This window comes from Bactrocera oleae, chromosome 3 (genome assembly GCF_042242935.1).
Source record: "Bactrocera oleae isolate idBacOlea1 chromosome 3, idBacOlea1, whole genome shotgun sequence".
In the NCBI taxonomy this organism is placed as follows: Eukaryota; Metazoa; Arthropoda; class Insecta; order Diptera; family Tephritidae; genus Bactrocera; species Bactrocera oleae.
This window is the reverse complement of record NC_091537.1, coordinates 13172362-13244450: the sequence shown is the minus strand read 5'-3', so window position 1 is coordinate 13244450 and position 72089 is coordinate 13172362. Positions and strand designations below refer to the sequence as shown.

General features: G+C 35.0%; 1 protein-coding gene across 1 annotated transcript; it reads right to left on the bottom strand.

Moving 5' to 3' along the window:
- Positions 1–19676: 19676 nt before the first annotated feature.
- Positions 19677–65777, bottom strand: kek2 (kekkon 2). The gene is made up of 2 exons (XM_070107527.1): positions 65716–65777; positions 19677–25587 (listed from the first exon to the last, which is right to left on the bottom strand). The coding sequence occupies exon 2, from the start codon at positions 23762–23764 to the stop codon at positions 20729–20731; it is 3036 nt and encodes a 1011-aa protein (XP_069963628.1). The 5' UTR covers positions 23765–25587; positions 65716–65777; the 3' UTR covers positions 19677–20728.
- Positions 65778–72089: the final 6312 nt, after the last annotated feature.

The following is a 72089-nucleotide window of genomic DNA, read 5'->3' as shown; positions in this document are numbered from 1 at the left end:
AACGAGCTTTTGGCATAACAGAAATGATCGTAAGTGTGAAAATATTGCAAACTACGCACATATACATGCTTGCATATATTTAATGTGTAAATGTATGTATGTGTTTATGTATTTGTGAGTGAGCGTGCATTTTTAGTAAACAGCGAAAAAGAGCATCATTTGCTTTTCGCTTGTGTGTGTGTGTCCATATGCTAATTCATTGAAGCGTTGCCAAAGCGGAATTCGCACGCTCGAAAATGGCAAAAAATGCATTGCGAACGGTTTATGAACATTTTCAACATTCTCCGCATTTTAGCAATGAAACTTTGTTTTCTTTATTTTCTCTGCTGATTTCTTGTTTCTTATATTTGCAGCATTTTGTGGGTATTCTCATATAATATGCGTTCTTATACATATGTAGGTGTATCTATGCATGAATATATGCAAATACTTGCATAAATGCTTGAAGTATGGAGACGGTTTGCCCAGTGGCTCATAATTTACCTTATATATGTACTTTAATATATTTTTGAAGATGTCCAAGTATTTATGCAACTTGAAATTTTTCGCGCTTCAAGAGAATATGCTACATCTTAGTCTATTGTTTATATATATACTTGTATGTATGTAGTCTGGTGGGTGTATACGGCCGTCAATAGCACAATTAATATATATGAACCACTGGCTGGTGACAAGCATTAAAGAGAACAATATAACATCAGAAAATTAAACGGAATATAATTGCCCATAAACGTTTTTATACGGAAAGTAGCTTATTCTGCTATAAGAATTAAGGAGATAGGTGGTTGGAACAGGAAGATTAATGAAGATAGCGACATTCTGAGTCTGCTCAAAAAAATCTAAATAAATCAGACTATATCCGCCCAACGTTGGATTTCTTAAGTTACTTTCAGCTGAGAATACCCTCTAGACGTCAATGGAGAAGAGGTTAATTAGGGTAGGAATAATATTTCATTCTATACCGACGGGTCAAAATGGACTGCGGAGGAGATATGGAGGTATACTCCGTGAATTTTGATAACTCTCTCTCTTTCTATGCGCCCAACAAACTCAGCGAGCTTCTTTTAAGCGGTAGTACTAGGCACAGAGAAGGCCTGTGGAGTTCAACTTAATAACTAGGGGAATATACAAAAAGCTGCCATATACACATAAGGGTATAGCCAGGCGGCATTGCTGGCCTTGTAGTCGCCAAAGAATATTTCCAGCGAAAGCCAACAAATTAGGGAAGGCTTCAAATCCATCTATCGCCAATTGAGTCCAAAGAGTCTACACAACAACCTACCTTCTTACCTTCCTATTGTATCTATCATATACATTATAGTTTTTTCCGCCAAGAGTCATAAGAAGGTTGAATTCAAAACAGAGTGCGAAGAAAAGTTTAGGAAGCTAGCGCCAAGTTCGCGCGGAGATACTTAGATTTCGTTTGAGGATGGATTTTGTTGGTTTCGAGACTGCTAAGTGTGCTACATTTTATAAAGAAATCGTTGTTGAGTAGGTTGTTGTGTTTTTCTGTTGGCTTTATGTTATGTTGTTACTCTGATTCACATTTTTACTAAAGCGAACTAAATGAGAATTTTGAGTACTAATTTTAAGCCAATTGAGTGCAGTGTTTCAGATGTTATGAAATTTGAACTAAAATGGCGCATTCCCACACTTACCGTACAACGCTTGAACTATCCTGTTTTCATTCAAGTATGATGTGGCGAAAAACCAAGTTTCCACCGTGATTGATCGACATGAGCCTAGTAGTTTCAGCGACTCTGTATTCGATTTTTATGAATGTTGGATTCATAACCAAGATATAATATTTCATAAAATTTAAAGGAAACAATTTAAAAATTTCATCAAGATTTCACTTTTCCAGTGTGAAATCTCCAAAATTATATATTTTTCAGTAAGGGAATATACCAGAGGTTCAAAAACGATAAAGAAGCTAGAAATGAACTTCATTAAAAAATTCGAAAAAATCTAAGTAATAATTGAAGAAATAAATAAAATTAGAATGAAATTGATTGTAGTACAGATTATATATATATATATATATACTATATCTCCCAGCTTCAAGACTTGAAACCTTTCCTTCGCTGAAAACCTCTTAAACTAAAGTGTTAAGATCAACCCTCAATAATACAGCAACATCAATAACCTTGAGATTTGTGACCAAAAAAAATGCCACAGTACGAGTGGTAAAGTCATGAGAAGCAAATAGTGAGCACGTGTCTAAACAATTGCTCTGAAATCATTTATAATATATTTCGACAATATTTCAGTAAAGCGTTGAATGGCTGCTTACGTCACTCAAAACACATCAAATAAACAAAAACCTAAAAGAAAACAATTGGGTTTTTTTTATACAAAGCCGTCGCTAACTTAACAATCTCTTTGGTTGGACAATGCCAGAAAAAAATTACAAATTTATGCTGAGCCATGAATAAACAAGCAGAGTCAGCAAGAGCGCCGATGAGAACAGACGAACGGCCAGAGAGTGCGCGCGTGATAGAACGAGCTTGACACACTTGCCATAAACGCAGTCGAAGTGCTGGCGTTAGAAGAATGCAAATTCACTGGAACGAGTACAGTTTATTTAAGCTATTTTCTATTGAATGGCGAAAATGCTAAGAGTGAAAGTTGTGTGGCGCAACATTTGTTTGTTTATTATTGTTATTTTCTCATTTTTACTTTGTTTTGCTCGGTTTCATATTGCGCTGCTTCGATTCACACAACTGAACTTAATTTTGCTTTTATTGTTATTTGTATTCATTTTGCATTTCGATTGTGAGCACAACGTTGTTTACAGAATAACTTTGAATTAGATATGAGTGCGCTTTGCAGTGAATGCTTTTACAAAGCTGCAGCGCCGCTTTAGTACGTACTTAATGTATGCAACAATTTTCCATGCAGTGTTTTTCTTTCATTGACAAGAATTAAATAGGCTTCTTCTGCCCGAATAGCGCTGTGAAGTATTGAAAACTCAATGCAAAATTCAAAGTGCTGTAGGCTATACAGCTGGTTTATCGAAGAAAAAGTTTAGTTAGTTCAGAAAGTTAAGCCGAGTGAGCAAAACTTGCAGTTCTAGAGGTCAAATTATGTTCCCTAATACATACATATATGGCTGCCGTATCTTGCGCTTGTGCGATTCAGGATTTTAAAATCTACGAGAACCAAGCTCAATAACTGCATATTTCGCCATATAATAATGTAGGACTACACAATTTATTTATTTATTTATTGTACGTCCTCAGTTTGGACTAGGGTTAAGGAAGATTGGGACAAATAATTTTATTTTCTATTGAAATCGACTATGCTCTTAAGCAAGAAAAAGAGGCAAGTAAATCCACCCATTATGATGTGAGTGGATGCGGTTCTCAGAACGAGGATTGCTGAAACCAATATAGCCGGAAGCAGCATGCAAATGGAAACGACCAAGGGATGAGCTTCTGGGAATGAGCTTCTGGATCTGCTTACTTCCAAAAGTATACGCTGCCAAGGCTACGCGGACGAAATTGTCATTATAGCAAGAGGAAAGTTTGAGAGCATCTTTTTCGACATCATGCGTATGTATCACTAGTGCTGCACTAGAGATGATACTGGATCTCACTCCGCTTCATTTCGTTGTGAAGATGACAACAAAAAGGTCCACTTTTAGCCATACTGTCATCAGGGCATGATAAGAACAGTGTAAAAAGCGCTGAGAAACAGAGCAGCATTGGAGAGAGTCTAACGCTGGCACTATTTCTTATGAAGACATTACCAAGAGAATTTACTTTGAAAAGGGACTCAAGATCTCACGAGGCAACAAAAGTGAATTCGAGGACTCCATCCTTGAGGATTAGCTTCGTAGGAGCACAATGCAATGGTTTACAGATGGCACGAAAACTCCTCAACAACAGGATTCCCACTAAAAAAAAACCCTACGAACATGGATCCCTAAGCATAGAGGCATCAATAAAATTGAGCTAGCCGATCTCCTGGAAAAGGCCAGTAGAAAACTCCACTAGCAGCAAGTGCCTGGGCTTCGACAGACAAAGCTGTTTCTGGAACAGTTCGATACAAAACGGTTCAAGAAACTAGTCGCTCTTTTCAAAAAAAAAAATTACGGCAGATTATGGGCATTAATACAAGTCACTGCAGGCTGCGGTGTCATCTGCGCAAACTAGGGTACTGTTCCACGGATCTGTGACCAAAGAGCACAGCCATAGGAGTACATACTCATGGATTGCCAGGAATCGCAAGAAGTCAAAAAAGTCAAGCAGTTAACATATATCCGGTCAGAGAGTTTGGCGTTACAAATACCGTTTGAGCCCCTTATTCGGTAATCGCATTCTTAATCATCTCGGCGATGTCGGCTCAATCTAGCGAATTAATACTGAAAGTTGGGCTAAGACGTTTGTGAAAACGAGACAGAAACAGTCATCGAGGAAATTGGAGAACATAGCTCCCAGAAAGACAAGAGCGGGGAGCTAAGAGACAAAGTATTGGTAAACAAACTCTTCACATTGTAGGCGGTTACTCTTATGCTGGAAACAGTAACCGACATATCCCCTCCGGTACTTACCGCCCATATCAAATATTGTTGAACTTTAAAGTGACAAAATATCTGCACTGCTCATTTGCATGGTAATCGACAATACTTCATCTGTGTAAGATTATATCAATCTTTACGATAGACGGCTGGAAATTTCCGTGATAACCGCCAACCACGGCTAAGTCGCGACCGATCAACCTATTTATTTTCAACTCATACGCTTGATTACCTGCACGCTCTACTCAACTGCCTGAGGTTAAGCGTTAAGCTGTGTGTGTAGCACATGGCTGGTGCACTGAATGTAAATTAATTAAAATATACTACCGTTACTGTACGCACGAAGTGATTACGTGGTGGCGAAATCAAATCACAAGGCATTAGTCTCTGAGCGCCACATCTAAGCGCGCGCTCAAATCCAAACTTTAGCAAATTTTTCTTCCATTACTAGCGGAAATCACGCTGCATGCGTGAAGCGCTTGAATAATTTGAAGAGATTTTGATGGGCGCTCGCACTCCTTATACCAGGAAGTCGAACGCATACGCGTAGAGCAGCTGGCGCGGAGCTTGGTGGGAGAGCGCGTAAATTGAAATTTCACACAATTACCTAAATTGGTGTAATAAATATGCGTAATAAACATGAAAAGGATTTCAGTTAATTACAACACTCTAAGGCTTAGGAGCAGCAGCAACAACCACGCTCGCTACGCGGTGGATAAGCTAAATAAGAGACAGCAGCGCGGCGGGTGAAAGGCGAAGGCAAAAAATAACATGTAAGAGTGGCAAATTTATTGCAAAAGATTAATTTTCTGCTGTTACTTGGCCAACAATGGCAAATGCAGCATTTAATGGCAGAGTAATAACAGCAATAACAACACAACAATAACAAGAAAATAAAATAAAGCGGGAGCTGGCAGAGAGAAACTATTTAAGCAGCACTAACACAAGCGCCGCAACGTAGATGCATAGTACATATATACCATACATATACATTTACACATAAACTTATTGCACAACGGATAAATTATACAAAGCTGGCAGTGAAGAAGGAGAAAAATAAGAGAAAAAAAAATACAGGGAAATCTGTGTACTTGAATCGAGAGACAAGTGCAAATTGAAGTTGAAGTGCTGCGAAAGTGTTCGTGCACCAACGAGGACAAAGGGAGTGCTTGCTACCAGCTGCAAAGGTACGCTGGGCGAGCATAAAACCAAAAAGACACCAACAACAACAAACGGCAGTGCGAGGTGCTTGGAGTGTGCTTAATTGAATTTTTCCTCAAACGCAATTCGCCTCGGCAACAGAATAATGTCCACTTAATGCAAGAGTGAGCAGGACTACAATTAAAATATACCAGCAGAGACAGCGGAGGTCTTGGATGTCCTCCGCCACAACACCATACTCTGATCAAGGGCAGTGGCTAGCTGTTACGTACATATATACGAACGCTTAATGAAAATAAGCGTTAAAGAAGGGAAAGTAAGGGGCAGCATAAGCCGTCACTAATATGGCTTGCGTAGCAGGGCAATAATAAAAACAACAATAGCAATTAAACACAACGCATTTGGTGCAATATTAATTGCAACAATTAATAAGCAAGTAACAACAGCAACAATTGATCAAACGCAACGTAATTGCGTAACGGCGGAGTACTTGAGAAAAATTGTCGACAACTTGAATGTAAAAGTGCTCAAGTGTATATGGTGCATATGTACGGTATTTGAAAATTATTCATTGTTGAAGTAAAGCTGTACTCAATGCGGTTGAGGTGTTCGTTAGTTATTTAACAGCAGACTGAGAAGTTTTAAAGAACAAATAATTTTTGGGAAAAAAACGGAGTTTGTTATACACTACAGTTATCACTATTGGCAATACACTGATTTGATTGCCTTCAAACTATTCGATAACATTTTTGTTTCATTAAAAATTGCTCTCAGCCATGAAACTTAGATGTCTTTCTAGCGAATAGTTGCTGAAGTTTTAGGGGAGGCAAAAGTCCCTGAGCGCTAGTTCCATATAGTATATACATGTCGAAGCAAAAGTAAGCTGAAGCTCAACTAAAACCAGTGTTTGAAGTGAGCAGCACAATATACTGTGAAAATATATTGTCTCATCAAGTTATGTCAAAAACAAAAACAACAAAAAAAACAAATTTTTACTGAGCGCTTAAGAATTTCAAACCTTTTTCAAAATTAATTTAGTTAGCCTATATTATACGACATTAAATAAAAACCAACCCTCATTAACTATTCTCGAACACTTTAATTAAGCTCCAATTGCAATTTTAATTGCGCAATTTAGAATGAGAGCAAGCAAAATTTTGTAATTTTTATTTAGTACTTACAACAAGTGACAAGAAGAAATTGTTTGGATTTCTTGTGAAACGAGGAGGTGGACTAAATGAATGCGACTAAGAAAATGTGTATTAAGTAAGTAACGAAGAGCTAAATTCAAGTGCAGTGGAACCATTTATACACTGGCAACTTGCAACGAACAAAGGTCGATACATGCCTACCGATGTTGGCAAAAATGTATATTAAAAAATGTTGCGTAAGAATGCAACATTCATTATTAGATGAAATCGTTAAGGGATTGCAATTACATGGTATCTTATTAACATGCATACGAGTATATCTAAGGTTTGCTAGAATATAATATAATAACATACAGTAGCGGATCAAAAATTTCTTGTTGGAGGGGTTTTCCGTCCAACATATTTTTAATACTGATGCGTAATTTTTTTTTGAATTTGAATTAAAAGCTCCGATTTTGGGGGAGTCCGCAACGTGGATCCGCCACTGTTAACATCTTTATTTGTAGCACATGACAGTTGAGATAATTTGTAGACTAAACTCACATCTATTCGGCAGTAAACTATATTATATTCAATAATATATTTTCAGTTAATATTGCTTAGCTATTTTGAATATTGACTGATAAGTACCGTATAAAGCTAACCGAAAGTTTGAAAATCTTTTGTTAGATAAATGGGAGATAGGCAAAATTTTGAGCCAGTTTTACCCTTTTTTGACATTACCACATATGACTAACGGAAAAAGCTGCTTACTGAGTTTTATTATCGTGCCTTACATATCACTATCAATATAAAAGGTTTAAAGTCAACCGAACGTTTGAAAATATAGATATTATTGTAGTTATATAGCGACTAGGACAAGTTCTCACTCGGCTTTATCCAATTTAGGCACAAAGATAAATTGTTATTGAAAAAAAAATACTCACTCAACTTCATTAAGATAACTTACATATTTACCAATATATGCGGTATAAAGTCAAACAGAAGTTCGAAAATCTTTATATTAGCTATATGGGGGCTAAGGGAAGTGTTGACCCGATTAAATTAAATTTTGACATACAAGTATACTAAAAGAAAGAATTTCAACGAATTTCAATAATATATACTCGCATCTTAGATTGCCAGATATTTTTGGTAAATAGTTATCTGTCGGCACTGGCGTCCCAATATTCAGTATCTGGGGCTTGATTAGTTATGGTCCGATTTAAACAATTTTTAGACTCGACTCGCTTTTCGGTATGGTCATCAGCACTTTCTTCGATTCTGACTTGATCTCATCAATTGTGGCAAAATGATTTCCTTTCGTATCTTCAGTTTCGGGGACAGCAAAAAGTCGCAGGGAGGTGAATACAGTGGTGAATACAGTGGTGAATACGGTGGTTAAAGCATGCTTTTGCATTGCTTTTGCTCAAATTCGTAACAAATTTCGCTGCGACATGTTTCATGCCCAATACATTTGAGAAAATGAGCCGGTTGATATGCCAACATCCTCTGCAAATTCCCTAATAGTGATTCGCACCTCCAGGATGCTCATCGTCATCAGCGTCTTCCCGATCTTCTGTAAAGCGCTTGTACCACTTATAAATAATTTTTTGAGATAAAGTGAACTCACCGAATGCCACAGTCAACATTTCAAGTGCCTTGGAGCACTGTATTCCGTTTTTAACGGTAAATTTAATAGATATGCTTCAAAAGTCAAAAATCAAAGAGAACACAAAAACGTGATTAACCTTTTCTGCTGTCAAAAATAAACTACTAATCGAAATTGGCTCCTAATGCAAACACATAATAAACATATGTGTCCGATTATAATAAAAACAAAATATCGATAATCGAATGTACACAGCTCGCTAAAAATCAAAATTCACCATTTCCTTTGTACACATCTCGTATGTCAGTTCGTGCTACTATTACATATTCTCGTATGTCGATTACGCTAAATTCCCGTAATCGGTTCGAAAGCAGTAGCTAAAATGTCCAATTGAATCTAGCTTAAATATCAATAACATTCTCAGAAATAAACAAAGTGGGCGTTAGCCACTTGAACGTTATCAATTGCGTTCGGCGAACAATTCAATTAACTCAATTGCTTTTAGTCGCTTTAAAATTAAACGCGTTTCATTGTAAAATCATTGCAATTTTCGCCGCCAGATTTTCCTCTTTCTACTATAAAAGCATTTCGATATATTTTTAAAAATTTTTTGATATTTTTTTTGTGCCAACATCCGTTTTATCGCTCTGTGCTTGTAGGTTATGCGAGGTTATCGGTTATTGCTCGGTCGTGGCTCTTACTCACCCTTGACTGGCTCAGCTGCTTTTGAGCCTCTCACGTTTTATTGTAATCACTTTTCGTTCGAATTATTCGCGCTGAATTTTTTTCATTCAACAGCTGATATTACATAATTTCACGGTAGCTCGCGCGCTCAAATCGAAGTCAGTGCCATCAACGCCATCACTGTCTCATGCATTCACTCAAAAGTCAACTCGTTTCGTTGTCTGCCACAGTTTCAAGTGAATCGTAACCGGAATCGTAAGCTCCAAATAAAATTAAAATCGAAGACATAATCCGATGTGCTTTCTTGTTGTTTGCATAACAATGAGCTGAATTTCAATTTTTGATTTCAATATACATTTCTTGTTGTGATTTGTTTATATGCATGTTCTACCAAGACGTAAGAGTTGTGTATGCGAAATGTACGTATGAATTTAATTATGCACACATACATGAAATTCAAATATATTCAATGTAATTCGAAGGCATAAATTTGTATATTTGTCTGAATTGTTTGTTTGGTCTGTGAATGGAGAACACACAAAGATAATCAGCTTAAAATTCGATAATTTTGCTTACGAATTTATACTGGAATTTACAAATAGAAAAGCCCGCAAAGAGAACGAATAAGAGAAAGAAATCAGCAAAATTATTTGCGTAAAGTATTCTGGATTATTTTTCATGCTACTTCCGTGTATCTTCTGTGGGTTTGAAATATAATTCTTTTTGTATTGTCATCATAGTAGACTTGAATCCTACTGATACTCCAAAAGAAATAGATGACACTTTAAAACTGCAAGAGGTCACTGGGGAAAAGCCACGCCACTGAATAGGTTTTCTAAGCGTAAAATTATATTTATTCAATGAAGCTTGGGGGCTTAGAAACTAGCTTGCGTCGTTTGGATATAAACATAAGTAACCAGGTGTCAAAGTAGTTTTTAATACTAATACTCCTTATTAGACTAAATTGTATGCTGAATTTGCTAATTTCTGCTACTTTAATACTTGGTTTATCCAACTAATTTCATTAAGATATCTTAATTTCTAATAAATCTTATCTACAATGAACTAAGTGAAATCATCATATTCGTCATATAAAGGCCGAACAACCCTATACCAAACGTAGCGTGCTTTCTTAATTTTATTGGGATATATTGCAATTCAATCAATAAACATGTGTCGGATATAAAAGCACTCATTGAAGAGTAAACATAAAGGATATTCAAGGATCTTTAGCAATTTCGTCCGATCTTTGGAAGAAAACTGTCATATCTCCCTGACATTATTTGCGCTAAACTGCTATTCGGTAACTTCGTCAATAGTTTCAAGGTGATGCGAACCAAAACGACATGCTGTATAAAATAAAGGGTGTTTTTTTAGACATGTGGTTATCAAGCAGAAATAAAATGAATATAACTAATGTCATTGCCAAGAACTTCGCTTTATTTATAAGATAGGGGTTTGCTATTATGGTTTAAAAAGATTTCGAAGTGTCGGCTAGCTTGCATAAATTTCAGCCGAGAAATCAAAAAAGTCATTACTTATGCCTCTACAACGTTCACACTATGACCGGCTGAATTTTTCTAGAAATATGTACCAATAATATCTTCTGCACATAGAGCACACCAAACAGCGACCTATTAGGATATAACGGCGTCTCAGCAATAGCTTGTGGACTATCATCACTCCAAATGCGATTTGTTTACTAGCACACACAATCAACCAAAAGTGAACTTAATCGCTGAAAAAAATGTTCTAGTGAAAATCGGAATCGGTGCTCATCTCGTTTTGAGATCATTCGTTGAACGTACAACGCGCTTGCCCCTACCCTCAAATCTTCCATAATCTGGATGGGTCACATCAGCAATAACGTCTTCGTTACAAACTGTAGGGCGTCTCTGGGGATGCGCATTGTCCACTAGAGTAAATATGGTGCGAAATCGTTCCATTGTTGCTTGAATTACCGACTCTGCTGGATGATGATGTCGATCGAATTTAGGACGCAAACCGCAGCATTATTTTGGTAATAATATTGTAACGCTTCGCAAACGTTGCTTCGGAGTATGTATGTTCATTAAGGGGTAGTCTAATTTGAATATAAAAAAAAATCGGTGTGTTTATTCCTTTTTATATTTTTAAAGTTTAACTATTCAAGAAGCAGTCAATTTATTTTTTTTTTTTGGCATTCACCATTTCGTGAAGAAATGTTTTTCAAACTTTTTCGCAGTTCCAGACAATATTCTAAATTAATATTTTTTTTTTCTTTTCAGATTGCTGGGCGGGTCAAAACCTTTGGTACGTGCCAATTTTTCAAGACGCCTCACTTTATTTTAACAGCTAATTTTTGAAATTTTTAACCTTTTTTATATTTCGAATTCTTTCTGTATTCTTGTAATGTTTTTATGTAACTTTGAAAATTATCTGAAATAATAGTGAGTAGTGGCATTTTAACTGCAAATATAGCAGCCTGGGCAATTGTACTTGAATAAAAATCAGCATGAATGGAGGAAATCTCAGATTGCTGTTATTTGCCTAACCCAACTAATTGCATGCGTAATTATTTACATAGGATCGCATTTGATTGAAATATTTTTGTAAGAAAAATGCTGCACTCAAATAAATTTGTAAACATATATGCACAGTTACACAGAAATGCTTACCCTTTTGTACTCAACGGCAACGTCGACGCTCTTTCAAAAACACGTTCGAGTCCTTCACGCCAAAAGCACAAACTGAATCTTTTATTGCCAGCGCAAATAAATACGCCGACCCTTGCGCCGATCCACGGCAACGCAGCGAATCGTGCTCAAACCACCGAAATATTGCAAAGCCTTCGAAATAAATACGCTTACGCACAAAAGTATTTTAATTTCATTAAATTTTATTTACTCGTCCTTTTTTCGACAGGCCCTCACTTGAATTATGCATTCATTCACTTAATTTAATTTTTTATATTTTTCTCTTAATTTCTGCTTCGCTTACTTTTTGTTTGTTTATTATTTTTTTTTTTTGGTTTGCCTTTTTACTGATTGTGTGTTCTTCTTCATTAATAAATTGTGTTTTTGTGGTGTATGTGTGCTTGTGTGTGTGTGTATGTATGTGTGGATACAGGTGAGGTGCGTTGTGTTTGCTTTTGCGCGTGTATTAGTGCCAAATTGGTGACGTACGGTGTGTGTTAAATGATAGTTTACAGTTATTATTTTGTTGCTTTTGTTTTAATATTTTATCTTATTTTTCAATGTATTATGTTGTTGTTTTCTGCAATGCATGCTAAATAAAAATAACTACGCTTAATTCTAGTTATTAATTTATAGCTTTAAATTTTTGTTTAGTCTTACAACACTATCATTCTCATATATTAAAGTATACTTGTAGTCATTTACAGTTAGGTTGCATTAACGGTAATCAGTTGTTTTATTATTACTATTTTTTAGGTTTTTGTTTTGTTCTTACATATATATATAGGTATATCTACGATTTTTTATATTTTTATGCTTATCTCTTAATCATAATGAAATGTTAAACCATAGTTTTAGTGTGTGACTTACTGCATTTTGCTTAATTTTAATTTATTTTTCAATCAAACTCAATTTGTTTTTGTGTTTCACGAATGTCTAATTTTGCAGTTTTTATTTTGCTGCTTTTGCTTAGCCTAAATTAAGTATTTCTTACTTCTTTTTGTAGTTATATTTATATGTTATCTAATCTTAAGTAATTTAAATATTTTTTGAGATTTTTTTTCATTTTTAACGCTAATTTTATTTCAATATAAATACCCATTTGTGCTTTCTTCTTCTCTTATAATTTTATGCCGCTTTGTTTTACACTAAATTGTGGTTTTTGGTATTAAAATGTCTTACCGAACTTTTTCTGTACTTTTCTGTTTCTTTTTTGCATTTCAATCAAATTTCTTCTGTCGTATATGTATGTATATACCGTCTTAAAAAAGTATTAATGCTCGTTCAGCCTTGCAAATTCTAATTTCCTTCTGCTTAAACCAGTGTCATAACACTTTTGTATGTTAATTAATTTATTTTTTGATAATTTAAACATGATTCTTTTATTTTCTCTGCCTAGATGCATAATTTTCTATTTACACTTCATTAACATGTAGTAAAATAAATCGAATTTACTGATAATATTCGCATTCGAAGTCAATCACCTGCAAATTATTAATATAATTGGTGTGTGCAACATGGCGTATGAGCTACTTGAAGTGAAAACTAGAATTAAAATTTTAATAATAAAAAAAAACTATCAGGTAATAGTAAGAATTCTGTTAGGATTGCACAATATTGTGTTCTCAAAATTACCGTCGTAAAGTAATATACAATTTCTTGCGTAATAAGCTGGGACTAGGTTGAAATTATAAAGACGGCAACAATAAGCTGATATCCGACTTGGATAAAAGAGCTATTTGAGTGAAGCATCCAACTCTCATTAATTGTAGGCCAAGATTTGAACAAATACTGGTATTAAACCGAGCTTGTCTACAGTTCACAGGGTGTTAAGGAATGCTTGACATTTAAAAAAATTAAAACTATAAAAAAACCACCACTTAACGATGCTCAAAAATATATAAGAATACATTTTGCGCGGGTGCACATAGCTGGGAAGTCTGATTGACACTATATTGTCTTTTTAGATGAAAAGAATTTAATGTAAAAGGGCTTTTGGATACAATTATTATTTTCATAATTTTCAAAAGGAGGAATATCAGCTGGAGCGAATACTGGTCGTGTTGGCAGTGTGAAGGCCATCTCCTAATGTGGTGCTTGTGAATTGCAATTTTTAAATACAAATATGTGATTTGTAGATTAAGTCTGCACGCTGGCGACCTTACCCAACAGGCATCACTATAGAAGAAAACGTGTGGGGGTGGCTGGCTCGCAAACTTTACAAGTCGGCGCGGCAATATTCCACTTAAGAAGCAGACAAGAGAAGACCCCTCATTATTAAAATAATACAGAAATGCTTAAGTTAATTAAAACATTAGTTTATAAATATGTTTTTATCTGAAAACGTATTTTTACGGACAAATGGTATATGGTTAACCATATATAATAATTTAAGTGGCACACCTGATGTAAAATTTCGAAAAAAAATCGATTGTTTTGCTTTAAAAAATACAAAATTTCAATTCAATTCAATTCGATATTTCAAATAGTTTTGAGTTACAGCCATTTAAAAGGTAGCCGCTCAGTTCAATCAGTTTCATCAGTTTTTCTTTAAACACGTTTTTCACGAAACCACATTTTTCGAATTTGCTGAAGACAATGTTCCTAACATCAACAAATCACTTTTTCTGCCTGTTCTGTTTATAATTCTGCATACAATGATTTATCGATTGAATTTTGGCACTCTAAAATTGATCAATATTTTGAGTGAAATTTAACTTCTTTTAAAACGCCGTCATTTTGTCAATATTCGATTTTTTTTTTGTACGAAGAATATCTTTTAGTCAAAAGATTTTTTTTTTTATTTATAGGTTTCATCCACGGAGAAGGCCGGCATGACTGCAGTAGTGAAGGACCTTTGTTTAAACGCTGTCGGAGATCTTGTATAACTCAAAAAATATTTAATATATTTTTTTTCAAAAAATCCCAAATTCCAGTGTATTCTTGAAATATGTATAAATATTCCTTAAAATTTCAAAACAATCGATACGGTATTTTTTTTTACGCCCAAAAATCGAAGTGTTTTTAGATTGTTACATTAGGTGTGCCCCTTAAATTGTTGATTTCGAAAAAAAGAAAACATTAAAAAATATGGAAATAAAGGTAAAATATTAACTGTTAATGTATGTAGTAGAAAATGTATGCGTTTATAAGCGCTAATAATTTTAGAATTGTAGCTTCTTTCCTCTTAAAAGAAATTAGTCAAAACTCTTTAAACCTGTGCTGTGCTAAATTGATGATGCGCAGCTACTTCTAAGAGTGTGTGTGTAGAGAGAAGAGAGCAGTATGGCATGTTTAAATTAGTTATTTACTCTTTTGACAGTTACACCATAGAATCAGTGAAATTTCGTATGACAGATAGTTGTATAATCAAATTATAAGCTTAAAATTATATTTTTCTAATAATTTATAAATTGCTTTTCGCAATCAAATCAAATATTTCTAATAATGCATATGGCATTAGCATATTATTTCTTAACAAACTAAATCAGTTTCCAATTAGTTAATTGTATAGCAACAATATAATTTGTTAAAATAATTAATTTATTCCAACAAATTAAAAATATTTACCATTTATGTCAACAACTGCTTAGCTTTGCTACATTCAATTCCAATTTTAATAATTTTATATGGTTTGCAATACTTAATAATCCAGTGAATTCACAATTCCAAATCAAAATCTTATGGAAATAAAATTTTTTGTACATACATATAATATATACAAGTTATGCCTAAGTTTTTGCCGTTTCACTAATTTAACACTTGTACTGACTTAAAATGCTATTTTGTTGCTTTTGTTGTTGTTTGTTGCTTAATAAAGTCTATAAAACCTATGAGTGATTACATTTAGTATTTACAATTGTTCAACAAATTATTTATTTAACTGCATTGACACCACACTTACATGCCACAATGTGCTATGCTGGCTTGGTGTTTCTTGTGTGTTTGTATTTACTAGCGAAAGTATACTTTTTGTTCTGCTATATGAAGATTAATGACAATGAAACAAAGCACTAAATTTCAGTAATAATTAAATTATTTTAATACTCCTGTTTTATAAAGGCAAATAACTCAAAATTTATTATATTTATTGCTGCAGACACACATACGATATGCCAGTGATTTATCAGCATGAATTTTGACAGAAAACTCATACGAGCAATTAAATACAGATTTATGTGTTTGTGTTTGTATGTGTGTGTATTAATTGTTTAGAGCTTGCTTCCTCTTATACTAAGACATTATTTGCTATTATAATGTGTTTTCATTATTTCCATTTCTGTCGAAATATATTTAACTATGCGCAATCATATACAATTATCATTTATATTTCAGTGTTCGCTCAATACACTTCGCTTCATTTGATTTTCACTTCAGCTTCATTAACACCAAATATTTTTCGAGTGAAGTGCAGCTTATTGCTTGTTGGTAGCCGAAGGTAAGTACGCTAATTGCATATAAACTCAAATTATCTAAAATAACGGTATTTTTGTTTTGTTTAAAATTTCTGAAAATATTAGTGGCATTTATATTAATTAGCACGATTGTGCTAATATTGTGTGTAACAGATTTATCAGAACTTCATTGAAAGCCATACACATACAAGCTGATTGACAGCTATTCAGGTAGTGTACTTGCAGTTGAGTAGCTTTGGTTGAAAATGGGTGACTTGAAAATTATAATTATGTTAGTGATTTGTTCATTAAATTATTTCTATCAATACTACGCTTTACAATAAATTTCCTTGCATTAACTTTTATTCACATTTGCTTTGTGCAGCTTGTCAAATTTAACTGTTTGTTATTGATTAGACTACAACAAGTTTCTATACAAGGTATGCCATTTTTTTATATCGCTGCTGCAATAATAATAAAGAGCTTTGCCTACGAATTGAATTGGCTAGGCATGCTTTTGAAATAAAATTCTGGCTTTGAAGCGCTGCAAACAGAAACAGGAACAGAAACAGAAACGGGAACAGAAACAGAAACATATAACTCATAAATATCGTGGTACATTCTCGTCGTTTGGTATGGAATATTTTTCGGCGCGATAGAGTGATGAATTTTCAATACGTGGTTCACCAACAACCACAGAGGAATTCAAATGAACTGATTAAAGTTTATAGAGTGAGTGCTGCTCAGAATCCAAATGAGTCGAAAGACTGGATCTGAAACTGCTTTTAATCAATATTTTTATAGGTTAGCTCAGTATTAATATCGGTAAATGTTTGCAAAACTTCAAAACGTTTCGAGAGTTACTGGTTTCCAATAAGATGGCTTGACACGTCAGATTAGGAATCAATCTGGTTTCAAAAAAGCTGGCTTGACACACCAGGGAATCAATCTGTTTACAGTAATAAAAATTGATTGGGTCTTTTGAAAAATAATCATTAAACCATTGATGAGCTTAACCCGAAATTGCTATACTATGATAGAAAATGATATGTCATACCCACTATACATATATGAGAGACTATAATAAGTTACTGAAAGACAAATTAGTTAATAATGAAAATCAAATAATTTATTGGACAGCGGTTGAGCCAACATCTGTCATGCCACTATCAAAAGCATGTTACTATTGCAATTTAAGTAAATATTTCGGTTATTTTACGAAAACGCTTTAACATCAGTTATTTCTGGCAAACTCTGAATTATTTGAGAGGCGTGATCATTTACAAAGCAAGAAATCTGTTTTTGCATTTTTCGCTTATTGATATTTTATGCTGTCTTCACAACAATAGTATTTGCGAAAATAAAACATCTTACCGTTAACTGGCACAAGTGAAGTGGCGCTCGTGCCAAAATTGCAGCGCTGTTAGACACGGCGTATGAGTATTAATAAATTTGTTGGCAAACAGCAGAAAAGCCTGCAGTTTCACAAGTGTGCGAGCATGCTGCCTGCGAGCGTTAGTATTTGCTTAAAAATAAAATATATTTTTAATATATACTAAAGCAGTGCTGTATGCGTGCTATTTTTATGTATATGCCAAGTCGTCACTTTTAATTTGATTTTGCTGCGCGTTTCTCATAATCAAAGCCTGTCAAGGAAAGAAAGTGGCATATACTCAAGACCGTAAGCTCGAGTGTTCTTATAGCGACTATTTTACGTTGCACGTATATTTATTTGTATTGTTTTTAAAGAATTGTGTCACACCTGTGCGTGTCTGAAAGCAGACTTCAGTTTGCACACTTGAAATGCACACGCTCGTATAGACACGACCTGTTTTCTATATGTACTCAGCCAGTCGGCAATAAGATTACACGAGTATATCATATGGGTTATGAAATCATAAAAAAATACCTTTGTTGCTTTAAAATGTAAAATGTTTTGTTTGGCTGCAGCTGCTGTCTGTTTTCTTCTGCGCTTTTGTAGTCGCTCATTCTGGCGCTTGAAGCGGCCTCTTTTCTGCATTTTTCACTCCCTCGCTCACTTTCTCGCACTTTAGTGTACACTTTTATACAGGAACATGGAAGCGAAGAGTTACTTCTTCAGACGTAGCACACCTTGCACTCTGCGTTCCAGTTTGATGCTTCGGTAGCGCCTAGTATTGAAGAGTTTCTGGCACTTGAAGGCGCGCCGTTGGGAACCTAGCCGAACAAAAGAGCAGTTGGCCTACAAATCAATTGTTTAGAAGTTGCCCCGAATACCAAAGGCTTATGATTTGAATGGTATGCCTGTATAAATGAAATTCTATCTACTTCGTCGCCTAGTTTGCCGTTATATCGGTGGGTTTACCCGCAAATAGAACCCCAGCAGCAATAAAGCTACCTAGGCGCACACCTTAAGCTATTCAGAGTGAGTTGGGTGCAGGACTTCAAAGAATGGGACAAAGTTAAATGAAATGAAAACTTTTTCAATTACATCAACTGGAATAAAATCGTATGCCAAATAAGTCAAAAAAGTCAAGTCGAAATGTAAATGGCGGGATGCGCAGCTAATATTGCACAATGAATGGAAATTGGATGAAAGGCACGCGCACATAAATACTAGGAAGTGACAGAGTATAAAGGCAAGTTGAGAAACAAAATCTTTTGTTTTCATTTAAGAAAAATGATTTAAAGAAATTTGCGCTCGTTGTTCTCGCTTTCTTCATTGGTGTTCGCGTTGAGAAAAGTTTTTATTATTTGCTTTGAAAAATTAATAGGGTGACCAGAATAGGGTGATTTCATCACTTTACTTTACTCAAGTTAGGCCAGAGGCTTTATAATGGGTTAACCGGGAAAAGCAGGGCTAATTGTAGGTCAGAATCTTGAGAAGTTAATACAATTCATTGGTAGCGCAAAAGCGGCAGCTCTGAACTAATTAAAGTGTCTTGGATGGTGAAAGTTGTATGAGTTGCACAAATAAGTGGTGGTATCTATTATTAATAATTTTTTAATTAAAGTGTTTGCTAAATTTTTTTTCATAAAAAGGTGGCCATATCAAATTCAATTTGAAAAAAAAACTCTTCATAAGGTATTACAAATTGCCTAAAATTTACTTTAAAATTTTGGAAGTTGAATTACAAATATATTTTCTTACAATGTTGCCACCACATTTTAATATAAAAGCTTCAATAAGTTGTATATTAAAAATGTTAAGTGTTATATGGAAAAATTTTCAATAAACATAAATTATCTGTCTGTATGCCTCTTTTCAACTTGCTTAGCAGCAAAAAATACCACGTTATTACAAAATTATTGTTATTAAAAGTTGCCAACTGATCAGAAAAAAAAATTTTTTAAATGAAAAATGTTCAATAGAATGTAGCTAGGCCTCTTTTCGGCTTATATAGTAGCAAAAGTTAACACGTTATTACAAAATTATTGTTATTAGGAGTTGCCAACTGATTATAATCCAACTTGTATTGCAGCAAAAAATACCACGTTATTATAAAATTATAAACGCTTCTTTTCAACTTATTTAGCAACAAAAGTTGCCACGTTATTGCAAATTGAATTCAATTTATCAATATTCAATACAAATGTATCAAACCAATACAAGAATATTTTTTTAAGCCTTTGAAAACTAATTAAAAAAATCAAAAATATTTCTTGGAAAAACTTAAATTGTTTTTAGTTTTCTGGTTACCTTAATTCTGTTATAACTGGCGAGGTGTAGTCTGTGGTGGATGTTAATTAAAATCAATAACAGCTGTTATTGCTGGTGGAAACGTCCAGCGTGCTCATTGCGAGAACAGGCAGCATACGGACACAATGAGAGCTTGCGACAGGTATCGAAATGGAAAACATATTAAGCTGTCGTTTAATTTAACGCTTGACTAGTTACGAAGAATGAAGCGCAAATAAGAGGAAATGAGTAAGAGTGACGTAGAAAAACGAAAAATATATAAGAAATTCAATTTATTGGTAAAAAAAAGAAGACAATTGGATGGAGAAGAGACACTTTGGCAGCGCATAATTTGCTTCTATTTTTTTTTTTATTTAAGCAATTTCTACTAAGATTGAAAGAGAAGGCAGCAGAGGAAGTAGCAGAGTGGTGGAGTAATATTGTGAGCACTGTGGGTATGATTTCGAGGTTCTGCAGTGGGTGACGCTAGCTGGTGTGCAAATTATAAACATGGCCACAAGTTTTATTGAATTTTTAACGGAGCTCTAATGCAACCTAACAAAAAAAAATTACCGAGATTTAAATGGTATATTAATATGCAACCAATGAACTACAATAAACTGCACAGCTCTTTACAACTTCACCGCCTTAATTTCACACTCAATTATTTCGCGTGAAGCTGAAGCAAGCACGTATGTACATATGTGTGTATGTATACACACGCAATTGCGTTTATGTATGTATCTGAATGTACGCACAGCTACTCACGCAGCTTATGCTTGTGGATGTGACCACTCTACAATGCCACCGAGTCGTCCATTTTGACCGCACTACAACCGCTGCCGCCCGCTTTGCCGTGCGCGTTCGCGCAGCTGCCATTGGCGCCGCGTCGTCATATATCGGAGCCTTCGTGCGAATCGCCCACATAGCCTTCGTCTGGACTATCCGCCAAGGGTCCGTTTAAATGCCGCAGCTTTGAGGATTCTTCGTTGGCAGTCGCTGTGGCCATCGTGGTTGCCGTCGTGTTGTTTGCAGATATGGTTACTGTGGTGGCGCTGCTGCTGCTGCCGTCATTACTGCTGCTGGCAGCTGTCGAAGTGGTGGGTGAAACGTCGTTCTCATCGCATTCGGGTATGGTGGAGGAGTCAGCCTGCGCGGCTGCACAACGCTTTGCGACTGACGCAGATGTCGAACCGCCCATGCTGGTGCTCGCTGTGGCCATAGCCGTGACCGCTGTTGTTGTTATTGATGTGGGCACTTGTGTTGATTGATTTGTTGGTCCATTTGGTGTTAGAACAACTGTTGGCGTCGACTTCTGTTGCTGTTGCAGCAAGTGCTGCTGCTGTTGTTGTTGTTGTTGCATATGCGCCTGTGGACTTAATACGCCGACAATGGTCTGTGGATAGCGTATGGCCTGCACATGATAGCCGGGCAAACAAGGTGGCCACTGCTGAAATGTGGCATTTGAAATTGTCGAAGCGACGCCGCTCGCGCCACTTACCGCACCGCCATCATGCAGGCTAGGCGCAGGGCTTTGGCTGCTCTTGTAGCCATCTGGCGGTGAAGGATACTGCACTATATGCTGTTGTTGTGTTTGTGGGTAGCCCTCGGCAGTGAAGCGCACATTGGGCATATACTTTTCGTAGGTTGGTGTGCCGGACCGCTGCAAGAACTCCGCCTCTAGGCTATAACGCATGCCCGGATTCGCAGCGGACGCGGCAAATTGCTGCTGCTTGTGCGCGCGATTGTGTGGCAGAGTGCGGTAAAAGTTTTGCTGTTGCATGTGTTGTGCGTGTGAGGGTTCGGCGCTCAATGAATGTTGTGGCTGCAGCTGCAGGTGATGATGGGAAGGTGGTGCAGGCGCTGACTGTTGCAAATGCGCGTTACTGTAGTCATAAGCAAATCCATCCTGACCCAAGAAGCACACTGGATTCAAGTGCACGTCCACTTGGTGTTGTGGCACCGGAGCGGCGCTCAAGCTGTTCATTACGGTTTTCAATTGCATGCCACGCGGTAATGTTGTCATGGCGCCAAAGCGCGTTGCTGCAGCAGAATTCAGCTGCATGTTTGCCGGCCGTATAATCTGTGAACCATACTGTGGTGCCAGCTGGTAGCAGTTGTCGAATTGTGCCGGCGTCGTCGACATACCCTGTATACTGCACGGCCCCGAACAGTCACTGGCCGCATCGTAATCTGCGTCTATGGACGCCGCAGCTTTCAGCTTGCCATGATTAACGCTCTCGGCATCATTAACTAAATCTGGATTTTTCTCCGCGTAATTTCGCACCGATGAAGGCGGCGAACAGTAGCTGACAGCATTGCCAACTAGCATTGGTGGCGGCGTACCGCTCGCACTAGCCATACTAACGCTCAATTGCAGCGTCTGGCTGCCATCGCCAATCACTGCGGAGTTGGGCGTTTGTTGTTGGTAGTGCGCGGGGGCGTACAATAGTAAATTTTGTTGCATTTGGCCGCCCATAATGACGCCGCCATTCTCTTTACACAATTTTGTCGGCGTCATGCCCTCAGCCATTAAAAGCCCCGCACCACCGTTCAGCGAATCGCCATCGTTCAGTATGGACGAGCATTTCATTAAACCCGTCTCGTTGCCGCTGCTGTCTGTAGCATGTGCGCCACCGCCAACCACATTGGTAACCGAGCCGCCATTGGCACACTTCTTGCGCTTGTTCGGTTGTCGCTGTTTGCACTTAATCACTATCGTACAGAGCAGCACAACAAATATGACGCCAGCGCCAGTGCTACTGGCAATAATATAGTTCATGTAGTCGCGTGGAAAGGACACCTCATTCACCACTGGTGGTTCTTTGATGATAACACGCAGCGTGTAGTTGCTGAAAGTTATACCAGCCACGTTCTTCCCTACACACGAGAAGGTGCCGTTATCCTCAGGTCCTACATTGTATATGAAAATCTCACTGCGCTTCTCCTCTGCGCTGCCGGTCTCATCAATATAGTAGTACATATGTAGATTATCAATCAGGCTGTCATTAGTCATCACTTGACCGTTAAAGAGCCACAATACTTGCGGCTCCGGTATGGCCCGCACCACGCACATTATCGACATATTACGGCCTTCCGAGATTTCGGTGTATGTAGATGAGGGTGTGACCTCTGGCAGGCAGGCCAGCTCGTTCTTCTTAAGCGTTTTGATGACTTGCCCTTTCAGTCGCGGCGGCTCCACGCACTTGGGTTCCTCGACCTGCGGCGTCACGTAGTTGTTGAGCCACATATGCAGATCCAACAAACGGCAGTCGCACATCCAACGATTGCTCTGCAAGCTGATGCCGTGCAGCGATTTGGGCAGTATGTGCTGACCCTGTATGAAACCGATACGATTGCCATCTAAACGCAACCACTCCAGATTGTCCATGCCAATGAAGGCCTCATTCTCGATACGTTCGATCTGGCAGTTGCTCAGCTCAAGTGTTGTCAGAAACGAGAGATGCCGGAAAGCCGACGTCTTTAGCTCGCGTATGGGATTGCCGCTAAGCGAGAGACGCATCAGCGAACTGTAGTCCTGAAACGTCTCGGTGGGTACATTTTGTAGGGAGTTGTCCGACAGGTCCAACTCCACGAGATTGGTTAAACCGCGAAAGGCTTTCTCGTGTATGCGTATCAGCTGATTGCGTGATAGAAAGATTTTCTGTAGATTCAGCAAATCCATGCGTAGAAAGCGTTCACTTTGCAACACTTGCAGGCTATTGCCCGAGAAGTTCAAGACTTGCGTGCCTGGATCCATGCCCTCGGGTATGTTCGGCAACTGCTGGCCGCCGCACTCAACCGTCTGCTTGCCACCTTTCCACTTGCAGACGCACACTTCGGCGGGACAGGTGAGAGTAAGGCGAGAATTGGCCAACACGAGAAGCGTGATGGGCAGTAAGAGGCGGGCAGTTGTATGTTGGCGCATTGTATTGTTGTTGCTAATATATCGTGCACTATGCTTTAGTCGCTAGCTGTGTACGAGCATGTAGGTGCGCCTTGCAGTATGCAGTCGTTAATGTGTGTGTAGTGTCAGCAAGTGCATGTATTAGTAAGCATACTGGTTTATTACATTTGCTCCTAAATGTATGCTATACAAATGTGTCGTTTGCGTTTTTCACAACAATGCGTTAAATTTTTTTTTAACAGATGTGGTGAATTTTATGGTGGTGTTATATTATTTATGTTGTAGTATTTTTGCTTCTCTTTTTCATAGTCTAAAGTTATCCATTATTGCATGGACTGCTTATTCGTAACACTTGGTGCAACAGCACATAAATATCGGCTCGATGTGTAATGGTTAGCATGAACAATGCTTGCCCACTCCACTTGACTGCGCTCTGTGACAGTTTCGAAGTTTTTATTTAATTTTTTCTCATTTATTCCTTCAAATGCCACTACTTTTTTGCTGTCGGCGTGCCTTCAGCTCATTTAAACTGTCAAATTACTAATCGTAAACGCCATTATTTCCCAACTCAATAGCCTTTGTTGCCTTCTTTTATGCTGCCACTTTGCGGACGACCATTCAGTGCGCTCAAGTCTAATCACATTTACGTCAGACACGTTGTCAGTCTGCCTGGTGTCCAAATTAGGTTGATAATCAAAATCTGCTATTCCTGCTTGTAGGCATTTGCGAGTGACCTACAAGCGGACGCGCTTCGACAACGTCGACAGTTTTATGTCGCTCTTTTTCCGGCTTGCCAGCGCTTTATTTTTGCTGTTTTGCACTTTGTCCAGCGACACTTTTAGCATGTAAATTGATTTATTTGACAAACGTGCGTCATAACCAAATGCCGGGAAGTATAATATACTCGCCTTAGCGCTCTGTGCATTATGTTGAGACTGCTTTGTGTCTCTACTGTGCCTACTAAACACCCCTCCCCGCTGAACCACCGCTGTTGTGTACGCCCCACTGCGGCTGCTTCACTGGATTCGCTCAGGCTTTTGTGTTAATTTCTTTTGCTGTCAGCACGAAGCCAGCGCTTGTCGTATTTCCATATATTTCCTGTGTTGTTGTTGTTTGTTGTAGTTATTAGATGCTTTATCCTCACTTTATTATGCCTTCTATTTTATGTATGCCACTTTATTTGTGCGTCTTTCTTATTCACTGTCACTGTCAACAACAGCCGAGCCGCAGCAACGGCAATATAGACACACCGCTATTTCGCTACAACAATTGATTGTGTTGAAGCCTTGTTCTTGAAGGCGCTGTATTTGTGCTTTTGGCTTTATTATAATTTTTTTTCTTGCTAGCTTATTATTGTTGTAGTATATACGCTTTTTCTTTAAAGTTGACTTCAAGTGCTGTGCTTCCGGCTTTCTTCCCACACACAGCTTCAGCACAGGTCCACTGATTACTATGCTGACCAATTTATATCGGCCTTGTTGTTGTGTTTCACTAGCTCTGTCTTTGGCGTCGGTAACTATGTTTCATTTTTTTATTTTTATTTCTGCTTAGCTTTGTTATTTACTTTCTCTATGTTTGCCTGAAATTTTGCTATCGCACAATCAGCGCTGTGCGCCGGCGGCGTCAGTTGGCTTTGCGGTTGCTTTAGTTCGCCTGTTCGTTTGTAGCAGCTTTACACTTTCACACATTACGTAAACATGCTGCTTGTGACGCTTAAACAAAATGAAGCGATTAAGTTACCAGTTGTTAGTGTTGTATTTCCAACTCATCACTTCAACGAGTGCAGTGAAAAAATCAATGCAACCTGCAATTGTTGCCTGCGGCTGATTTGCCTTTGCGGTTTTCTGAAATGAAAGGGAAAAGAAAACAAATTAATTAACTCGCATGGCCTGGGAGAATAAGCGATAGTTTTTAACTTGAATATATATATTTGTCAAATATTAAATTAAAATTAAAATTAAAATAAATATTATAATTAAAGTTAAAATTGAAAAGAATTAATATTGAAATAAAAACTATTATTTAAAATTAAATTATAAACAAAATTAGTAATTTAATTAAAAATTAAATTAAAATTTAAACTAAAATTAAAATTTAAAAAAAAACTTAAATTAAAATTCAAATTCAAATTAAAAAAGAGTTAAAATCAAAATTAAAATTAAGACTATAATTAAAATTATGCATTACAATCTAAATTAAAATTAAAGTTAAAATTTAAAAGAATTAATATTGAAATAAAAACTATTATTTAAAATTAAATTATAAATAAAATTAGTAATTTGAATTAAAATTTAAATTAAAATTTAAACTAAAATTAAAATTTAAATTAAATTTAAAATTAAAAAAAAAACTTAAATTAAAATTAAAATTAAAACTAAAATTAAAATTAAAATTAAAATTAAAATTAAAATTAAAATTAAAACTAAAATTAAAATTAAAATTAATATTAAAATTAAAATTAAAATTAAAATTAAAATTAAAATTAAAATTAAAATTAAAATTAAAATTAAAATTAAAATTAAAATTAAAATTAAAATTAAAATTAAAATTAAAATTAAAATTAAAATTAAAATTAAAACTAAAATTAAAATTAAAGGTAAAAGTAAAATTAAAATTAAATCTTAAATTAAAATTAAATTTCAAAAATAAAATTTAAATTTAAACAAAAATTAAAATTAAAAATGTAACAGAATCTGAATTAAAATTAAGTTAAAATTGAAAAAAATTAAAATCGAAATACAAACTAGTATTTAAACTAAAATTAAAATTTAAGATAAAATTAAATTAAATTAAATTTTCAATTTAAAATAAGCTTAAAGTTAAAGTTAGAGTTAATGAGAATGGCATGAGAAAAGTACAATATTCTAGTTGGCAGAGCTGTTGGTTTTTGAATTCCTACTAAAATATTTCATAATTAAGTTTATTATTATTATATTTATTGTTACAAATTAGTATATATACAGTTAAAATAATCAAAATCGATTTTCAAATTTAAAAAACATAGTAGCTAAACGATTGATAATTCACTCAAATAAATCATATATCAACATACGTTCAACTCATACCAAAATGGTCGTGAAATCTTTCAACAACTTTAGTTTTTGCTGATTGCAAATATAGATTTATCGAGAAAGCCAAAACTATGCTAATAATAAATTGATTGGTACGCAGAAGTTAACTTTCTAAGCATTTTCATTAAACACACAGCTTCTTTCAGAGAAATCTGCAACTTTCGGTTTTGATTTCGTATTTAAAGTCTATGACAGTGGCTTCATTAAATTAAATGCTGGTCTATTGCCACCAATTTCGGTTAATGCTTCCAGGTAAACTTGCCACGTTGCATACAGCTTTCGGCTATTAAAATTAATGGAGTTAACAAACAACTCTCTGTACTGCTAAATAGATGCATACACACCCGCAATTACATAGAGGACACATGCAACAATGCGGAAGGGGAAAAGCAAGCAAATTGTAGACTTATTTACCTCGAGGAGCAGCAAAGCGTCGAGCAAGTAAATTAAACTTGATTATATCTACTTTATCATATTTGCCACCTTACTCTTTTTGCATAGACTTATTTGCTAGCAATAACAGGCAAACAACAAGGATAAGAACAATAACAATGCATGTATATAAACGTTGGCATTAGGCATGAATAAAAACGGCCAAAGCAACAGCAGTAAACGCAATAACAAAGCCAACAATAAATCATGTAACATCTTGTTGTGAAGATACTTAAAGGTATAAAATATAAATTACGCAAAATTAAACTAAACGCATAGAAAGGCACAAGCAAAAACACACTCACACAATCAGGGTGTAAGTGCTGAAATCAGTTCAAGTGGCGCGCATCCTAATAATAACCTAAAGGGGTAAGAGAGTGAGTCCAAACAGCACTGCCAAAAGCATATTTTAAAATGACAGCTATATATCACACTGTTAAGCAGGCAATCGCTGCTGCTAGACAAAGCAAAATCCACTGCTTTCACTGGCAACACCGTAATCGTGCGAATGGTATGGATTCATTTATATGATTACACAGTACTCTGCAGCCGGCAGGAAGAGGTAATAAAGTACAGTAATTCAAAACTGAAATAGGTGCCTACACATGCATGCACCTACCGGCGTTTAATAACAAAAGCGAAAGTTACACAAAATAATGACTGCAAATGCAAACAACTGCTCAGAGCACACATACATATACATGTTTACACATACATATATAAATATGTATGTACATATATATAAAGGCGTAGGTAGTGGGATCTATTGTACTTTAGTGCTTTGTACAGCCAACCAGCCTGCTCTATTGTTTCAAATATAAAACAAAAGGTGTTGCCGGTAGTCTTACCTAAACACACACACCGCTACATAATACCATAATAACAATATTTGAGCACATACAAACAAAATATTGTTTTTATAAAATATGCTGAATTTTTTAGGTATCTTGCAGACCTGTAGGAAATAGCAGGTTGAGCAGTAAAGAGAAATAGATTTATATACTTTAGAATATTTTTATATTTTAAAAATAAATCAATATTTTTGGAGAATTTTTAATTTTATAAAATAACTAATATACTCAACTATTATTTTCTGGTCATTAAGCTCACTTTACCTTGTAGATTGTGGGGCGTATACGTAACATAATATTTCATTAGCTACTCTATGCAGCAACATATTTGCGAGACATGGCTTTTTAATATATAGATATATATATAGTTATTCAACAGTTCCTTAAGTCTATCGGTTAGATGACTGATGCCGAAGCATGTCAGGGGATCACACCTACACTGTTATGTAGAATCCTTTGTGAAACCAGACGAAAAACTCCTGTATTTTGATATCAGCTAACCGCAAATACGCTCTGAACTTATCACAATTCTGCTTAGGAGTTATATTTCTATTTCCGCCTTTTCACCTGTATATCTAAAAATATGAGATCCGAGGTGTTTTTCCTCTGTCAGTCAAATCAGTCTAAACGTAAAATAACTTGATTTCAGAGATAAGAAGCCTTTAGTATATAGTTTTATCAAAAAGTTTTTAGAAAAATAAGTAAAATAAATCAAAATAATATAAGATAAAATAAAATAATATTAAATTAAATTAATTTTATTAAACTAAACTAAATTAAATTAATATCCAATCAAATACATTTTATGTTATATTTTTCTTTTCTTTGCGGGTGAGGGGGTGGAAAAATCATAAAAGCTGTCGTCACAGCAACGATATGTGCCTCTTGCAGGTCACTAAACCACCTGATCTCTAAGGAACTGTCACCCCGCTGGAACCACGTTTGCATTACTTCAGGGTGGCGTTCTATTTTTCTCATTGAGATATTTACATATTCGACCCTGCATCCAGATCCCGCGATAAAATAAATCAAAGTAAAAAAAAATAAAATAAAATAAAAATTTAATTAAATAAAATTAATTAAAATAAACTAAAGTAAAATGAAATAAAATAAAGAAAAAGGAAATAAAATAAAATAATATAAATTAAAATAAAATAAAATAAAATAAAATAAAATGAAATAAAATAAAAAAAAAATAAAAAAAATAATGTAAAATAAAATAATTTTTTCAATATAAAAATAATTTTAGATAGACTAAAAATTTTTTTTAATTTTTTTTTATCTCATTAACAGACGAATTCTCAAAAAATATTGGAGGGCTATCATAAAAACTATTTTTTTAGCCTGAACTGAAATTAGTATTTTTAATTACAATATTCGTAAATATGATCCATATGAATAACTTTGCTCTGCTCTCTTTGGCCTATACAATTTATGTATATCTAAGTTTGAAGGTAGTCTATAAAATTTAACTACAAAAGTAACCATTTGTCGTTCTATAAAATACAGAGCAAAATTTTTTGATGATATGATGTTGGAGAAATACTTCCGCACATTTGCGAGAGGGGTCCAACAATGCTAGAGAACAAGCCGCCACACATATCACTTTGCTGTTGCACCCCTCGCTATTAGTTAAGCAATTACTTTAACGCTTAGGATACGAAATAAATGCGATGTGAGTCGACGTATGTGTGAGATAAATGTGTGCTAAATTATATCTACTTTTAAATAAATAGCTTGTAATCAGTCTAAGCATTAAGCAACAAAGCAAACAGCAAGAGAAGATCACACACATAGAAGCACTAGCTCTACCGCACACACACATGCATGTATGTAGGCACGCGTGAATAAATTAAAGAAACTTTTTGCTTTCCTGGCACCAAACGGAAAATGCAACAACAGCAAATACAGCAGTAATTTATTTAGCGCACAGACTTTGGAAATGAAAGGAAAATGTATGATTTCGTTGAACGAATTCTGTTTTTGGTTTTTTACAGAAACAAAAAAATATATATACCAAGAGCTTAGCAAATAAGTGTGGAATAAATTTCTTTTTTTTTTGTGTGTTTTTGAAATTTAGTTGCGTGTGTTTGTATATATATCTGCGTAGAATGAATGGATGTGGTTTTGGGCAACGGTACTTATGTTTGAGTGTAAGCGCATTAAATGGAAATCTTCGATTCTCTATGCCCGTAGCAATGCTAGCAGAGCAAAAATTCAATGCGTGTAGAAAAATACAATAATAAACTCTATCACAATATAATCGGCTTATTTTGTTTTTGTGGACTGCATTCTGTTTTTTTTTTTTTGAAATCAAATAAAAATAAAAATTTAACAAATTAAAAATTTTTCACTAATTTTTTAAATATTATGACAAAATCAATGACAAAATCAATAGAACAAAGCCTCGATTCATCAGTTCTGCTTTGAAGGGCTTTAGAAATACGCTTTCAATTTAAAACAAGTATTCATCGAACTCAAGCCGAAGAAAACCCTAGCAGCCACAATTAAAATTGCTGCAACTTTAACTAAACAGCTTATATTACTCAAAAGAACACATAATTCCGGGAATCAATAACCTCCAAATAGAGCAGCTAAATCGAAAACCGATAATTGTATATAACTACTAATAAAAGCTGGCCGTAATACAAACTACAATGGCAACACAAACGCCACTAAAAAGCTACGAAAGACGAATGACGAAAGAGAAAAGCTTTGCCCGAAGCCATTGTACTGAAATCGTATTAAAATTAAGTAAAACCGCCAGAAATGACAAGCGACCGCGCAGCGCAGACAAAGTGTAAGGCAGCAACCGCAGTGACACCAGCAGCAACAACAACATTGATGCTTACAACAAAAGGAATGAAGGCCAACGACGCAGCAGCCAAAGCTAAACTTTGTGGTAAGACGAATATAAGGAATATTATTTGAGAGTTGCTGGCAAGACTACTCTGCTACAACACAATGAAAGCCTTGCCAAGCAAATCAAATAAACCAAAAGGATACAGCACACGCGTAGGCGAAAACAAAAGCGTTCACAAACACACGCATACTTTGAGAAGGGCATATTATTTGCTATTGACAGCAATGCCTTACCACAATGGCTGTGAGAGTGTGGGCAATGCGCCACATCCTTATCAAGCAGGCTGCAAGCTGATTAACAGTGGCAGCCATTCTAACTTGTTGGCTTAGCTTTCATTGTTTGTGCGCATTACACGACGATTTAGGGAAATATTCGTGTATAATTTGCACATGTACAACCTATACATAGAGAGGGTGATTTATTAAAACGAAAGGCAATAAAAAACGTAAACTTCGGCTGTAACAAAGCTATAATATCCAGCACAAATATAAAAGATTTCTTACATAAACTTTATTAAATGTAACTCTTTTGACTACGCCAGTGTGCAGACCTTAGGGCATCTACTGAAGTAGTGCTAAAGTGTTCTGCAGATAAATGTCGAACTGTTATGCTTATGTTGACAGTTGGTTTGGCAGCTGTCTCTCTAGAATATTTCTTTAACAAAAAACACCCTGTATATGTATATACGTACAGTATACATTTGCATGCGTGAGGTAGCGCATATAACCCATTTTGCAGTGTTGTTTACATAAGCATTTGATTTATTGATTTGATTTGTTTTTTTTTTTTTTCTTTGTTTTGCAAAATAAATGCTGAAATAAATTTATTTTGCAGCAATATATAAATCGCTTCATATTCTTGATTTTCATAATTTATTCAGCTTATCTAAATCGCCTGCCAACAATCACAGCTTGGAAGCAAATTATTCTGAACGCTAATTGACATTTGAATTTTATTTTGAATTTTCTTTCAACAAGGACATTAAATAATAGTAAAATTGTCTACATGATTAAATATTTATTTAATAAAATCGATACTGGTGTCGCAAAGCATATTTTACACACTCTTTTGTATGGCGCAACAACTAGAGGCTCGTTTGCAGCAGCTATCACCGAAAAGGAGACGTTCGATTGCAGTTATGATAGTGTCACTGTGGTGCTAGGAAGCTTGTTGTTTTTGGGATTAGCTGCCTTTTTTGTGTATGTGCTTTTAGGAGAAGTTTGCAGTGTTCTCTTTAATAAAGCACTGCTTTCCTTTAGCATTTTATGCAAACTTTTTCAGGCACAAAATGGTAAAAAGAAGCGAACGCATAAAATCGGTAATATCTCTACTATGAGGAGCTATACAAAGAACAAAATTAATATTTAATCAGCGGAACGAAAATTTTGCGTAATAAAATGTGGACGTCAATTTGAATACTTAAATATGATTCATTTATAAAAGGCCAGACGCTTTTTTGTTGTGCTTTTCACAGCTAATATCGGTCAATTCTTTGTATAGATTTTCACTATTATCCAAATTTAGTATTACATTATAGTATTTTCTATACTAAACAGCTGTCGATACTTTATTATCTTTATTCATTTCTAATTACCCAAATACTAAATGCTGCTTAGGCACACAGAGCATGAGCAAAAACATAAAAGTGATTTTTAGCTTTAAAATCCGTCTAAAAATATTAAAAAACTTCAAACTTTCGAAAAAAAAAGTCGATGGAGTTCAATCTGTAGTTATGAATGAGCAGTCATTGTCACCTCTTTTTCTCAACGGACCATCCGAGGAAAATTTCAAACAAATTAAATTCATTTCTAAAAATTCACCGTAAATTATTGTAGTGGTTCACGGCTAGAAGCGTATTAAATTTATAGCTTCGAAATTTCGCTAATAAACTTTTTCGATTAATAGATATCATAATTAGGCAATAATCATACACCGATTTAGAAGACGATGCATTCTATACATATTGTAAATACAGGAAAGTGTAGGCTTTTATACCCTGAACAGGGTATATTAAGTTTGCCACGATGTTTGTAACACCAAAAATTAAACGCCAGAGAGCCTATAAAGTATATAAATATATGAGTGACGAGCTGAGTTTTTTTAGCTATGTCCATGAGTACTTCCTTCTGTCCTCCCGTCTGTATATATGCGAACTGTTCCCTCAGTTTTCGAGATATCCGTCGAAAATTTTGCACCCGTCCATTTTTCATCAAGGAACTGCTCATTTGTTGAATGGCTGATATCAGACCACTATAGCATATAGCTGCCACACAAACTGAACGATCATAGTTCTTTTAAGGTATCTTTTGTATTTTTGAAGGGTATTCTAGCTTCAGTGCAAGCGATGTTAATATTTTTTCTTATTAAAATTGCAAATGTCTTTATTTTCTGTCCGGATTTTCATGTTTGTGCTGTTTTCCGAAAACTAGTTAATGGTTTTTAGCGCTAAATTACCTTGTTCTCTGCTTACCGATAAACTTCTTTACTAAAAAAAAAAATCTCAGCAGCAAACCACCAAAGAAGTTTAGAGACAACAAATCGAATCAAATATAGACTCGTTTAATACTAACAATTTTTAAAACTAGGCAAACATAAGATCTACTGTAGTATGGAACGCTAGAACTTTCTTTAGAAAAAAGCCAATACATTTCGGCAAGCACTAAGAAGTAACGTCATCAGTAGTTATTGCCGTTATGACGCGTCCTACAAGTTCTTATCAAAGTGAATGTCTTGTTATTTATATCTCCGGATTTATTTATTTTTTTCCAAACAAACAACTATCGCCATTTTAATTCTTCTTGCTCTTTAATCAGACAATGAACTTAGATTGTCAGTCAGTCATGAAAGAAGACGGGGAGACAAACAAATAGAGGAAATAAAATTCTAATGCGACTAAAGATTGCTGTCGTTTATTGCTCGCCGCTGCCACATTACAAACTAGTCGTCTCAGCGCGCGCGCGCAGATGTGTGTGTCTGTGCGTGTGGATTTTGCTCGAGTTGCTCATAAACCAAGCAAATGAAATGCTAACAAAGGCTGTTATGTTGCTAAAAAAGTTTTATTATTGCATTTGCTTTGCCTCGCACCACTACAAATAAGCGTAGAAGCCCAACAGCGCCGATTGGAAAAATAGACCATTCAAGTGGAAAAGTTGTTTGGAAAGAGCTGAAATAATAGAAACAACAATCAGGCGGAAAAATCGGCAAAACTCTTACGTAAGCACGAGCATAAAAATCTGGAAAATTGATAGCAGACGTTGCTGCTGTTGTTGTTGCTATCGATGCTTGGCAGCGCCGCAACCACGCAAAGCCTTGGGCCAGCAGCGGCAGTAAGACGTGGAAGATGTGGAAGACGAAGCATGTGCGCAAAGTAGATGTGATTATATTAGCGGCATGTTGCTGATAGCATCAATTCGGTGCGCATAATAGCATCATATATCGCTCCGCTTAAACTGATGCTTTACTTCACTACTGCTTATCAGCAGGGGTATAAAATGCGCATTTATTTATTGCTAGTGCGCGCATGTGTGTGTGTGTGTGTGTGTGTATGCGTGTCGTGTTTTGGCTACATGCAAACAACAGGCTCGGCGAGCTGCGTAAAGTGTTAGGAATATTGATTTCGTTCAAACAATTCGCTGCTAGCTGCGAACACAAACACACACACATATACATACATATATATTTATATACATATATATGCATACACCTATACAAGTTTGTGCATCGGGTTGCTTCTGCATAATGGAAGCATAAGCGTTAACGCAACTGATTTGCCCGTCATTCAACGCGAGTTCAGGGTTAAAAACGCATTACGCGGAGCAGCAAATGGTTTGATTGTTTGCTGCTAGCGCCATACGATGTAGATGATGACTGGCATTAATATTGTTTATTAGTGTGGGTATTGAATATGCTTCACTTAGTGGCTGCAACTGATGAAGTGTCTTGACATTGTTGTAATTATGATTATTGTTGTTCGCAGTTCTCTCTGCCTTTTGCAGATAGTTTGCCGTTAGCACACAGATATACATAAGTGTATAAGTGCTTGTGTGTGTAGGTGTTTGTACTAATAAGTTTTAGCGCTTTAATGCTGCTGCTGTCACCCCTACCAGCATAATCTCAGTTGTTAGAGAAAATAGTACAGCCAGAAGTTGAAAGATACGAGTAGATTGCGAAAATTAATGTTAGTGATGTTGCACAGTGGACATATTTGTTAAAAATATGGCAATATTGAATATTTATTGATTAAATGACAAAAGTTTGTGGGCGCTAAGGAAATGTGGACACTAGAAAATATAAAATTTCTTCGATGTGAAATAATTTTTATACATTTTTTTTCGTAATTTTTCAAAAAAAATTTTCAATATTTTTTCAGTTCAGTTCAAATGATGTATAGTAAACCGATGTCTTATACCCACAATACTAAGACAAATATATATTCCTTTTTTTATTTTGTGTCAATATTCATAAATTTAGTAGTATACAATTTTTGTGAAACTTATAAGCTGGCAACTCTTTTAAGAACCAAATTTTTAGTTGTATAAATATGCTAAATTTGCTATACAAAATAAATCGGTTTGAAAAGCACTAAAAAAATTATGTACTTTCTTACACATGGTTGCCACCTGTTTAATTTTTTAAAATTTTTATTGAGGTTTCAAAAAGTCGAACGTTAAATATGCTAACAACACGATGCAATAAAAATTTTAAATATAATTTTTTTGCAGTGCTGCCACATATTTTCTTTATTTTTTGCATTTTTTTAAAATTAACAAAAATATGTGAAAACTTAGACATGATTAGTGAGCACTATTAATTGAACGCATTAATGAAAACTGCTTTTTAACCAATGATGCCACCTATTTTATTGTATTATTTTTGTATTTGAGTTTGTACAAAAATTTTAAATAAAATCATAAAATAGACATGCATATAAAATATTATTAATGGAAATTCTTAAACAAAATTATTTAATTTTTTTTACCAATAATGCCACCTGTTTTTTTGCTATTTGCATATTTGTAAATATTTCAAATAAAGTCACAAAGTAGATGTGGTTAATAAACACTTTTAATTATACTTGTAGGCTCAAAAAAAAACTACTTTTCTTGCCAAAGTTGCCAACTGTTTCTTTTTGTTAATTATAAAATTTTTTATTTAAGTAAAAAGTAGCTTACCATTTATTTCAATTTATTACATATTAACTCAAACTCCTAAATAAACTACTTTGTTACCAAAGATGCCAGCTATTTCATATTATTAATTTTTGAACAGATATTTAGGAGATTAAAACATATTTCAAACCAAATACGTGGTGAACTAATACACAAAAGCTTCCACTGCACACCGTAGTAAAAACAAATTTTAACTCTAAAAATATAACAGTGAAAAACTAATTTATTTTGGCTTGCTACTAACACACAAAGTTTGGAAATAGACCAACATAATACGAATAAATATGTATAACCTCACTTTTCAACCAACAACAGCACACAATGTCAATTCTGCTTTCACTTGATTCAATTATGCGCCGATTGTAGCGAAACGCTGCAAACTCTCCACTTTTGCTACTGACATTGTTGTAAATGAAAAATAGTTGAATTATGGTATCGCGGTTGACAAAGTACCCTTTGCAGCATAACTTTATTATAATGGTACGAATGTGTGCTTTTGAGTGCGGCAGATAAGCGATATAAAATTAGCTTCAAGTGCAACGTTGAATAGTTCGTTAGTGTATAATTGTTGTTTTTGTCATTTCACTCAAACGTTTTTAATAACAGCCGTATTTAACACACACACAAACATAAATGCAACGCACTTGACATTTTTCACATTTACCCGACATACATATATTTGCCGTTATAGAACTACGTGACAAGTATCTTTGTTTGTGTGCGTGTGGGTGTGTGTATGGTTGGGAGCTTTCAGAAATATGTTGGTAGTAGAACAAAAAGCTCATTTGCATTTTGAAATAATTCACGCAGCTGACATACGAAACTGTACGCGTCATAAATGTGCATAATATACGATTTAATTGCACACTTACTGACAGAAATAGCAACATTACAATAAAAACAATTAAAAATGCTAAGGGCTGTTCTGAGGCGATAATACCCTTCACAAATACAAAAGATTCCATACAAAAACTTAATTTTGATCGTTTGGTTTGTATGGCAGCTATATGCTATATGGTCCGATATCGGTTGTTCCGACAATTAAGCAGCTTATAAGGTGGATAAGGACGTGTGCAAAATTTCAGCTCCATATCTCAAAAACTGCAGTACAGACAAACAGCCAGACAGATGGAAATGGCTAAATCGACAGACTTCGCTTACGTATATATTATATAGGGTCTCCGACGTCTTCTTCTGGGCAAACCAAAATATACTACTATATACTATAATATAAATGTTTTGGGGTATAAAAAAATACAACAATATAAATGACAAGCAAATAATGCCAGAAATAGTAGAAATACAAAAATGACAATAAAATAATTGCATTTATTTTGAAATTTTTGAAATGTCTGCGCCTGTCACTTAAATATGTCAACTACAAGGCTTGTATGCGCTAAATAAAAGGCTCGTGAATTTGTAAACTCTAATCACTTGTGGTCGCTCTTCTGTAAACTATTATGTTAAATGCACAATGACTTCATTGGCGCTCAATAACGGTAACTTTAAATATAATTTAAAATTTTTATATATTAATCGCATTTCAACAACTGAAATTTCTTTTTTGTATTTAGGGAACATATAATTTTTATTTTATTAATTGTCACATTAATTATTTCAGCATTTAAAATTTAAATAAATATTATACCCCTATTAAAGCCTAATAAATTATATAAATGGTAACAAGCACAAATACCTCGCCTTTCCTCGTTTGGGCGCCACTGAGAGAATTTCGTGCGTTCTGATTTCCACGCGCCTTAAACCAGTGCGATCTTCAAAGCAAATGAATGCTCCATATGTTTGTATGTAGTTAAGTGTGTGTGTGTTTAAGCGCTTTGCGTGCTGCTCAGCGTTCAAGACGCGCACACCCTCACACATACATACATACACATAACAGCGCGTAAATGTTTATAAGCACACGATGTTTGACAGATTTGTTTAGGCAAAATTGTAATTAGTTACAAAGTAATCCAATTAAAAATAAGCAAAGCATAATAAACAAACAACGTGTCGACTCGGCGTCAACATCAGCAATCTGCGCATAGACACGCCTAATCTCATAAGAAAAATTACAAACATACATTTATACTTAAGTGAGCTAGCAAGAGTAGAGCTGCCAGAGAAACAAAAAAATACAAAAATTAAATAAACAAACTTTTTGCTGTGTGACACATACACACATATAAAACCAGCTGAGATGAGATGTTGCACTTGCCTGACTTTGTGGGCTAGACCGCAAAGCACAATTGTGCTACAAGCTTGCCTGTGGACCTTTGTTTGTATTCATAATGACATGTTGCATGCATCGGCGTGGCACAGATTTAAGTGTTTTAGCTCATTCCTTTCAATAAACTTCCTTCACACACCAACACATATGTAAATGGTTTTGACTAATACACAACAAGCTAGACGTAATAGGTCTAGGCGCTGCGTAGCTAATTAATTAAAATGGCGGAAAATGGTTTTAGCATTTACTTATGGAGACGTCAGCAGAGAGAGAAATATTTTTAGACAATAGAAGAATGGTGGAAAATATCATTGTATTTGAAGCCTTAAAACTAAGACTTGAATAAAACCAACAACCAACCGACTGGGTTCGGAAAATCGAATTTGCTGGCATTAGCAGAGTTGTAAGACGCTTCTTTTCGGACTATTAGGGTTCATAACCACCTGAAAAAAACCTTTTTCAGCGCTAAGGAATTGTCTGCTACCTTAACAGCTAATCAAGCTTTAACTTTAAAAAACGATCATTTTTGAAGATGACACAGTTTATGCGCTAGATTAAGCTATACGAAACAAAGCAAATGGACCAATTATTGTTTGAGGGAAAATAAAATATAACTTTAAAAATTTCTGTAAATTAATTGCAAGCTTTGAAGAATTATATTTGGATGAGTAGTGTTAGAAAACGATTAAATTTTTTTTCACCCCCAGCCTGTCATCAGTTCATAAAAACAAGAAACAACAAGAACTTCCGTTACACCCAAGCTATAGTACCCTTCACAAATACAAAATTCTTTACATATACTTAATTGTGATCGATCAGTTTGTATATAGCTGATGTTGTATATAAACAGTAACTCGATCTGAACAATTTTTTCGGCGATTACACCCTTGCTTTGGAAAATAATCTATGTCAAATTTCTTCAAGAAATCTCATCAAATGAAAAAATTCTCTATACAAGAACTTAACTGTGATCGGTCAGTTTGTATGGCAGCTATATGCTATATTAGTGCGATCTAAACAATTTCATGAAAGATTACAGCGTTACTTTAAGCAATAACCTATGCCAGATTTCATGTAGATATCTCGTCAAATGACAAACTTTTGCATACAAGGACTTGAGTTTGATCGGTCAATTTGTACGGCGGCTGTATGCTAGAGCAGCCTGATAGTGGCGATTTCCACAAATGAGCAGCTTCATGAAGAAAAAAAGACGTGTGCAAAATTTCATATTGATATCTCAAAAACTGAGGATCTAGTACGCGTATATACAGACAGACAGAGAGCATGCCAGACGGGCATGATTAAATAAATTAATATACCATACATAAATATATACATATTATATTTTATAGCATCTCCAGCGTTTCCTTCTAAGTGTCACAAACATTGTGGCAAACTTCATATACTCTGTTCACGAGTGTAAAATATACTCTCTTACACTTTTGAACACTTTGCTACTAAAATATAAGCAGTTAACAGCGGTTTTACTATCGGCTACTTTACATTGTGTTTGAGAATGCCAAGTCGAAACTTGCAGAAAGTGTAAACATATCAATATCCCTCTCTAAAAGTGCACATCTTTCTACAATTCACGCTTCCTTCAAAAATGTTGTTATTTTTGATGAATTGCAGTTGGCCACTTTGGTATGCTAGAATGGTGATGCTGATGATGTCTGCTGCAGTATTCAGATTTAATAGATATTAAGTTATATATTTATGTTAATTAAACGTTTTCATGTCAGTACGGTCTCTCATATGTTATAACTATTTGACATATGCAATTTAAAAAATGATGAACCGAATTACGAAGATATTTATTTAAAGCTTTCAATAAAAAATTCTCAAATTCACTTTAAAGAGATTCAAAATTTGACAGGGATTTATATTGAAAAAAAATTTCGTTGAAATCAAATCGGCACACTGATGAACACAATTAAGTAGCATTCATTTATTTATTTATTATAGCATATGTATGTGTGTATGTAGCAGTTAATGAAATGAAGTAGTTTCCATGGCAAATACAATTGTAAAAAATTTAGCATGCTAAATATGAGAGTGTGTATTAAGCTTTCTGCAGCATATTACTAAATACAAGTACATATCTATGTTTGTGAGTAGTGTGTATGTGTGCGTTCGTGTGCATTATGCCGGAATCACATTTCACTCTTTTAGACATTTCAATTGATTATAAAATTTGAATTTACTCATCAAACATAAGCTCAAGCATCCAGGCATATTTGATGACTTCATTACAATATATAATATCTGGTTTTCCAATAGGGATGACACCATTTCTAAGTGTCGTTTCGGCAATTTTTAATATGTCATGATCTGTAATTTTTTTTCATTGTACTCTGTAAAGTTTACAAATTCATCATGGAAAAATATTCACGAGAATAAGAATTACAAATTAATAAATTTTATATATTGGAACAAGTTGATCTTGACAACATCTAGTACCAACAAGACGGAGCTACGTGCCACACAGCATGTGCAACAAGCGAATTATTGCGATAAAAGTTCTGAGATTTGATAATTTCAAGATATTGTGACATTGAAGTTGTCATTTAACACCATTAGACTACTTCTTGTGGAATTATTTGAATTCATTGAACTTTAGTAATAAACCAGACTATCTTCAAGCTTTAGAAGTCAATACTAAACAGGTTATTCATGACATATGACTTGATTTAGTGGAAAAAGTACTCGAAGTTGGGTCGTGCCTGCAAAAGAAGTCGTCAATTAATAAAGAAAATTTGAATTTCTATGGCAATTAGTGTTTTTTTTTTTTTTGTAATCATATCACTCTTATTTGAAAGAGAACTCAAATGAAAACTGCTTAGCAATATAAAAAATTCCCAAAAACTAACTATAAGCTAATTCAGATAATAGAAACGTACTAAATAGTTAAGGTCGATTTCAGTTGAACATTTGGTACTTTTGAAACTATAACCATAAGATTTAAAAAGTTTTGAAATACCAACAGATGGCCCAAATTACACACACAATCACATTTTCTAAAATACCTCTATCACTTAATCAAAATATCTAATATATCTGTTCAAAATAATTATAATAATAAATTTAAGCATTACATTTTTTTTTTATTTGGCTAGTTTAGGTATTTGAAAATATTTTTCTAAAAGCATTTTTGAAAATTCAAAGTTATAACTGTTTTAGTATTGTGACTACCAGACCAGTTCGAGCGGACGATGTAACTTTAAACGCATTTTTTTACACCAATTATATCTCGAGTTCTAAACAGTCAATTTACTTGAAATTTGTGTGTAATAGAAATTCGAAAAAATTAGCAATTCAATTCATTGCGGTGAAATCATCAATGGCAATCAGTGTGACAAGCTTCATTATGAATTATGAACAAATGCATGTGACACACATACATACCTACATAAATATCTGGCTATTTGCTAGCATTAGTAATTCAATGCACTTGCATTGCTCAAGCACTTCAAGCGCAAATCAGCTGTGATGTAACAGTAGCAATCACTTTTCATTTGTCGACAATTCACAAATGTACTGTACAATGATAATCGAGTTTGTCAACAGCTACAAGATAACAACAACAACAACAACTGAATGTTTGAACCGGCATAGATGCATACTTTTAGGCGTGTGCGCAAGCGTATATGAAAATTTCTTTAGTGCGGGTTGTTGTTGTTGCCGCATGCGTTGAGTTTGATTGCTAACATAATCAGCGTCGTAAATGCAAATTTAACAACAACAACAACAGTAGTATTAACAGCAGCAACAGTGTCAATTTGGCTGTGAATGTGGTATAAAATGACTGCTCGCTAACATAGAGCAACTGGTAATAAACCTGTGTCAGGCGTTCTGATCAGTTAATTGAAATGTGGAACCAAAACGGATTCACTAAACACACAAGAACACACGCATACACACTTTCATAGTTGCATACAGGCGTTTTGTGCGCACATTGAGTCCCTTATATAATCAATATGCATGAATGACAAATGGTTGAGAGAACGCCTGTCAACGCATTAGTTAGCCAAAGTATGTCACAAGATGGCGTACAGTGGTGCAAGAAAATTTTTTGGCTTACTTTGACTGATTTATGATTTATTTTTTACTTTTTTATTGAAAAATCTATGGTTTTTCTATAGTTCTCTTTTAAGGGGTGAGGGGTTGTAAGAATTTTCGAAAAATCATGTCTTAAATATTAATATCTACGAAATATTCACTGATAATTTTAAGTAAATCCGACAATTACTTTTCGCGTTGTTCGATAATTACCAGAGTGTTTTCGGATGCTCTGGAACGAACGTACTACTTTACGTAAATTGAGTGCAAAACTTCAAAAAAAATTTTCTCAAAACTATATTTTTTCAACTGGCGACCTTTGTAGCTCAAAAATCGTGAGATAGATTTCAATGAAATTTATTTTTGAAAACTTGAAAAATTAATGTCTGACCTTAAGATTTTTTCTTCTTAAATCTTTTTGGTTTTTTCCAAAAATCTGGAAAAAATTTTTGGAAACCGACATTTTGGTATTTAAAAACAAAAAAAGCTTATATCAGACACTGGCATATCTAAAACTAATTCTTTTACATTGTATTTTAAATGAATTTCCAAGGATTGGTGATGTTCACCGCAAGGGTTGAAGTTGGATCCACACAAACAGCCATTACTTTTAAAATTATAATTTTTTTTTTTAAATTTCCGTCAAGTTGAAATTGTTTTTTTAAAGATGCCATATATTTACTTTTAAAACATAAAATAATTGACAGCCAAAAATGTATTTAAAATTATAACTTTTTCATGTATCTAACACACCTAAACCCTTAACTTATATATTACCTTAATTTATATAACAATTTTTGATTAAATATTTTCAGTGGATAAAATATATTTATTTTTATAGAATGTAAATAATATATATACAACAAGTTTATGACTGATTCAGAACGTCGTCAATCCTTTTAAAATTTACAAATTGAATTAAGCGAAAATTCTGTTTAATTTTCGCCACTAAATTCTACTGCTACCCACCGAGCTACCAGCAACTCTTCCAACTCGACTCTTCCAACGGTCGAAACTGTGTCACATTTGCACTCAACAATATTGGACTAAAGAAATAAAATACTTGTCTGCCCATCTACTTGTGTGTGCTTGCTCGACTGATTCCATGCACCAATAATTGGGACAAATCTAAAATGTCACTGTGAATGCCAATTGATTTCGTGAAATGGAAATTATTTCAAACGCTGTCACTCAGCTCTAAATTGAACATTTCCAATAGCCGCCACTTTAGCAGATGCAAAAGTGTTCGCAGGCAAATTTACGCACATACAGACGCACATTATTGCGCAATATTTGCAAATACCGGTGTAAATGTGTGCTAAATTGATTGCCGACGCGTGTTGCCATAAACCGAAAGCCATGGTCAGATCGATAACGAATGCTTGCAGTCGCTTGAGTAGGCAGCTTGTCGGCTTGTTCGGCCTACATCGTTTGCGCTAAAATAAACTGTCAAATCAAAATTGATTGAATTGCCATTTAGTACTTAGAAGGGGCATATGCATGTAGTAAATAATATATATATATATCTATATATATAAGGCCTTGGAAAACTTTTTCCTCAGCATGCATCTAAAGTGGTATGTTGATTTAAACTTTTTATTGCTTTTTCATTGCCAACTTACTCGAATAAAAATGTCACTTATTTTGTTCGCTGACAACACACATGGGCTTCGTGTTGTACCACAATTCCTCGACCTTGACCATCAAAATGATGGATTGCCACGTGTAATTGCTGATAAGAGCTTGTTTGCTATAACTTTGAATACTTTGTGCGATCCTTATCGAAATAAATCAAACGTGTTAGGCAATTCAGCGCACAGTACCCAGTTAACGGTACATATGTTAATACGTGGCAACTCTGCAATACACAGTATTTGAGGTGAGTTAAATCAACGTCAGCGTAGTAAAATATATTGAATATTGAGGTTCGCACTCAGTTATGGGCTGAAAATTAACCCGGTAAAAAATTATAAAAGACTTTAAAAGGGTAAGCTAGTCTCACAGCAGAGCTTAAAGTGTTAATTTTGCAATAAATCTACACATAAAAGTTAAAGAGCGCTAAATATATTAAGTATCGAAAGATTTTTTTGAGCTACAGAATTTCCTAGAGGGATCGCTGTCGGATGATCTATCAAACTATTTGCTTGGCGAATCACTTTGAAAAATGTTTCATCACATCAGCTCTTAGTAAGGGGAAGAAATTAATTTCCAACACTCAGCTTCAGTTAGTAGTGTGTAGAACACTTATCGATAATTAGACAAATTTATGGCTTATAGGGTTCTTCATTCTGAGGCTGAGTAGATTCTTCATTCTCCCTTGTAATCACAAACTATTACTGTTGAGAAAGACTATTGGTCTGTACGTAGGTTGCCTTTTATACTACGGGGTTTGGCAACCCTAAAGTTGCAATCTAGGAACTCACAACTTTGTCGTGAAGTTTGACATACGAGCGCTATATATGTTGTTTACAGTAACTTAAAATATTCATCTCGGCCAAAAAAGGGAATACAAATTTTTGCGCGATTATTTTTCACAACTTTAGACAAGGATTAACACAGCAACAGTGCATCGATGAATTTAATTAAATTTTTGGCGACGAAACTATATCAAGAACCAGTGTTTATCGAAGGTATGGTGAACTCAATCAAGGTCGTATTGCATAAAAATTTGACTGTTAAAAAAATTTGTTCATGTTGAATCCTACACAAATTGTCAATCACTCGAAAAAAGGCTCATCTGGATTGGCAGAGAGAAATGTTAATGAGAAATGAAATGTCGAGACAGCTGGGTGTTGCTGACTCACGCGTATGAGCTCAAAAGTAAATAGCAGTCGACTACGTGGGTGCTTTAAGAATAGCCAAATCCAACAAAAGTTGTTCGCACACGAAGCACTTTCAAAGAAATTATTGCTATTTTTTTTTGGAAAATTGGACATATCGCGTGAAAATCTCTTCATAGCGATCAACGTTTATCAAACAAATCACTACAGTAATGATCGTATTCTCTTCTGGCCACATTGGCCATGATATGTATTTAACTACGTGAGACAAGTTTTTGTGAGAATTGGACAAATAAACCCGTAAATCCAAACTCTTTATCATAAAACAAAATTTATCATATTCCCTTATATGCATTACCGACTAAAAAAAAAACTTAAATTGACTTTCGTATTTATTAAAAATTTTATTTCTGCATATAAATTGCACTCAACCGAAATTGATTGGCAGTTATGAATAAATTATCCGCGGTATGAAAACATATACATACTCTAACGGGAAAAAATCAAATATATATGCTATGAATATACTAGTCTATTCATGAATTCAAGTTAATTAACAAAAAACATTAAATAATTATTTTTGACAAATAAATTGCGCTATCATACTTACATAATATAGCTCCCACTTATGCCCATATTTATTTAATAACTGAAACTTCTTTGATAAATTATTTGAAATATTATTGTACAAAATACAATAGTGCTAACCTTGTTGCGTATAAGAGTGATACTTTAACAGAGAAAGGAATGTTTAACCTGATTTTCCTAGAACTTAACTTTCATATCGGTGATATGTAGCAGGGTGGAGCGAAAAAAAAAATTTTTTTTTTTTTTTGCTTAGCCTGAGGGCCACATTTGTAGATTATAAAAAACGAAAATTTTTGAAAAAAAAAAATCTTTACCATCTACACTTTTAAAGTAAAGTTTCGAATTAAAATTTTTATTTCGTAAACAATTTTTGATAAGTGTTCCAGAAGCTGTGTAGAGTCCTCTTTATGGCCAATTAAAAGTTATCAACTTAAAAAAACTTTTTGTGAAAATTGGAGTTTTAAAAAAAGTCTTAAACGACAACATGCTTTGCTTAAGCGTTAAAATCATTTTTAAGTCAAAAACCGTCAAATGCGATAGTTATTATATAAATGTGAAGAGTTTAAACCAAAAATAATTTTTTCTTGTCCTAAAAAAAAGTTAACTCGAAATTTACTTTAAAAATGAGTGAGATGTTAAAAAGATGTTAAAAAAATTTTTTTTTTCCCAAAATTTTTCTTTTCTTATAATCTACAAATTTGACTCTAAGACTAAGCAAAAAAAAAATTATTTTTCGCTCCATCCTAATATGTAGTACGCTTGCTTCTTAGAATTCGTTCAATTATATCGAAGCCATATCTTTACGAAATACCACATTATCATCTCAAATCAGGCTGAAAACTTTATTATTATATATTTTAAGTTGATAGTACCGATAAATCTAAACTATACCGACTAAATAAATCATACCACTTGAGCTTAAGCACTACCACAATAATTATACGTGGCTATAGCGGTACAGACACACCATAACAAGAAAATTTTTATAGCAAATTAAAAGCAAAAATATAAAGAGAACTTTGTAAAAAGTTTGCAGACGACTGCCAGAAGTCGGTAATCTCCTTTAGCACTTTTTCCAATTCGCAAATTGAAGTTACTTTTTAGCTTTTCGCTTTTGACAAATGTGTCTAAAGCAAATGAGGAAACTTTTGCGCATGCACACAATCAAAGTAATTATAACACACAGGCATAAACGCAAATACAAACACATGCGCTCACACACACTCACACACACATGCTCCAGTAGAGCGAAGCACATATGAACGCCTAAGTGTATGCAACAAATAGCCGAGCATTAGAAATTCAGTTGCGCTCCAAGAAAGTTTGTTGGTAATTTTAAAACGCCACTGTAACGTACAAACATAAGTATTCTATAAACCATACGAGATCAGAGAGAAGCAAACTAAATGTAACACTCGAAAGAAGCTGCCAGAAGTGATGGCATATAAGTAAAAAATAACAAAAAAGATAAAAAGAACGCGTAAATGGAGCTGAGAAATGAGCAGCTCCTTTTAAAATTGTAGAAAGTCTAAGTCCATATGTAGAGCAAGGAAATGAGTAAAAAAGTGGCACCCACAAAAAGAAAACTATATATAATTCACGGAAATGCAAAAGCTTTCAAGATAATGGAAATCTGGTAGCCTAATGAAAAAAGTGCAAATATAATATGGCAAGGCAAAGTCAAACACACAGCATGCCACGTAGAAACGGAAATGAAGTCCAAAAACAAAAAAAGTAAAACCTTAAATGGTATATTGAAAAATGTATAAAATGCTGACTCATGCTGTTGTATTTGGCAGCGTTTTAAATGCTTACTGCCAGCCATTTTAACTTCACCTGCAGTCGCTACGGGCCAGCAGCGTGCTTCACCTGGCTAGCTACTTTTGGTAGGAGCTACGATTGCATTGCAGCTTGCAAGGAGTTGTAGAAATATATATGAGTGTACCGATGATATTCCGTTAGTCGATATACATATATATATTTTTAAAGCATCTGCTGCAATCCAAAGTTGTTCATTTGAAGATTGCTGACATATCAAATGAAGGAATCGGACCGTCTTATGGCAGAGGGGTTGATTTAAAGGATTAAGGTTTAAGCAGATTTACAGTTCAGCCTTCCTCACGAAATACTACAATAATCACAATCTAGGAGAACAAAATTATAATATAATTGTGGAGTTTGGAGTGGCAGTCGGTATCTATTGCTCGGTGCAGGATTTCTGGTGAGCCTTTAAGCTTCGCGAATACTACAGTATCTGCTAGGTGGAACTCTTTGTGGTCAGGAAAGCGGTTGAGATAGCCAATCACACAGAAAACAGCATAAAGAACATTAATATATACGGCGACAATAAAGGCAATAATCTCACCGCGCATTACGTCAGAGTATGAAACGTCTTAAAAGCATAGAAGCACAAAAGAATTTCTGGAAACGAAATAGCTGATGAGATTGTCTAAAGTGCCATGCGTCTTGCTACCGAACCAGTACAGGAAATACGGAAGTCACTAAAGACGATATATAATGAAATTTCCGAAAGTGCTGACAAAAGGATCGGGACGAGATGGAACGCTTTAAAGACATGTAGGATCGTCAAGATCATGAGCCAGAGAACCGAAGAAAAACACGCATGCGTTTTACTAAAATGTTCTCGGAAGGACTGCACGATGCCTGTTAGAATAATGACAGGTCACAACTTACTGGCATCACATGCGAGCCGGGTTGATGACATAAGTAACGACGATACATGCAGAAAGTGCACGGAAGAAGGCATGATACTGACGCTGGAATAGCGCCTATGCTTCTGTTCAGCATTAAGTAGAACTCGTCTTAGATATTTAAGAGCTTCGCAGTTCAAGGGAAAAGCAAAAAATTTTTTCTTCTCAAAAAATTTTAAAATTATATGAAGAATTTTCCGTTTAAAACTCAAATATACATTCCCCCAATAAATAAATGCTCACCACTAACACAACAAAAAAGGAGCAAGAAAAAATCTTTTGAAATATTTGTTTCCATTTAGAGATAATTAAATTCTCCTTGATTTTTCAATACTCTCTATTCAGTTGTGAGTCTCTTTAAAGAGCTCTTCTAACGGAATTCCATTGAATTCACAGTCATTGTTTAACTGTGCATTTAAATTCCCAATTGACCAAATAACAATTTCGTTGTAATCTGCTCGTTGCCTAAAGCGCACTTTGTTCGGTGGACTACCGAGAGCATGACAAGCGAAAATTTGCCGCTGGAAATGCCGAAAATGCCGAGCAAATAAAAAATACAGCGAAATAAATGAGTAGCGGATTTTCAACTAATTGCCATCGCAGCGCATTCAACTGGAGCATAAAGACTGACAGCAGCAAATTGCTTGCTAATGAGAATTCGATGTGTTCAATGATTGGTGAAGAGGCAGCAGCTTCCGAACGAAGAACGAGAAGTTTTAGAAAAAGTGACACAAATAAACGAAAGAAAGTGGAAGCGAACAAAGAAGACATCTTTTAAATTAACAAGATTGACTGCAATTTTATTTAGTTTGGCGTACTTTTGCGCTTGTTAATAGACATTGGTTTGATTTTATTCGAACAAGTTAACGGTATTTACGTAAATGTAGTAGCGAAAAAATAGTTTTAATGTTGAATAATGGCAAATCTTTTGCCGTTTGCTTCGTTTAATTTGAAAGCTGGGATTTTTGTAATAAATTGATGAGTATTTGAATTAAAAAAAATTTTTTTCAAATGCCGTTTTTTGCTTCGAGCTAAGCAATTAAATGTTCAAATACTTTTTTATATTTTACATGACATGATTTATCAACGCTGCTCGCTATCTTTGAGCTCTTATCTCTATTGGGTAATAATTTACATGTAAAGGCAATAAGAGAGTTATGTGTTGCTTTCATTTTAAGAGAGTGTGCATGTACCTAGTTAAAGTGGTATAACCGCTTGCTACACGCTCTTTATTGTTTTGTGCTAGTCTCTCTCATTTATAGCAGTTGATTAATGCTCGTTGTCTGTTTGGTTTGTTATAATCCAATTTTTTCCTTGCAGCGAAAATAACTTTCAATAAAATATACCAGAGTTATACCAGAAATCTGTTCGAACCTTATCCACTCGGTTTTTTTTTTGTCGCGAGGAAAAATTTTTTAGATTTTACCAATCTATAAGATTTATATCAGTTTTTTGCTTGATTCACTACCCTCGAGGTTTGTGTACCGAAAACGACTTTTGTTAGAATATACCAGTCTATATGATTTATAACAGTTGTCTGCTTAGCGAAGACAACTTCTTTTTAATTATACCATTCTATATAATTTTGCTAATTGTCTGTTCGATTTGTTACCATAAATTTTTTGTTGCAAAGAAGAAAACTTAAATAAAATTATACCAGATTTATGCCAGTTTTCGGTTGGTTTCGTTACCATTTTAATTTATATTGAGTGAGAAGAACTTTTATTTGAATTTTTCAGTCCAATGAATTCTACCAGTTATTTGTTCTCTTCGATCAGCCTATATGATTTTTACCAGTTGTCTGCACGATTCGCTAACCTCGATTTTTTGTATACCTAGAACGACTTTTATTAGAAAAAACCAGTTTGTATGATTTATACCAGCTGTCTGTATGATTTGTTACACTCCACAGTTTGAAAGGCTAAGTTTGGATAATAAAAATTGATACTTTAGCTTAAATTTAAATAAATAAAAATTTCCGATTTATTATTATAAAAATGTAGAGCTAATGTATTACATTTAAAAGCTTACTTTTAGAATTCTATTCATTTAAGAAGTCTTCCAAGATAAATCAGAATAATTGAAAACTTTACACTTTTTCATAGCTTATTCAGATAACTCCCATATATAATGTATATCTATAAAAAAAAATATTTGTATTTAAAAAAATTTCATTAAAAAATAGTAAAAAAGTTCGTTCACACATTATACGTACTGTCTAAAATCTTTATTTTGCAATTATTTGATATAATCTCTAGATGCTAACACCTCTTGAAATATATTGTCAGCATTTCGCACTTTTTCATACGCTCTTATTTGGTATTCACTATTTAGCGACTACAACTTTTAGCAGCGTTAATAAAATTGAGTGGCGAACTGTGTAAAGCGACAATATGGCCGAAATAAACAGAGGTGATTCTCATAAAAAGCGTGCGCCAAATACGAGAATAATTTTGCATAGAGTTGCAGAATAAACAAATTGCATTTTGCCATTCACTTTATTTTCGCAATAATTTCGCATGCCGTTTGCCATTTAACGCGTGCGCTGCCCCGCGCTTTACCACTCGAAGCGGGCTCGTGTCAACGCGCAGTCGTGCAAATAAATGCGCGAAATTTATGCCTTTGAAGCTACGCTTTCAGCGCGCTGTCGCTGCTTTTCCGCGCAATATACAGAGCGTCGCCGCGAAAAAGAGAGGAGTTTTGGCGCAAGCATAAATGTGCATATTAGAGCAGTCGGCAGTTGCAAGCATGCGGCGCGGCAAGGTACATCCTGCCCTTGTAGTGCCACATAACTGTTGTTACATTACATTGCATTCAAATCTGTCCAAATTGCTACATTTGCAGCTGGCAAAAGCACACATGCAAACACACACGAATTCAAAGATCAAAAAATGTGGCGGTGCATATGTGTGTATGTGTTCTAATGTTGTCTACGTGTTGGCGCCTCGCGTCACTTTGTAAATTCATATTACTCTCGCTTTGTGTTGACAGTTTTGCAACATTGCAACACAAATACTTCATAAATTGCAGGTATGCCTGTATATATATAGCTGTTTGTAGTGTGTAGAAAAACATAATGCAAAAACAGCAAAAGAAATTCGAGCTTGTTAGCGTCGCAAAGTCTTTTTTTTTTTTGCTAAAACATATTTATGAAGCCATAAATTAACTGACTTTACCTTGAGTTCATTTATTTATATGTGGTTGTTGTTGTAGTTGTAGAGCCAAATACTGCGCTGAAGGTTATGTGAACATAAAATTTGTTGTAGTAAATTCGCTCTTGAGAGCTATAGACCGGCGTTGCTCAAATAGCAAATATTTATATAAAATATGTAGTGAGCTTTTCGGCGTCAATGAGATATGCTTTGAAATTGGTTGTTTAAGTAGGACTTCTTTGCAGAAAAAAATATAAATATATGTTAAATCGAAAAAATTTTATGAAATGTTACTACAGATTTATAATGCAATTAATATATTCATCGTAACAAAAATCAATATTTGATATTTTTCGACGTTAGGTCATTGTACTGAAAATATTTTCTGGTAGACAATTTTGTTGCAGATTTCATTCGCGAAGAAGACCAATTGCATGTTACTCCAAAAATATTTAGTTTTGTTCCACATAAATTTTACTGTAGGTATATTCTTAAAATATCTATAAAGATACACATACAATTTTAAAATGATTGATACCGTATTTATACACTGAACAGCGTATGTTAAATTTGCCACGTTGTTTGTAACACCCAAAAGGAAACTTCGGAGAATCCATAAAGTGTATATTATATATAAATTATCAACGTGACAAGCTGAGTCTATTTAGGCATGTCCGTCTGTCCATCCGTCTGTATACACACGTACTAATCTATCAGTTTTTGAGATATTAGTTCGAAACTTTGCACACGTCCTTTTTCTCACCACAGAGCTGCTCGTCTATCAGAACCGCCAATACAAGCTGAACGATCGGAATCCAGTGCTTGTATAGAAAACTTTTTCATGTGATAAGATATCTTCTAGAAATTTTACAGAGATTATTACCAAAGCCATCGCTATAATCTCCGAAAAAATTGTTCAGATGGGTCTACTATGGCATATAGCTGCCAACCAAACGCACCGATGAAAATCTGAATAAAGATCTTCTTTTTTACACCTTTATGCTAGAAAAAATGCACCTGTGAAGGGTATTATAGCTTTGCTGTAGCCGAAGTAAACGTTTTATATTATTTTTTCTTTTCTTTATTACCTAAAATGTTGCCACACTAGTTGTGCCGCTTGCTTGCTTATCTTTATAAAACATTTAACAAAAACATACAAATATAACAATTCAAGCAGAAAATTCACAAAAATTTTAAATTCAAGCAAACTGCCAACCCAAAAAAAAAATTTTAATATATATAAAGTGGTCAAAAGAATGCACGCGTGCAAAGCTCCCAAGCAAAGCTGCTACAACGCAGAACCGCTGTGACCATAACGCTTTAATAGCCGGTTGCTAAGCGCATATTTGAATTTATTTGACACAAACCAACCTTAAAGCGCGCTTATAGTGAAAATATAAAAGAAAAAACATAACAAGCGAATGCAAAAACAACAGAAATTTGTAAATATAAAATGGCATTTTTTATGCATTTTTGTCGCTTCCTAGCAACTTTACAACTGCTTTCAGTTACTAGTCCCCTCCCTAAGCAAGTGCGCTGGCACAAATTTTACGCAATATTCCCTTTGTACGCACTCGAGAATATTGAATATTTTAATGCGAACTCAAGCTACTTAAGACTTAGTTAAATATAAAATAGAAAATCATAATTTTATGATTTTGTCTGTTTAGCTGCTTTTGCTTTGTTTTGTTTTCCTTTTTTAATCTTTTATTGCTGCTTGCTTTATTGCAGATTTTATAAGCTACACAGCTGCTGCTAAATATTATATATATTTGTAAAAGCTTTTGTGAATTACGAAAATTCGAGTGAATACAAGCAATTGGGTTATAAGAAAAGATATATATATATTTATATATATATAATAGCTGTTCAAGTAGTTGCTTAATGGTTACCCTGCTTCATTTTGCAGCGTGCTGAATGCCCTATGTATAAAATGAGAAATCAAGTAGCAGGGTATAAAATTATTCGACATGGGGGTCGAACACCTACAACCATATATCTTTAAAAATATTTGTATACCCTCAACAGAGTGTATTAAGTTTGCCACGTCCCTACAAATTATATACACAACTGAGCAGCGTCACGAGCTGCGTCGATTTAACCATGTCCCTATGTCTGTCCGTCTAATCGCCTGTACATATGCGACTAGTTCCTCAGATTTTGAGATATCGACCTGAAATTTTGCACACGCCCCTTTCTCACTTAGAAGCTGCTAGTCGGTACCGCCGGTAGCGGACCGCTATAGCACATAGCAGCCATACAAACTGAACGACCGGAATCAAGGGCTTGTATAGAAAGCTTTTTTAATTGACGAGGTATCTGCACGAAATTTGGCATGTATTATTTCTTAAGGCAATAATTTCATCTCGGAAGGAATTATTTATATCGGACTACTATAGCATATACATAGCTGCCATATAAACTGATCGATCAAAGTCAGGATAAAGATCTTTTTATACCACTTTATACCTTTTTATTGTATAAAGCACCTGTGTAGAGTATTATAACTTCGTTGCAGCCGAAGTTAACGCTTTTTCCTGTTTTTTTTTTGTGTTTGCTTTGGGGTCTTAAACCCCTTTCAAACACTTTTATAGGAAGTAAAAGTTGTTAAAGTGCTAGTTTTTAAATCCACACCAAAGCCCTTTGAAAAAAGTTCTCTTAAAAAGTTTTAAAAATGTTTTTCTCAAAGCTACTTTTTCGAAAAATGGCCGAAACTGGCGCTGGTGCTATTCCTTTCTGATTGAAAATATTTTTCAAAGAAGACTACGAGTATCTCGAGAAATTTTTCTCTGCGGTGGTATAAATATTTAAGGAGGCTAAAGGAAATAAACTGAAGTTATTCATCATGTAGTTATATATGTAGGGAGTAAGCGTAGTAGCTGACTAGTATTTTGTTTTTTTTTCAAACTGTGGTCCAGAACAACGAAGCAGGTTTAGCTGACAAGTTTGGTTCAAATAGATTAAGAGCGTGTATAATTTCTCTTATAAATTGTCTGCCGACCACTTCTTGAACTGAGCAATACCTTCGATCAACATTTCCAACAACAACGCATATTTATCGATGATTTTAAACTCATAACATTAAAAACACTTTCCCTGCAAAAAAAAAAAAATTTAAAATATAATATAAATATGTGTATATGTACTTGTATATATATTTGGTAAACTATAAATATCTATCAAAGAAATGGAAAATGTAAAAACTTCACAGCATTGACTGTGGCAGCCACTCAACTGTTGTCATTAAAATGCGAAGAAAATTACTTCAACGATTTTCCAAGCAAACTGTCACAACAACAACAACTTAGCGCCATAACTACTCAACCAAATAGTCTAGACGCAAACATCATGACGCCATAATGGCTACAGCAAAATGCCGTAACATAGCGGACGCAACACTGAAGCTGTTTGGAAAAGCGCTAGACGAATGAAAACTAGAAGAATAAAAAAGCAAACCGCTTACACTTGATTTGCTGCCTTGAAGTTTTTGAAGATTTGGAATTTCTCCAGAGAACGCCGCCTTCAAGTCAAGATGGCAACGTACAAAATTGTGGAAAAAGTAAAGCATGAAAATACTTGCAACAACACAGTGGCATAGAAGCAAGCATTGCTTGATTACACAAACTTCAAAACGCGCGGCTTGAAGAAATATGAGTTGGCCAGCAGCAGAGTAGGGTAAGGCATAAAGCTGCCGAGACGTGACGATTTGCGTTGCAATTCGCACTAGCTGCAAGCACACAAGGGAACCGTTCGGCAGCAGAGTGAGGCTATGAAATTACGCGTTAAGCTGTGTGTGGCTGTCGCTTCACAAGCAATCATTACAATCACTAATGCTGAAATCTAAGGTAAATGGCATACTTTAAAGTGAAATCAACAAACCAGCATCATTTTAAATGTGCAAACGAGTGAGTGCGTTGAAAATCCCCAACTCCCACAATTGCTTAACCCAAATATACCTAATAAATGCGCACACTTGAAGCGAATTATTTGCTGGCATACCGAAAATTGCTCATTCAAAATGCCAGCTGCCATCAGCATTGCAATGTTGGCGTTTTATGACTCTTGTCGGCAGCACGACAATAATCGGCTAACGAACGGCAGCAACGACAAAACGTAATTTGCCAAATTTCACCGCAAAAATTGCGCAATTCATGCCTGCTGAAGCACTCGGGCGGCACAAACACAGGCAAATAGCATCAAAGCGGAAAGCACAGGCAATCGCAGTGGACCGTTAGCATATTTGCTGATGTTTTTTTTTTTGGTTTTTTTCTTTTCAACAAACGTTGACATGAATATGAAGTTGTTTGGAAATTATGCGCAGATTCCGCTGCGTCAGCATTTAGGCGCCGCAGTTTTAAAGCGCCAGGGCCAGCTATTTATTTTAATGCAGAGTAAAAAAAATAACAACATTTAAATAAAATGTTTATGCGTTTAAGAGTTTATGCGTTAATGCGCTTATGAGTACTAATCTCATTCGGCGCGGCGTATACGTTACCTAGACGACTGTGACTGTGGTGTGTAGTGCTGTTTATTGTGCTGCTGTACTAAAGGCAGTTGTTGTGATTTTTATGTATTCCAGAGTTATGTTCATATGCTGCACTGACAGCTGTGTCTCTGCTTGGAGTTGCCAAGTGCTTTCAGTCGTGTTTTGTATGGGGGCTGTGAAATACACAGTTCAAAATAATATTCTGGGTTTTAGACACAGAGCAAAAATACCAGATTTTAAAAATGATAAATAATTATTTTTCGAACTTTTCTTGGACTACTCAACAAGTTCTTGAATTTCGAAAACGCAGCAGACAGAAAAAATTTAACGCTTATACAATGCAACTTTTCCGACGAAAATTCCTTACTATATAAAATTAGTGCACTCACTGAGCTCACAAGCGCTTTCAACATTTCCAAAAACTACTTGCTGTGGAGCACGCTATCTGCTGAGTTTCCATGTTTATAATGTAAGCTATTTCTTATTTAAGTATTTTGAATCGCCTAATAACTCGATGTGAGCATAAAAATTGTTGCTCAGAATATTGTGGTAACTGATACAAAAATAAAGAAAACTGGGGCACACAAATCCGCATTGATGCACATAGCTCTTGGCATAACTAAAACGAGACAGCTCTTAAATCCTGCTCAAAACACAAAATGCTGACACCACATACACATGCCGCTAATGTCCAGTCTTGTGTGTAAATATGTCCACGCCTTAATGCTTCTATATTTTGATTGTGAGCAAGCGTTTAAGTCGCCTATAAATAGGCTAATAGATTCAGAAATGTTCTTACACTCAAACAATATCAAGGCATTGTGCTTTTCTTAATGCCAATGCACGAAGAGTGCTCGAGTGCTCTTCAAATCAAACTAAGCTAACAAAAGATTTTAAAAGAGTCTGAAAACACCTACAACAACAATCATGGAAGGCAAACAATAAGCACATGCATTACTTAGTTGACGCTTTTGATTTGTACTTATTGTGTTGGAGAAGCACTGATTTGCAATTGTTGTTGTTGCTTTTGATGTTTACTTGCAATTAAACAAAGCGTTATGGTGCATTGTTAGCAGCCAGTGTTGCTATAGTACACATATATGAGAAATATATACATGCATAGACACCTACTACATACACTATTTATTGTCTTATAGCCAAAGAATAAGGTCTAAAGGAATGCCTGGTGTACTTAGAGTGTATTTGGTATATGTAAGTTTACATATGCTCAAATTTTTCCAACAGGGTCGCTATATAAGTCATTACTCTACACTGTATATATACATATATGTGTGCATGTGCGTGTGAGTGCTCACTCATTTATTTTATTCGACAACAAAGAGTGAACAACTGTAAATTGCACTTGAAACTGCTAAAGCAGCTCAACATTTCACACACTGTCACAATTAGTAAGGCGCATGCGATGCAGTCACACACCAGCACAAGCTACTGGCACAAAAGATACTGCCGAGACATGGCATTCGAAGGCGAATACACGTCCTGTGGAAGACCATTGTTTAGCCGAAAAGCACATTTGACATATTTCTCACATGCACTCTTGCACAATCTGCTGGCTGTCAATGTGTAATGGTAAGGCCAAGCGTTGCCTGACAATGACACTGAGCGTTCGCTTAGTTCGCTACTTGTTAGAGTGTTGCAAGTTAAATGTTGTATGAAAGTGTTGTTGAAAGCAGCTAAATAATGAAGGCGGCAGTGTTTGTGTGGGCCGTTGGAAATTGTCAAAGTGCACTTAATGTGCTGGACACGTACAGCTGGCAGCAGCAGAGAGTGAAAGAGAGGCGGCAAGATTTCTAATTTTTATACATCTAGACGAAATTGCAAGTGTTGCAACAGAATTGTAGAAAAAGAACTAATTGATGTGAAATGTGAAAGCAATTTAAAGTAATCTTAACAATTGCTACATAAAAAAAATAAAAATTATACTAAACTTCAAAATTAAAAACAAACTTACCAGCGTTAAAAAAATAACAATAAACGCTAACTTCGTTTGCACCGAAGCTATAATATGCTTCACCAATAAAAAATAAAAAAATTTCACTACATAAATATGATTTTGATCGCTCGAATTGTATGTCAGCTATATGTTATAAAAACCCGATCTGTACAATTTCTTTGGAGATTATAGCCATGCTTTGGACTTTAATCTATGCCAAATTTCGTGATGATATCTTGTCAAATTAAAATTTTTTCCATACAAGGATTTGAGTTTTTTCGGTCAATTTGTGTGGCAACTATATGTGATTATAAACCGATCTCTACAATTTCTTCGGTGATCATGCAACTGTTTTAGGCAATAAGCCTTGGTAGATATCGTGAAGATATTTCGTCAAATAAGAAAGCTTTCCTTACAATCCCTTGATACCGAACGTCAGTTTGTATGACAGCTATATGCTATAGTGGTCCGATCTCGCAAAACTAAAGCACCAGTTAGCGTATACACAGACAGACAGACGGACATGGCTAAATCAAGTCAGCTCGTTACGCTGATTTTTTACCTATATATTTGATAGGGTATCCGACGTCTGCTTCTGGGTGTTACAAACTTCGTGGCAAACTTAAGATACCTTCTTCAGCGTATAAAAAATGACTTAGCTCAAACATTTTTTTACATAAATTGAACAGTTTATAGTTACTGCCAAAAGAAGTTCATAGAAAATTTGCATAAAATTCAATTATCTACGTTTTTTTCCGCTTCACAGCTCAAACGAAATTTGCGAAATTCAAGTCTTTTAGAAAACAACGCCCGCTGCCAACGAGATTGTTGCTCTAATTTTCCACAAAAGCAACTGGAAAGCTTCTAAGATTTAGTGTCGTACTCTTGACCACAAAACTTCGGTCGCTAAATAGCGCCTTAACCGACTAGTTTGCTTTGTTACACACTAAATGGAAAGAAATATGCGCAAAAGTTTCACCGCTTCTGGGTAAACAACTCCCACGATGTTTTTCGCTGCCGCAGCTCGCCAGCATTTATAATGCAAATTATTGCAACAACGCATACAACAACAGCAACAACCTCAGCAACAGCAGCAACACCAAAACGTATATATAAAAATAGGAGCATAATAAAAGTTAAAGAAAAGAAAGAAAACTTGCGCGCAACACCAGCAAAGAATGAAGCAAAAATGCGACAAAGTTTTAATTGACCCGCCAACTTGCGGAGCGCACATATACCGCTTCAGCGCTGTTAACGTTTCCTTGCCGTTGTCGCAACTTCCCGACAAAACATTTGCTAACACACAGTTTTAAGGCGACTGAAGCTGGCGTAAAGCACGACAATGCATGTTGCAGCCAGCTTTTGTCAGCGCCAAGTTAAGCCAGTCGCTGCATACCATTTGCTGGCGCATAGTTGCTTGGCTGCAATAAAATACGCTGCATTAACGCAGATAACGCACCAACGTAAGTATGAGAATAATAATAATGAAGCTGCACATAATAGACTAACAACATCTCGAAAAGTTGCAGTTACAAAGTTGCAAATGACAGCAAATGGCAGCGCCGTCGGCAGCACATAGACAAAATTTGACATGTTGCACAGTGGCGCAAAGCACCAATGTTGCTTGCATAAAAAGTGTCAGTGCTTAATGGATCCTTCGCTAATGTTAATTTTTAGTTTGTAATTATTTTCTAGCACTCTTTCGTTAAGCAATTGAGCTTCTGAATTTGAATTTAAGATTATAGTGTCTTTTTAAAATCATACCACACCTCATACTACACATACATATGTTTATTTATGTTTATATTATATTATATGTATATTATCTAAACTACAATTTGGGTTCAAAAATTTACCGGATTAGTGCCAGCAACCATTATCATTATGCTATTAAATTCCTATCTGCATCATATAGCCATCTTGATAAATATTCAAAGTTTCTCTTAAATCATATTTATCATAGACTTACCGACTAATGTCCGGTTCTCACTATGTCAAATTCAATGATTAATTGACAATTGTACGATTTTGCTGATTAAGCCAAGAAATATTACAGAAATGGCGACGAACATTGACAATTTCAACTGTGTTAACATTTGACATATTTGACAAGCAGAAAAAATGCTTGTCACAGAAATCATACAAAATAAGAAAAATATTTAACTTCGGCATCACTGACGCTACAATGCCTTTCACAGGTGCATTTTATATTGCGTAAACAAGTATAAAAAGATATTTATCTTGATTTGGGTTAGAAAGTGAATATGGCAGCTATATGCTATAGTCCGGTTTAAAAAATTATTTTGGAGATTATAAAGATACTTGAGGCAATAATTCATGCCAAATTTCGTGACGATACTTTGTCAAACAAAAAAGTTTTTTTATACAAAGACTTGAGTTCGACCGATCAGTTTGTATGCCGGCTATATGTTATAGTTGTCCGATCTAAACAACTTCTTCGAGAAATGTACCAGTTTCTTGAATTATTGTTTATGCTAAATTTCGTAACAGGAATTTATCAAATAACAATCTTTTCCATACAAGGACGTGATTTCGATCGTTCAGTTTGTATGGCAGCTATATGTTATAATGATCCGATATGAGGAGTTCCGACAAATAAGCAGAATATTGGTCCGAAAAGGACGTGTGCAAAATTTGAATTCGATATCTCGAAAACTAAGGGACTAGTTTGCGTATGCACAGACGGACCAACGGACCGACAGATGGGCATGGCTTAAACGACTCAGCACGTCACGCTGATCATTTATAAATACACTTTATGGGGTCTGAGACGTTTCCTTCTGGGTGTTACAAACTTCGTGTAAAACTTAATGTACCCATTGTCATAAAGTTTGACATAATGACGGAAACTCAATAATGGAAAAACATTGTAGTGAATATAGGTATAAGAGATGGATAGCACGTTGCAGTTAAAATATGCAATTCCTTCGCACTGTTCTACAGTTTTCAAAACACGATTTTCTAAAAAAAATCCAGTATTATGACGCGACTCTGACAAGTAGTACATCACATTCATACTTATGTAGTGCTAATACGAGTATCTTTCCTTATTGTTTCGCAGCATTTGTTCTCGATAGGTCGTAGTACCCCAGTGAAGCCCTAGTAATAATATAAAAGACATTTACTTCTTATTTCGCTTCCGTCCACACACTGTGCCTCACCAACACCGCCGTACTGCAAACAATGTGTTTAACAAGATGGCTCATTATTTGCGGCAGCTTGTCCTGCCACGGCGTGTGTGCAGCAGCTGCCTTGCAAGCGTTATCAGTCACTCAGATTTCTTGTCATCTTTGCTTAGCTCGGCACTATGCCGCGACGAAGAGTTTTTTTTTTTTGTGAGAAAAGCTGTCTTTGCACGCAAATGTACGTTTAATGAGGAATTTTAATGCGCCAATTCATGCGGTTACAACTTGAACAGAAGAATTAATCTCTCTCCGCTGGCTATGAGCAAATAGATGAACTGAGAGGCTGGTGTAAACTAGCGTATAAAGAAAATTGATGGCAACTCAAAAATGTGGAATGCACCAAACTACGCCGGCGCTACTTAATGACTGTGCTTAAGTACTTAAGTGCTTATGGAGACGGCAAAAAGAAACTTCCGTTTTCGTTTTCTATTTGGAAATGACGTGTCTTTAGATTTTGTATGTGTACGTGTGTATTGTTCTAAAGAGCAAAATTTTACTAATTTTTGTACGAGAAATAATTAACTGTAAAATTTGGTGATTGGTGTTTTTCTTTTATCTTAAAATATTAGGAATTAGTTACTTTTGTATCGTTAACACAAAAATATAAACAAACAAAAAATATTTATCCATCAATTATTTTTTGTTTCTTTTTGGTAGATTTTTCGTGAGCGAACTTTACAATTAGCGCTGTCCACCTCAGCGCTCATGAAGCTATACAATTAGCGCACTATTGACTTAAGCGCGAGTCACTGTCAAAGCTTATTAAATAAACGCATGTCACTAATGAAGCAAATAATATTAGTTGCAGCCTCTTGAAGGACAGCTTTCCAAAAATTTCATTTTAGGCATGAATGTGCTGCTTTGGCGCGAACGATAAGACATGTTGAGCTGTTGTATTTTGCTCAAAAAGTCGCTAATGAAATCAGCCGTTGCACTTTATTAGCCCATCAAGTCGAATCAATTTTACAGAGGTAGTCTGCTTATTTGTATAGCATTTACTTCGTTCGCGAATGGCCGTTCGAAAGTCAGCGAGGGTAGACAGTGAAAGCATAGCACTAATTATATGACGCCAACTGTCCGCAAAAGTTTATTTCAATGCAGCTAATTGAATTGCTATTTTGAATTTGAGGAAATGATTGCATTAGTTTTAGCACGTGGATTATTTAATTGATGCTGATATGTGAGGAAAATGTTCGCCATTTTAGCCAAAAGGCAGAAGCGATATAAAATTTTCAGCAAACTTTTTATTAATAATATTTTATGGAGAATCAAAAAAAAGTATTTGTTAATGAAATACTAAGATAAAAATTCCTACAAATTTAATGTATTTGGAATAGTAGTAAATAACATTTTTTATTTATTTTAAATATATGCGGTTAAGTTAATCTGGTATTAAAAAAAAATGCAGTTTTTGCTTAAAGTATACTTTTATACCAGTTCAGAAGCCTTTGAAGATAGCAAAAAATGAAAGAAATTCAAAATAAGTAGAAGCTTATTGGAAATCAAACACAAAATAACAAAAATGAAAAGAAAAATAATCGACGGGCGATCTGTGGTCTGGTAGAGCATGGGAGCGGCGTGGTTCAATTTTCAAGTGTTAAAAACGGTTTAGCGCGATTTCTAGCAATACTTCGATTCCTCTAGTAAAAAGTTATTTAATAAAGTTATAACTAATGAAACGATCTACAATTGTATTGACACCTTTTTCACATAACCACAAAATTTATGTGAAAAATTCAAATATACAAGTTATGGCGTTCTTTATTTTTTCGTTCAAAAAAAAAATTCTTTCACGAAATTTAGTGTTAACTTACTACCTTATTATGTCTCTAGCACACTATATTTCTTATATAAAATATTAAAAACGAAATTTTATTTTGATTTAAAATCGAAAAAAACACCTAATTTTCAATCCAAAAATATTCTCACGTAAAATTTTAAATATATTTTATTATCATTATAAAATTATATATAAACGAAAAAATAAGCTGAAGTTCTGTTTTAAATTCAATGTTGATTCGATTTTCAATAATTGATTTGTAGAATCCAAACTTCAAGACGACTGCATTCAAAATGTATACGAATTCAAAGAAAGTGTTCGAAATTCAACGAATTTTTGTACAACCATCAACGTTTGCATTTGCCGTCGGGAACTAACATACGAGCGCATAGTTTTTAATATAAGAAGTAGATTTGATGTTTGTTTCAATCTCTACTTTCTGATGGCAGGAATAATCGAATATAGGAAGAATCGCTATATGCTAAGCGTCCAGTTATTATTAACTAAAGAGAGCTCAACGCCACTTCAGGCTTTAATAAAATATTTTCTGAGTTGGTTAATACTAAATTATATACTTATTATCCTCTCTAGTTGCCAGTTTACTTGCGATGGTTTAAGCAAGATTTTCTCTTTAGTATAAAGCAAGCGATTTCTATGTTCTCCGCCACTTTAGATCTATAAGTTTAAAGCCTTCAAAAAACAAATTCAACTCTAATCTCATTAAAATGCCAGACACAACACATTTACAAAAAACTTCGCAAACTAACTATTTGCACTTTAATTATAAGTCTTGTTTGCAATTTACAAAACCACACTGAATCTTGATTAAAGTTTTGCGCTATTGATACTCTCGCCACACCAAAGTACTACACATCTATTTAACCTGTTAGACAACAGCTTTAACAAACCGCAATAAATTTATAAAACTCTCACAATTCGGGCATATGTTTGCTTGTTTTCTAAAGTGTACGCATTCGAAATGCGAAAAGCAATAAAAAGTTAAACAGTTTTTGCTATTCTTCTACTTCTGCTTCTGTTTCTTGTTTCTGGTTTCTCTTCTAAATGACACGCTTAAAGCATTGTAAACTGATAGCAAACACGAGTGTTGGCCAAAAGTGTCTCGATTTCAGCATACGCACTCGGACTAAAGCGTACCTAAACCTGCAACATGCTTAATTGCATTAGTGTTGTCCGGCCACGCTGTCTGCAACACACTCACAAACAAAGAGTTTAGCGACCGACGTGCGCGCACGGCAATCGGCGAGCATTTTATCATTAAAAAGTTGCAAAGTCAATTTAAAAAAGTTTCAAAAAATTTTCACATGTAAAAATGAGTGGATTGCACTAACAATACGCATTTTTGGAGATCGCAGATATTTGTATGGCGTTGTGCTTGAGTGTAACTGTTCTACGTTCTGACTAGTTACTTGTACTCGTGCATGCTTGTTGCGGTATCATTGGCATGTTTGAACTTTGATCTAAAGTTTTGTTTGCTCTCGTAGTTCCCGAAGTAAAATGCAAACGTTGAAAGTTACACAAAAAAAACAATATTTATAGTTATTGAATAAAACATGTTTTAAATTTCGAACACTTTTTTGTGAATTCGTATCTATTTTGAAATCATACCGTTTTGGTGTTAGGTCACACACCACATATTGAAAATCGAATCTAAATTCGATTTAGAACAAAACTTCAACTTATTGGTTTGAACACAATTTTATAATAATAATAAAATATACTATATATAAAAAATTTTCATATATTAATGCGTTCATTGTAGCGCTTATCTGATATTTGTATAGCTTGTGAAATTATGTATAAAACAGTTTGAGAACTTGTGTGATAGTACAGTTTATTGCTATACAGCTAACTGTTTTTGTACATACAGCTATATTGATATTTTTACAATTTAGTAGAGTCAAGGTTGGTGGACTATATATTTTGCATAGAAATTTTGAGGGCCAAGAATTTTATATTAAACTATTTAAACTATCTCCGAAAATATCGGAGCACTATAGCATACAGCTGCCATAAAAACAAAATGATAAAAATCAAATTCTTTTAAGAAAGCTTTTGTATATGTGAAGGGTATTATAGCTTCGGTGCAACCGTCTTGCTTTTGTTTGAGACAATGCCTTAAGGAAGTTTTATCACGAATGAGTAGTATATGTATTTTTATTTATATACAATAATTTTTGCTTATCGAAAAAACGCTCGGCGATTTTTTATCGCTTGCGGCCGAAGTCGTTTGTTTGGTACTGGAACAAAATACAGTTCCTTTGCAATAGTAGTGCGGGGCTTTAAAAATTATGCTACCGTGGATTGCAGACCAGAATCGCTAATCAAAATAAAAAATGTACAGTGGCTTTCAAACTTTGTGGTTGGAGAAAACTGTCTTTAGCTGTCTTAAGCATATATTTGCACATCTAATAAATTTAAATTAATGTACAGCTGACCGTAAGACTTTGCATTCATTCAAAGATTTTAAGATTGCAAAAATTTCCATTGCCGTAAGCACGCGCTTTGTTTATGGCGGTTTGATTACAAATTAGCGGCATTAATTAAAAATCCCACAAGGAAGTAAACAGCACTAAATTACAAGGTTGCGCAGCGGCAGTGCGACGACGTTTTAGCATAAACTTACCTTTTTCTCAACACCGTGGCGTGCGAAGATTTGGGTTGTGACAACAAGTCAACTGTAAATCTGCAAAGAAATAAGCAGGCACAATTTATTAGCTTTTGCTGTGATCACATTTTCAATTAAGAAACTTTTTGACAATTGTTTGAATAAATAAATAAATAAAAAGAGTAAAGAAAAATGTGGAAAAAAAACTTTAAATACCTAAAGTCATAAATAACCCGGGGTTATTATCATGTGGCAACCTAAATTGTTTTCCACTATAACTGAGCAGCTTAAGTGGTGTACAGGGTATAGAATACCTTTGGGAATGTTACGTTACTTTTAAGATTTTTTCATGTTTTATGCTTTGCGTTTTTATTTTCGCTGGTTTTTGTTGTTTTTGTGATAATGCCATTTTACTTTAAACCGCAAAACCGCCGCTCTCCCGCTCAAATGTCACAGCTCTATTAGAGCGCTTTTCATGACTTCAAAGATTTGGCCATTTTTGTAATATCGCTCTTTTGCTCCTTCCCTCTTAAACATTTTTGGCCAAAATAGAAATGGCAAAAGTTGCGTTTAAATGTTAGTCATGTTTCTGTTTTGCCATTTCTAAGCCGCATAAATCACACTGTCAGCCCGCTTACAGCCTCAAAAGGCACCACAATAACACACACACACATACATACATACACCGTTACACATACTCACACAAATACAGGCAGCTTTAACGTTTAGGTGTTGTATATGGGCTGCGCAGTCAAGCACTACGTAACAAAGTGGAACCGGTGTTGTTGGTGGCGCTACACAAATCCATTTCACCTGTCAGATTAGAGCTAGCGCTTGGCTCTAGCAAAAAAGCCAAAGTACGAGTATTCACAAACGAAGAAATAAATACTACAACAACTTACAGCCATTTATGGTAGATGTATTGTTGCTGCTATTTTTCCAACTCACTAAACGCTCACCGTGAATGAGTAGCTCGCCGTAGGAGCGAGAGAGGGGGAGCACACAAATTTTACTTGTTTACTGCTTGCCATTATTACGACGATTTGTTATTGTATTATGTTAATGCGAAACCACTCACACACCAGTGCAAACAAAGGCGCATACGTGTGTGTGTGTGTGTGTGTATGTCTCATGCAAATTCACTTACCATAAACATATGGCAGGAGTAAGGGGGCGGTGGCAGCAAGTAAACAAACAAAATGAAATATTTTACCACAACAATTAAGGCGCATAGCAATGAATCAAGAGTGAAAACAAGCAGCGGCAACAACAATGCGGCGGTCGGAATATGGAGATTGCATAACGGCAACAATAGCAACAAAATGCATACAAAAGCCGGAAACCGTAGAAGCACAAATTTCCAGAAAATGGCCGGAAAGTTTTCGGTCATAAGCAGATTTCGCACGCACACACACATACTTAAATAATAGCAAAGAGCACATAGACACACACACACACACGGACTCACATATACATATGTATATGTTACAAGCAAGTAAAAGTTTGCTGTTTTTATTCCCACTGCAGCAGGACTTACGAGCAGGAACTTTGAGCACTCATTGCTCTACTCAAGTGTGCTCACCTCACCCGCAGGAAATGAGCAAAATAAATAATAAAATTGCTTATTTAAATAAAATCACGCACGCGAGACTTCTCTGCCCACTTACAGTTAAACAACAACAATGGCATAGAATTTGGTGTTTGTCTACTACAACACGCACTTGGGTCACTAAAAGCCTCCACAACAGCTGGGCTCACTTCACGTTCGCAGTCTGGTCTGACCGGCACGAATGTCGCAACTTAGAGTATTATTTATGTCTGCTTGCAGCGATGGAAAAATACTTGTAGCAAATACTTAATGAGCAGCTGTGACGTTTAGTTTGGCAAGCGTTTCGATAAAGGCATCAATATGCCGCTGTTGTTGCTTTCGAAAAAGGTTTTCACCGAAACTAGTATGTGTTTGGGTCATTTCAATACTTTTTACCAATAGATAATAAGCAGAAACTTAATCTAAAAAAAGGGCAGCGAAAACTTTTTAGAAAAACCAAATTTTTTAAAATAAAACTGATATTACAATTTAAAAAAAAATTGGTTTTCAGTTTCTTCACAACGTAAGTGAGGACTCTAAAATTAATGAAATGCATCATTAGTGGTCACGAGACGTGGCTTTATGAATATAACGTCGACAGTGTCTAACAATATAAGTGTCAGTGTCTAACAATCTAACAATCAAAGTGATGTGCATCGTTTTCTTTGATTATGCTATATTGTCCAACGGGTATTAAAGAATACTACTTGGTCCTTTTGAAGCATCTACGTGAAGCAATTTTTTATAAACGACCTGATATGTGTGCAGTAAATTCATGCATTGTTTCCTATCGATAAAGCAACGTCACATTTTTATATGATTGTGACCGACTTTTTGGCTAAACACGAAACGAGAGTTATCGCTCAGCCAGCGTATTAGTCAGCTGTGGTTCTCTTTTTCGAAATTTTATCTGTTTTTGAAACTAAAAAATCTACTACAGGGAACGCGCATGTTTGTGTTGGCTTAGGAGAAGCCTATTTTGAAGGCGACAATAAATATTTGTACATAAATACGTGGAAATATAATATTTTTTTTTTTTTGGTTATTCTGAATCAAACTCGATCAGATGTACAAAGTGCGTACCAAAGTAAACAGGACTTTAAAAAAAAAAGGACAGAACAAATTTTTTTATCGACAAAATCAATTAATTTTATTCAAAAAGTCTCCTTCTGCTATTTGATTGATACAGCTTTTTGCATGTCGAACGAGTGTTTTAGCTCGTTGCCCGGTATGGCCGCCAGTATGCCGATGCAAGCCTTTTGAATGACCTCCACGTCTGCATAACGCTTCCCTTTAATCGGCAAATGCATTTTTCCGAAAAGGTAGAAGTCGCACGGTGCCATATCAGGTGAATACGGGGAGTGGTTGATTGTTAAAATGTGATTTTTGATCAAATAATCGGCCACAAGCGTCGATCGATGCGGCCGATGTTTTAGAGATATTCAATTCTATTTCCATGAATTTCAATGATGATTTCGGCTGATTTTATATCACGCACAGTTTCGATGGAATTTTCGGTGATCACGGATTTTGGTTGGCCCACATGTTCATCGTCATTTATGTCCTCACGACCACTTTGAAAACGTTGAAACCACTCGTGCACTCTGCTACGGGATAGGCAATTATCGCCATAAACTTGTTTCATCAATTGAAACGTTTCGGTAAAAGTCTTACCAATTTAAAACAAAATTTAATGTTGGCTCTTTGTTCGAAGCTCATTTTCGCACCGATGACAAAAACATACTGACACTTAAAACGCAATAACTTCACTTCCAATAGATGAAATGTCATGCAATTTTTACTGGAAGTCGATAAAGGATAGCAGATTCTAACGCACTGGTCGACATATAGATGGCGCCACTAGAGTTTACTTTGTTATTTTTGCACCTTGTAGTATGTTGATAAACCATATATGTATGTATACGAGTATAGTTGCAGCGATATTTCGCAGCTAAATGTCTGTATAAGCTGGCTTTTTGTTATTTAACAGAAGATGGAACTTGGCAATTCTTAGAATTCTTAGATTGTTGATTAAATGAAAATAAATTTTTTCGCTGAAGTACGCTCAAAAGTATGCTTTAATCTACCAAGTGGCGAGCGCTGTTAGACAATGTTTCCCTTTCTGTTATTGTGTACAGAGATTGAACACTGAAGGCTTTGCCACATTGTTGTGCGCACCTGTAATTGCTGCGTTTCAGAGCAAAAACTGCTTAGAATTTTCATCATAACAGTAATTTTGGCTGATTTTGTTGCTATTTAGTAGGTTATTGATTGTTTAAGGTTTCAATTCGCTCTTTTCTATTTGTAATTTAATCACATCACATAACGAAATTTTAACTTTTTTGTTGGCTGTTAGATCGACGAACGATAGTGTTTGAGGTTTGAGGCGATCACCGTTGGTGTTAAAAAAAACTTTCCTTCACTGCTACAGTGATACTGACCTTCACCGTGGATGAAACCGCAAAAAATGTTACTCGTAGATATTATCCGACCCAAGATCTAAAAAAGGAATTGAAAACAAAATTCACAAAATGGCGGCGCTTTTAAAATAGTTCAATTTTACCCAACATTGATAGTTTTTGGTTTGCCAAAAGTAGATTTTGGTTCAGATCAAAACTATTAATAGTCATTATGTGGAGTACTGTTTACAGAACATGCAAAAAAAAAAAAAAACTTGCTAGCTATCGAATCATTTGTCTCCGAGTAATCACTGAAGCAAACTTGAAAAATGTAGTTTTGATAAAACTGATTGTGTTGATTGAACTGAGCGGCTACACTTTACTATTCTGTAATTCAAAAAATAGTTTCAAACCGATATTGAAATTTGAGTATCATATTTCTAAATGTGTATTCGAAACATTTTTTTTTTCTTTAATTTCACGCTAGGTGTGTCTCTTAAGCTGCTCTTAAGACACTACGCTTTTGCCTAACAACAGCGCTATCGGAGACTTCTGTCTATTTTTAGAATTAAATCGTGCATAATGTATGCAATTATTGTATATTCGGATACTTACCTAAAATGCTTGTTCTTCAAGTTGACGCTCAAAATTGATATGTTTTTAGCGCTACAGCAGTAGTGATGCCACAATTAAATCAAATACAACACATTTTAATAACATTTGTCTATGAGGCACAACTCACTCAAACTTTAAAAGCAATTTAATTAAAGTGTTTGCTTGTTAACAACAACAACAACTAGCATACTTATATTAATTATTTGCCGACATTGCGTTGTAAACTGAGTTATTTCAAGCGCACACATATTTCCAACCACTTTGTATGGAATAACATATATTTGTATGTACTTATGGATATGTAAAGCGTACAACAAAAAGAATGCAAATGCTTGTAAGCAGCCGGTTGCAAACTTTTTCCTGCAGGAAATAACGAAAATTGTCAAATGTTTTCAGAACTTGTAGTTGCATATTTCTACATGCCAAATTTCTGCCAAGCACACGCGGAAAATGTTTTTGTTGTTTTTATTTTTTTTGTTTTAAATTTTGTTGTAAAGCAACTCTGTAAAAAATTAGATAGCACTAAATTTATTGGCACACACATATGAACGCCAACATGACTACGAATTTGAAAGCACAAGTATGCAACTTGCTTGTGGAAAGCACTGTGCGCGCTGCAATATGCCGTACACTTACGTCAAGCACCAGCGCTGGGACTGACTGGCAGACTAGCTGGTGTGGGCAAGTAGAGCAGCACCGTTGCTGATATGAAATTTACACATATATGTATATATACATACAAGAACGTATATGTGTGTGTGAAAAGTTGGAAAGAAACGAGCAAAACAAAAGCGGAGCAGCGTATATGGGAAACAAAAGCAACACGCTGCATTAATATTTCGCCATTCCTACAGGCAAATCTCGCATGCATATTTACACGATTACATATGCAAACGCATATATGCGTGTATTTGTGTGTGTGCTTTACTTTACATCGATGTTGAAGCGCACTTGTGTTGTTGTGTGTTTAGGCCCTCTGCGCTTAGCAAATATGTATTTTCCATGGTTTCTATGCCATGGCATGCATTTATTTCTTCTGCGCGTGTAGTGGTGTGTATGGAGCGGCGCGTTTTTTATTAGAACCCACACGCTACCACCCGACATTCAGCTACTCAACTGCATTGCGCAGGGGAATTTCTTATTTGTTGGCAATGCACAAACACATACACACATAAATACAACAAAAACACAAATCGAGTAAATGGTAGTGAGGCATACGTGTATTTATTTGTGCATGTGTGTGTGTGTGTGTGCGAGGAAGCGCGCGCAATCGCGATATGAATAAACATATCCGCTTACATCTTCCATTCACATACACCCACACAAACGCAGGCGTGTACGGCAATAATTAGCATACGAATGGGAATTTCATTTGCATTTTCGTACTCATATATTCCGGAATTTTTTTTTGCCATTTTTTTTGCTGAATTTTGGTTAGCTTCTTGGTGGTTTTTAAACTCTCACACACACATACACACATGCATACAAATGTACAATTAAATTTTGTTTGTAAAATGCAATTGCGCTTTCTGCTCCTCCTGCTTTCACCATTATTTTTGCAGTGCAATGCAAATTGTTACCGCCTGACAATTAAAAGTATATTTTATACCCACGCACAACGCACTTAGCAGTTGTATTTGTTGCTAGGGCGTAAATTTTCTTGGCTATACATGTAAGCTATGGCAAATGCGAGACTCAGCTGTGAGGTTATCGCTGGTGTGTTTCAAAGCATCACGTTCATGTTGCAAAATTATTGACTTTTGTTGGAATTAATAACAATTAGCCGAGTA

Excerpts from the sequence above, each read along its gene's own strand:
- kek2 (XM_070107527.1), bottom strand. The coding sequence starts at position 23,764 with ATGCGCCAACATACAACTGCCCGCCTCTTACTGCCCATCACGCTTCTC.